We start from the raw sequence: 72,089 nt of genomic DNA, 5'->3' as shown, positions 1-72,089 counted from the left end.
ATTTTCATGTTATTATCCCGGAAGAAATTGTATAAGAAATTCTTCTATAAATTCCTCCAGACATATATCCTGCTGTTCTTCTGAAGATTCCTTCAGTAACTCCTCCAGGGATCCCTCAGAAATTTATTTATGGATTATTACAAAAATTTCACCAGTACCATTGTCTACAAGAAATTTCTCTATGGATAAATACTAAAATCCTTCCAGAGATATACTAAGCATTTTTTTTTTCTTGAAATTACTGTAATATTTCTAAAAGAAGTTTCTCATGTTTTTTTTAGGAATTGGGGAAGTATCTTCAGAATTTTCCACAGATATATTTGTCTTAGAAATAATAATATCTAAGAGGAATTTCTGTAGGATTTTTTTTAAGGAATTTTTCAAAAAAAATTCTGCAAAACTCCATGAGAAAACTGCGGAAGAAATCCCGCGCTAAAATTTCTGAAGAAAACCTTAAACTTGAAAGAAATCTTCATAGATATTTTTGAAATAATCCCTGATGGAATCTCAGCAGAAATTCAAGCGGGAAGTACTTTCGAATGAAACTCTAGAAAAGTATCTCTAAGAACTTCTTGCTGGGGTTTCTTTAAGAATTTCTCAGTGAGATGGCTTGAAAAACTTTCTAGAGAAATACCTGGAGAAATTTCTCGGACAAACCTTGAGCGGAATTCCTAGAAAATTTTATTCAGTACCTTTAATAAAATTCCTTTCCTTTCCTTTAATAAAATTCCTAAAGGAGTCTGTGGATGATTTTCTGAAGAAATCCGTAGAGAAACTTCCGCAGGAATTCTGAACTTTTGATTTTTTGAAGGAAACGCTGAAAGCATTTCTGAAAGTATTCCTAAAGTTATTTGAGGACATATTTTTTCTTGCAGGAAAACTTGAAAAAATGCCTAGATAAACTTCTGAAAAGATCACTGGAAAAGCTCTTTAGATATTTCTTAAGGAATTTCTGTAGAAATTTTTAAGAAACTCTTTTGAATGAATTCTTCATACAATTCGCGCAGAAATTCTTAGGGTGCTCTTTAACGGAAATAACGGATAAATTTCTGAGGAAAAAAATGAAGGAATTCCCGCTGCATTTCCTGGATGAATCCCTTGTAGTGAATAATATTAATCAAGGTAGGCATTGACATTAAGATGACATTAGAAGAATAAAGACTATTCTGTAAAACGACCTCAAAGTAAACGGTTTTATTTATTGAGCACCCCCATATCACCACAAATCAGAAGTGGGATAACGCTACGCATTCAGAAGACTTCCGATGAACTTCGTCATCCTTTCGGAGATTTGAAGCTGCTGACCGAATTCTTCATTAAGAAGTTGCAAGCAAATCTGTAGGAATCGTTGCTGAAGGCACCATGAATGCTACAATTTCGTCTCTGCAAACTGGTCAAGTATGTTCAACCGATGGAAACGGAGAATTGTTGAGAGGAAATTCGCTTCTGGAAAATAACGTGAGCAGTCATCAGGATATTGTTGGTTGTGGATGTCAAGGATTGTTCAATATTACCGGCACCGCATTGGAAATACAAAGAAACTTTTTTCGCCTTGAAGAGATTGCTGCTCTTTTGCCGTATTTCGAGGGTCGAAACGAGGAAGATGTTGGCCATTTTATTACTATACTGGAAAACACCAAGCGTGCTTTGGCACTCAATTGTCAAATTATGAAGCTTCTAGTCATCAAACAGTTAAAAGGTAACGCAAAAATTTGGCTACACTCACGAGCTGATTTTATGCTGAAAACATATGAAGAAACGTTGGAAGATCTTCGTAAAACGTATGGATCAGTTTTCAATGGATTTGAGTTGCGTAAACGTTTGGAGAAGATCAGATGGTTTGGTCAAGAGCCGTTCGCTGATTATTGCCGATCGAAGATGCTGATTGCACAGAAACTGAAGCTAACTGAAAAGGAGTTGGTTGAATACATCGTAGAAGGAATTACTGATTTGCCAGCTAGAATTCAAAATTTTAAGACGGTTGCTGATATCATTCAAGCATTTCGGATGGTGAAAATGGACAGTAAAACTACCTTCAAGAGACCTGCCGTATGTTGTTCCTGCAATCAACCTGGACATGTTGCTGTGTATTGTAAGAATGTCTCCGATCAAAAACAGAAGAAAACTAAGTCATCGTTTCCCAAAGATGGATTAGAGAAGCACGAATCAACGAACTGGCCTATTGTTAATGCAGTTATAAATGACGAGGACATAGAGGACAAAGTAGTAGATGAAGGATATGACGGATTAGTAGAATTTAAACTTGCTAATTTTAATAATTGTTTTAAAGCTCTTTTTGATACTGGAAGCCCTATTTCACTTATACGCCGTGGCTTAGTAGAAAAATCAAATACATATAACTAAAAATAACAAATGCAAACGTTACCAGGGTATAGGTGGAAAAAGGCGTAAGACGTTAGGTGAATGTATTAATATTATTCATATTCAAAACATTTCTTTCAGAATTAACTTCGTTGTAGTACCGGATAAGGTGCTTGGTCTTCACGATGCCATCATCGGACGGGATGTTATTATGCACTCAAAAATCAAAACCATAATTCATCAAAACATTCGGTTATGCTCATTAGATGTTGAAAACTCGAAGCCAGAAATTGATTCTAGAGAAAAGGTAAATATTTTTAATATCAGCTCTGATGTTTCTGAAATTAGTGATGAAAACATCGGGAAGATAACAAAAGATCAGTTGGCACAATTTTTAAATATTTTCAAAAAAAGTTATTTGGATTTTAGTAAACCTTCAACGCCTGAAACAAAATATGAAATGGAAATTATTTTAAAAAATGGAGATCCATTTCACTTTAAACCTCGTAGATTATCATTTGACCAAAAACAAAAGGTCGAAATTAAAATTAAAGAACTTTTAGATGCTGGGATAATAAAAGAAAGCAATTCGCCATTTGCAAGTCCTATCGTGTTAATACCAAAGAAAAATAATGATTTAAGGATGTGTGTAGATTTTAGGAAGCTTAATAAGGATACAGTTCGTGACAACTTTCCTTTACCTATTATTGAGGACATATTTGATAGCTTAAGAAATAAAAAGTATTTTACAATTTTAGACCTTAAATCTGGATTTCATCAAATAAAATTGTCAAAAGAGTCAACCAAATTTACTTCGTTTGTAACTCCAAATGGACAATACGAATATTTAAGAGTACCATTTGGTTTATGCAATGCCCCGGCTGTTTTCCAGAGATTTATAAACAAAATTTTCAAAAAATTAATTGATAGCGGAAAAATAGTAGTATATTTAGATGATATTTTGATAGCAAGTGAAACTTTTGAAGAGCATTTGGAAATTTTACAACAAGTTTTAGAAATTCTAAGCAAAAATTTACTGGAATTAAATTTAGAAAAATGTAAGTTTATTTTTGAAGAAATTGAATATTTAGGGTACACACTGAACAAAAATGGTAGGAAAGTAAACAGTTCACATATTGAAAGCATTTCTAAATTTCCGATACCTAAAAATGTGAAAGAAGTTCAAAGGTTCTTAGGGCTTACAAGTTATTTCCGAAAATTTGTCAAAAGCTTTGCTACAATTGCACGTCCTCTATACAACCTTTTGAAAAAAGATTCTAAATTTAACTTTGAAAATGAACATTTGGAAGCATTTGAAACGCTCAAGCAAAAGTTGATTTCAGCTCCTATTTTGGCACTTTATAATCCTTCTGCAGAAACACATCTGCATTGCGACGCGAGTTCCCATGGTTTTGGTGCGATACTGCTACAGAAGCAATGTGATGGAAACTTTCATCCGATCAGTTATTTTAGTAAAATTACTGACAATTACGAATCAAAATTGCATAGCTTTGAACTCGAGACTTTGGCTGTTGTACATGCTATCAAACGCTTTCATGTTTATTTGTCGGGTATAAAATTTAAAATATTTACTGATTGTAGTGCATTGGTTCAAACATTGTCTAAAAAAGAATTGAATCCAAAGATAAGTCGTTGGGCATTATTATTAGAAAATTATAACTTTGACCTTGAATACAGAGATGAAGCAAAAATGAAGCATGTTGATGCCCTCAGTCGACAGAATACGATATATAAAAGTGTAAATAAGCCTTCATCAGAAGAAGAAACAATAAATGTTCTAAATGAATGTGAAGTTGAAAATAACATAATCATAGCCCAAGAACAAGACAGTAAAATTATGAATATAAAACATTTGTTAGAAAGATCAACTTTTCCAAATTTTTTGTTATTGAATGGTGTTTTGTTCAGAAAAGAAGGTGAGAAAAATCTATTAGTTGTTCCCAAATTGATGATAGATAATGTGATAAGATTACATCATGATAATTGCGGTCACATTGGAATCGAAAAAACAATTCAGGAAATAAGAAAGTATTTTTGGTTCAGTAGTGTAAAAAAAATTGTTAAGAAATATATTCAAAATTGTCTAACTTGCATCTTTTATAGCCCATCTGAGAAAAAGGAAGGTTTTTTGAAAATAATCGATAAAGGAAATCAACCTTTTGATACTATTCATATTGATCACTATGGTCCTATCCAATTACCTTCATCAAATCGACAGAAATACGTTTTGGTTATAGTTGATGCTTTCTCTAAATTTACAAAATTATTTCCAACAAAAACTACAAATGTAGACGAAGTTATCAACCATCTTAAAAACTATATGAATTTCTACAGCAGACCTTTAAGAATTGTAACCGATAGAGGGTCGTGTTTTACAAGCAGTAAATTTGAAAGTTTTGTAAAATCTCATTGTATCAATCATGTTAAAGTGGCAGTACGAACACCTGAATCAAATGGTCAAGTAGAACGAATGAATAAGACGTTGACTCCAATGCTGGCAAAGTTATGTGATGAATCGAAGGAAAACTGGGATAAAATCCTTTATAAAATCGAATATGTTTTCAATAATACTTATCACAGATCTGTGAATAACTTTCCAAGTGTTTTATTGTTTGGAATACAACAAAATCCTATAGAAAATGAAAATTGTAATATTGAACGTTTTATAAAAAATAAACAAATTGATAAACAAAATGAAAATATACAAGACATTCGAAACAGAGCACAAATTAAAAATAGAGAAGTTCAAGAATATAATAAAAGGATGATGGATAAAAAGAGGATCAAATGCGCCGATTATCGAGAAGGAGATTTAGTCGTTTTGAAGGTAAATAATTCACATAAATTAGATGCTAAGTTTAAAGGACCATATCAGATTAAAAAAATTTTGCCAAATGATCGTTTTGTTATATCTGATATAGATGGATTTCAAGTTTCGAGTGTTCCGTTCAATTCAGTTTGCTCTCCCAATAATATGAGAAAGTGGATGTGTAATGATATGCCAAATGATGAAAGTATCGATGAGGACATCGGTTTTGTCAGGATGCCCGAAAGTTGTAGTGAATAATATTAATCAAGGTAGGCATTGACATTAAGATGACATTAGAAGAATAAAGACTATTCTGTAAAACGACCTCAAAGTAAACGGTTTTATTTATTGAGCACCCCCATATCACCACATCCCTGAAGAAGTTCCTGGACAAGTATAGAATTAGCATTAGTTAAAATACACATAAATAAAAACTAAAAAAAAATCCTGGACACATTCTCGTGGGAATTTTCAATTGAACTCTTCGAACAATCCCTGAACAAATCTCTGGTAGGCTGCCAGAAAAAAAACAATGTATGAATTTTTGAATAAATATCTTGAAGATTTTTCAAAGAAACCTCTGGAAAAATTGATGGAAGTTTTCAAAGAATTCCTACACTAAATACTTCTTGAATATATTTTTGTACACATTTTCAAGAGAATTCTTGAAAGAAACTGTCTGCAAACATTAATAGAAAATTTTGAAAGCAATTTATGGTACGGAAACGCAGTTGAAAAGCTGATTCGAGCGCTTTGGAAATCTTTTTCAAGTGTCGGAAAGTCCGTGAACCGCCAAGGGTTCGACGCATTACCCGTGTCAACACCGAAGCTCCATCAATGCAGGAGATAGAAACAGCCATCTGTAGCATGAAATCCAACAGAGCCCCGGGGGTCGATCGCATATCAGCTGAGATGCTCAAAGCTGATCCCATAATATCTGCACAACTGCTGCATCCATTATTCTGCAACACATGAGGAACCGCAACATTTCCGGTCGATTGGATGCAAGGCGTATTAGGAAAGGTGCCCAAACAGGGGATATGACTGTTAGCGGTAATTGGCGAGGTATCATATTGCTGTACATCGCTCTCAAAGTCCTCTGCAAAGTGATCCTTAACCGGATACTGGAGAAGATTGATGAAACTGTCTAGCGGCAGCAAGCAGGATTGCGTGCCGGACGATTCTGCATGGATCATATTATCACGCTTCGTATCATCTAGGAGCAAATCAATGAACTCCAAGAATCAAATTCTCTACTTGGTGTCCATTGATAACGAGAAAGCTTTCGGTCATCTCAATCATCAAAACGTGTGGAAAGTCCTCAGGCACAAGGGTCTCCCTGAGAAAATTACCAGCCTCATTGAAGCACAGTAGAGGGCATTTTCGTGCAGAATATTGCACAACGGTGTTTTGTCGATCCCATCCGGGTCGTTGCTGGAGTGAGGCAAGGATGTATACTATCACCACTACTGTTCCTCATTGTAACCGACGAGATCCTGGTAGGTGTGAATGATCGTGAACCAAATCGTGGGTTGTTGTGACAGCCCATTACCATGGAGCACCTAAATGACTTCGAACTGGCTGATGACGTTGCTCTCCTAGCTCAACGGCGCTCTGATATGCAGAGCAAGCTCGATGCTCTTTCCAATCGCTCCTCAGCGGCAGGTCTTACCATCAACGCCAACAAGACCAAATTGTTGGATGTAAACACGGTTGGAAGGGTTGAGCTTTACGGTAACTGAGCAACCAGTGGAGAATGTTCCAATGAGCTTCCATTATCTTGGTAGCCAAATGGCGGCCGATGGCGGCACTAAGATTGACATAGGTGCACGGGTAAAGAGGCGAGGGCTGTTTTGCGAGCTTAAGAAATGTATGGAAAAACAGCCAGATTAGTCGACACACCAAAATCCGAATTTTCAATTCGAACGTGAAATCTGTGCTGCTATACGCCAGTGAAACCAGGTGTGTATCACTGGAGAACACGCAACGGCTGCAGGTATTCATCAATAGATGCCTGAGGTATTAGAGTGGATCAACGTTGTATGGAGAAACTTTAAATTTGATCGTATCAACCCGGAACAAAGCTTTTCCAATCTATATTTGCGTCCAAAACAACTGTGCAAAATTTGGGAGCGATTGGTTGCGTCCCCGTATTCCGCATTGCGATTGAAATTTGTATGGAAGTTAGTATGGGAAAACGTACTTTTTTGCATTTTAATAATAAGTTGAACTCTTTTGCCTAATACCATAACACTAATGACGTTAATATATAGCCTAGGATCTGCCGATAAACTTGCCGAAGACCGCAAAGTGATCCGACGCTTGTAAAAAAAGTTATTCGCCTGGTAACTTAGGCCAAAAATTGGGATTTTGTTATTGATGTTATTCCTTTACATGTTAAATGAAGCACCACCGGGCAATCTGTACGTTATAACTTTTTTACAAGTGTCGGATCACTTTGCGGTCTTCGGCAAAGTTTTCCGGCATATCCTAGGCCTTCAACTTCAACGTCATTAGTTTGATCGTTTTAGACGAAAAATTTCAATTTAGAGTAATGCGGGGCAAAAGTTCGCACCTAACAGACTTCACAAAATAACTAATAAACGAAAAGAAAACAATATCATTTTTCTTCGTTAAAAGGGTCCCTATCATGTTGCTTTCAAAATGTAGTACTAGATTTTTTCGCATTACTTTTGTAGTTTTAGTAATACGATTTTTAATACAAGTACTCCAATGCGAACTTTTGCCCCATAGTGGGGGCAAAAGTTCGCATTATGCGGGGCAAAAGTTCGCACCTTGTACAGGGTAGTTTATTTGTGTGATGTTCTTTTATTGCATGTTAATTCATGTTCGTCTTTTCAATCTAGCCATGAAATCTGTTTCCTTCTGTTTTTAGCATTACGGCCCAACTGGAATACGACCTGGTGTTCAGCTTTTGTATAGAATGTGTTTTCTACTTCCTTACTTTCTCGTGCAACACAAATTGAGAATTTCCAATGCCGCAACAACGCCATGACGCCATGATTTTATTTTATTACATCGACAGTCAGTAGAAAGTCGTGACTGGGAACCACGACCTGACCTATAACTAATGATACAACTGGCTTCCTTACCGGCCACAAATTCCGAGGACAAACATGGTTGGCGGTACACTGAAACCTCCATTTAAGTCGATGCATGGCTGATCGAAAATAATTTTTACCGTACAGGTAATGAATAAATTCTACAGTTTTATATTTTTTGACAAATCTCCTTTGTCATGCGAAGTGTTAAAAAATATAAAAGTCTATAGTTTTGTCATTGCCTGTACGGTAAAAATTATTTTCGATCAGCCATGCATCGACTTAAATGGAGGTTTCAGTGTACCCATCTGGCCCCAGGCTGCATAATTTCACTACCGGTTGCAATAACACTATGTAACATCAGCTTCATCGTCATCGAGTTCATCAAAATCACACATCCCCAAATGCCATCTCACTTCCCAGTCAGTGCGCGGCAAGGCAAGTTCCTGGAGACGGCTTTGCATCTAATCCGTCCGTCCGTCCGTCTCTATGGTCCTCTCCGGCGGTAATCGTTCGAGCGAAAATGCATTTAACCCGTAGCGAATCGGGACAGGAATGGGCCCGGGCGGTGGGCACAACACAGCAGAAAGTGAAAGACGTCGATGGCGGATTGCGACGGGGCTTATGCGCTTTTCAATCTGTTTGTGCGCCGAAACGGGCGATGCACAATTCCGCTTCTTGGCGGTTCTGCTGCGGCTCCGGGGGTTTTCAGATCTTTTGCATCGTGGCGCATCTGTTGGATTTTTGAATTTTAAACGATCCATCCATTAGGGATGACGCACAAATTCTACTTCTTCTTATGGCTCTACGTTCCCACTGGAACTTGACTTGCATCTCTTCAAATTAGTGTTCTTTGAGCACTTCCACAGTTATTAATTGAATGGCTTTCTTTGCCTGCCATTGCATGAATTTGTATATTGTGAGGCAAGGACAATGGTACACTATGCCCAGGGAGTCGAGAAAGTTGTTACGACCGGAACGGGAATCGAACCCGCCGTCTCCGGATTGGCGATCCATAGCCTTAACCACTAGGCTAACTGAAGACCCCCACACACAAATTATGTCACGCGAAAGTCAACCTTTGTAACCTCTTTGTAATGTTTGCGGAGGTCAGGTATCACACCTAGAACACACCTCTGGAAATATGAATGCCTGTCTGCTACAAGCATGCTTTCCAGCTTAGTGCTCTATGAGTGCTTCCACAGTTATGAACTGAGAGTCGATCGGGAATTGAACTTCTCACCCCCAGCAGTAACTTCAAGTGCTCCGTACAGTGTGAGCCGAGAACCACCATTGCAACGCTATAACAACACCGACGACAACAAAATGCAGCGGTGCGGTCCCGTCCAACAGCGAGTCACATTCGGCGCATGTAGGCAGGTAACCCTTCCTGCAGCAATGCTGCACGCGGGTCGTCGAGAAAGAAAGTGAAACTGAATAGTTGTTGTCTGCAATAATGCTGGCAGAGCCTGAAGGCAATTGTTATTGGGCAGAATCGCGCGGGAAAAAGCTAGCCCCAACCGTTGGTGGTTGTTGTTGTTGTCGCTTTATCATAACTCGGACGAAGTTATGTTCCTTCCTCGAAGAACCGGTTTTGCATCAGTCAGTAATCTACTGGCTATTAGGTAAGTTGTTTCGTAATGGATTGTTTTTCCACCGATTGGTGAAAATCCGGGATTGATTCTCCGAATGGAAAATGGTTCCGATGGAGACGTGACCGCCCGCTTCCCTTTAATGGATTGATTAAACGGTACACGGGGGCAATCACTTAATATCTTTTTTCCATAGTACAGTAATTATCGACCTAGCAATGCAACCAACACATGCCTTCGACGACACCCACTTTCATCGACGAGCAATTCAAGCAACCTACGTTGAAGCTACATATAAGTACACACATTTCCTGAAGGGCGGATCCGTTGATTGGATGTCATCGCCAGTGGAAAGAAGACCCCGACCGCAACGACATGGCGTGGTGACAAAGACGTAAATATGTCAGCGCCTCCGGATGAAGGTGAAAAGTGGTACTTATTCGCATACAACTTGCTTGCCTGAGGTTGCCGATGGAGATTGTCAGATTGTGGGAAAATTGTTAAAAACATAATTGAACCATAGATCATTTGGAAGAACATAAGACAAGCGATTTCAATGACATCAATATTCTTTTAATTAGATCGCTCATGGTACTCGTCAAGGTTGGTTGATTTTTTTCGAGTTTGCATGTCAATCGACTTACGGCAGGTCAGTCTAGGTCTATACCACCTACATTTGCATCAGCATTGCATCTTCATTCAATATCATAACGAATGCTGACATCAAAAACCCGAAAAGAGTGAAGCAGGCAGTGTCATGTTAATGAATATGGCACTTTCATAGGGTAAATGATGATGGTTGGACCATTTTGGGGTATTTTTAAACATAGTCAAAATTCAAGTCGAGTTTTACATATGCTGGTAAACTTTTTGCATTCCATACTTGGGATTGATGGAAAGCTCTACTTTTCTAGTTTTCAAAAAGGCCGACAAAACATTGATTTATTTAAATAATAATTGTATAAATAGTTTTTATTAAGCAAAGAAATCTGATCTTGGTTGGACCACCACTGATTATGGTTGGACCAAAACTCTGATCATGGTTGGACCAACAGAAAAAATAGTGTATTCTTTTGTTGCATCGATTGAAATGATGTTAAAAAATTATAATTCCAAACAATTAAAATATGATAGGTGCTTCACACCCTTGGGAATCAGTAAATATTTGAAATATAGTAATTAGCTTACAAATTTCAAAAGCGCACGTGAACTTTTCTTTTCTGTAATTGGGATATGGTGCAATGAGGACACTTATTAGGACGTTGTATACTCATCCGCTAGCAGCCGATGCAGCTAGTAGCAGCAGAGTATTGCTGAGCGGTTGGGATTTTGAAGTTTCTTGGTGGGAAATCGAAGAGATTTCATTCCCCTCCTAATCTCTTCACCCATCGCTTGGTAACGCCAACACACCAACCGATGACGATCCCCAACATGCAAGCTGCTCAGTTGTAGTCACGGCGGCAATCACCGCTCGCTGGCTAGGCGATGCAGTCATATGAAAGAAAACAAGATAGTTTAATAATTATTTTATTTGTTTATTTTGGAAATGTATCTTCGAAAGGGTGCTCACATATAAAACAGCAACTTTCGCCATCGCTCTATAATGTAGTTGTCTGATTCTGTTTCCGTGATCGGTCCTCCTCGATTATCTTCGGGTCAAAACAAGGGCCAACACCAAACTGGGTACCCCAAGTAGCGTGAGGCGTTGGTGATCCTGCCACCCAATAAAAGCACCATCATTCACGCATGCAATAGGTTGGTTGTTATTTCACCGAAGCACCGGACCATAGGAGTGCTCTCGGCCACTCCGTGGGTGTATATCGACACGGTACAATCACATACGAAATCGCACGGCACACGACATTCTTAAAGATCGCTTCGAACATCTGATTTCTAATCAAGCACTTTGATATTTACTTCAAAACCTTGAACGCGTTGAAACTTTCAATTGTCAGTGCGCGAAAAAAGCTGTAAACAAGCTGTACCGGTCGTAGCAACCATCATGGTAACGGTTAGGTCCAACCTGGTCCAACCAAAATCAGACGTAGGACCAACCATGATCAAAATCAAAGAGTCCAATTTCGCTAATTAATGAGTTTTTTAATGGAAAATAGTAAATTTTTAATGCAGCAATGTGATGTTTACAAGTTTTTGCAATAGTATAGCACAAAAAGTTTACAAATTTGAAGGAGAATATATATTTTGTGGGCGTTGCAAATTAAGTTATTTTGAAGTCCAGATTGTGCCAAGAGTCGGTCTCTTCAGAGTCGTCAATTATTCAACAGATTTCCCAACAAATTAAGGAAAATCAATTCAATTTAATTGAAGAAAGGGTTATTTGTTGACTGTATCAATAAATCTAGTAACTTTTCCTCGAAAATATTAACAAAATCGTCATTTTTCAAATTGGTCCAACCATGATTAGTTTTTGGACTGGTCCAACCATCATCATTTACCCTATGTGTAACAAAATTCCATTTCATGGCACCAGAAATCATATCGTTTATTAAGCTTTTGATGTGTGACCCCTAAGCTCTCAAAAAAGCCGACATCTTGCATTTTGAGCAGCCATTCTGGATTAAGTCAGCAAACTTGGAAATTCTGGTCGTTATGGTCGTTGCATGGTTTTAGAGAATGAAACTCCATTAAACAGCCACCGTTTTGGATTCCCGACCACCATCTTGGGTATTTTGGTCGCCATTTATGGAATCACTTGCGAAGAGCTAATCTCACTTGCTGTTTTCCCAACTCAGAAGAGTGCCATCAAGAAGTAGGGGTCCCACACGTATACCGAAGTTGTGTTCTCCATATACTGTTTCTTGATAGCACGCTTCGGAACTGAGAAAAGAGCAAGTGAGTGTAACTCTTTGCAAGTGAGCGTTCCTATCCTTGGTTGGGACGCCATCTTGGATATTCTGCTCGCTATTTTGGAGTCCGGGCATCTTCCTCATATAAAATATACCCATATCGTATGGTTTCAAAGCCTAATACACCATTAAACAGTCGCCATCTTGATTTTGAAGCTATCATCTTGAATATTAGACTGCCATCTTAAATTTTGACCCGACATTGTGGAATTTGTGGTCTCCAGTATTGATTTCCGCACAAAATTCGTCAATCCTTCAGGTTACAAAAATCGCCGCAGTTTCATGTGTCGCACGATGGGGCTTGGTTCAGTTTTATATACCGGTGCTGGTCCAGATCACTGAAATGGCCATAACTCCGGAACGCCTCGACCGATCCGAACCATTTGAAATAGCAAACAATGCGATAAAATTCTGGTGCGATTAGAGCTATAATCCAAAAAATCGGCCAATGGGAAGTTCCCTAAAAATGAGTAAACTTTTTTTGCACACAGACATACATACCTACACACATACAGACATCATCTCAATTCATCGAACTAAGTTGATCGGTATATGTGACTTGACCCTCCGAGCCTTCTATCGGGAATTCGTTTTTTGAGTGAACATATAGCCTCTCCAGTACACTTCAGTGTACGAGAAAGGCAAAAACCTTCCAGGAACCCCTTCAGAAAATCTTTCACGGATTTTTTGAAGACTTCGATTACGTCATTTAGATTTAACTCTACGAATATCATCAAGATTACCTCCAGAAAGTTCACCAGGGATGTATGCAGAAATCTTCTTTCTTCAAAAAATATTCCAGAGATTGCTTTATAAATAGTAAGGTGATCTGCTGCGGATTTCTGCAGAATTTTCTTCAGTGTGGCTTTGATGAAGTTTTTAATGGATTTCTACATAATCCAGTCTAAGTCTTACAGAAATTACTCCAATGATTCCAATGGACAATCTTCCATAGGTTCCTTAACTTATCCATCCAAGAATTCATTCAGAAAAGAAATTCATTCGAAAATTTTTTGCAAGGATTCCTCTTGAAACTCTTCCAGATATTTTTCCACATAATTTTTCCAAAAATTCTATTATAAAAACCTTACATAGATTTGCTCAGTAATTCCTCTATGGATTTCTTTGTCAAATCTTCCAGAGATTTCTTCAAAGGTCTTTCCAGGCACTTTTTTGTTATTTATTTATTTATTTTATTTTAACTAAAAATATGGAAGAAGGCATTATTTTGTAAAATCTGACACGGATCCTATTAGAAATTCCAGCAGAATTATCGTCGGAAAATCTTTCGAGATAGTTATATAAATTCTTCTTAAAATTCCTTCAGACATTTCTCTTCGAATTCATTTAGAAATTTTGAGATCCTGAGATCACTTTTCCAAATCTTCCATAGATTCCGCAAACAATTCCTGGAAAACTATTATTTTATAACTTTATCGATAAATTTTCCATTATAATATCCAACTGGGACTTTTTCCGGAAATCTTCCATGATTATTTTAAATTTCTTCCACGGATTTTTTAGTAAATCATTCATAGATTGCTTGAGAATATTTTAATGCTCTTGCAAAAGAAATTCCTCCAAATTTTCCTTCAGGAATTCCTCTAGAGATACCTCAAAATATCCTCCATTGATTTTTTTTGAAAGTCCTCAAGTCCTGAAAGTGAACCTGTGGACCTGTGAAAATCCTTCACGAAATTGGAAAACCAGAGTATATTCGCAACGTTCTCCAAGTATTCCATCAGAAAATCTGCCATTGATTTTCTAATAAATTCCTCCAATGTTTTCTCCAGAAATTCATCTAGTAATTGTTTAAGAAAATCCTCTAGAGATTCCTTTAGATATTTCTAGAAATCACCCTAGAGTTCCAGAGTTCATTTAGACTTCCTTGAGATTTTTTTCAAAATTGCTTCGTGAATTGCTTTAGGCATTCCTTCAGGGATTCTTTCAGAGAATCTTCCACGTAATCCTTCAGAAATCATGTGAGCAATTTCCCCGATCAATCTTTCAAGTAATCTGTCAGAATTTTTTTTCTAGCGTCTCCTTCAAAAATTATTCTAGGAGTTCAATAAGAAAATACTTTAAGAAGTCGTTTAATATTCGTGAAGAAATTTTTCCAAGGTATTTTTTAAAAAGTCTTCCATGGCTTTCTCCAGAATTTCTGCTGGTATATCTATAGGTTTTTCTCAACTCACTCTCTTGGGATTTCATTTCAGAATTACTTTAGTGATTCTATTGGAGATTCCTGTTGGAATATCTCTAAGAATTTCTGTAAGAATATTTCCATATTTTCCTGCAGGAATTACTCTCCTTCATTTATTTTCTCAAAAAATTCTCCACTGATTTGTTTAAGCTTATTTAGAGTGATTTTTAGGAAGATTCACTGTTTTTCAGAGGAATTTTAAAGCGTTCCACAGTGGTACAGATTTGAAAATACGTGGCAAAAATTGCCAAATCATAGTAGTCTGCTAATTTTAGCCTAAATGAATATACTGAACCATTATTGAGCTCTCAATTTCATAATAATGGCATTTTCGTTATCTGTCGATTTCTTGAACGAATTCCAAAAAAATGCCGTTTTTCATACAATTTGGCTATACACATATCATTATGAAGCTAATGTTTTGGCAGCTCTTGACAGCTGCAATTTTCCTTAATCAATTCTGCATACTTAGATGAGCGTTTGAACCGAATATCTGCGCGGGGAGTAGCGATTTGTAAGATACTTTGAAGTTGAAGTATAAGAACTTCTCGTATGGTAAGTGGGGGCAGGATGGGTCACCTAAGAAATGGACCCCTATAACTGTATGAATATAAATCGCATTTCTCTGTATTCTACCACGACTCTCAGATACACTAGTCAGCTATGATATAAAAGTATAGAAAGGTCATAAAGTTTGAAACCTGCTTCTTGACAAGCAATTTTCAAAACATGACCCATCTTGCCCCACCTCAATTTTACGGGGGCAAGATGGGTCAGCTATCAGAAAACTCGATTTTTCTCCAACAAAAAATACTATATCTTCTATTTTCTCTCTATATATCTAAGCTTCACAGACGTACACATTACATGAAAAAAGTGTTGAAACATATCGGTAGATTATTCTCAGAACTAGAAGATTTTTGTTCAGGTAGCCATGAACGGACTTTGAAAACTTATATTTTTTGTAGGAAAATTTCAAAAATAGTTTCACAAACTCTCAGTGCTTTAATTGCTTCGATAATGTAGGTCACAGAATAGCCTTTCAATGAAGAATAAAACATTTTCAAAAACTATGCAAACATACCGAAAAATTAGGGTGACCCATCTTGCCCCGTCTACACAATACACGTAGTTATATGGAATGTATAGCATAAGGAGTATAACGAAAAAATATTTTATTTTTTTCTGTGCAAGGAACGTAAAGAATTTTTAAAACAATATATCCCTTTTTTGTGTATTTTGTGGGAAAATTATTGAAAGATTCAAAAAATATATAGTACGGTTGAAAACGATACTGACCCATCTTGCCCCCACATACCATACTAATAATATGTGATGTTTCTTTTGAAGCCAAAAGTGTTATTTTGATCTATTCTTCCATTGCAGATGACTAACATACACTAAAACTTACGAATAAACTTGTTTTTGCCTTTCTCGTACACTAAGTGTACTGGAAAGGCTATATGTTTACTCCAAAAATGACTTTTTGATAGAAGGCCCGGAGGGTCGAGTCACATATACCAATCAACTCAGTTCGACGAATTGAGGTGATGTCTGTGTGTGTGTTTTTTTTTTCCTCCCAACCTCCCCAGCAGAGAAAACCGATTGGAAAAACTCTGCTACACCTAGATGCCTCGATCCCCCTGGTACCACTGATGCGACCGCTTCAGGGGGGGCAATGCGCTCATGCGCTTTTCTGTTATAGTGCTCATGCACTTTTTGTCGCTTCTAAACTGTGCTCCTCGTCTGTGCACTTACTCTTCAAGCGATCCCAGCTTGCTGATCGCTCCTCCACTTCCTCTGCAACTCCGTCAGCATTTTTGTGACTGCCCTGCTGATCGCATTCCACGTCTCTTCAGTGCGGCACATCTCATCGACGACGTTGTCCACGCTTAATGCCGGCATCGATCTTCTTACTTCCTCGAATCTGGGGCAGATGAACACTACGTGCTCCGGTGTCTCCTCCACGTTCTCGCGCTCCGGGCAGAAGGGCGAAGCGGCATGGCCAAACCGATGTAGGTACTGCCTGAAGCAGCCGTGACCAGACAAAAACTGGGTTAGGTGAAAGTTCACTTCTCCGTGCTTCCTGTTCACCCAAGTCGACACATCAGGGATGAGCCGATGGGTCCATCTCCCTTTCTCCGTGGAATCCCATTCCTGTTGCCACTTTGTCATTGAGGCCGTTCGCACCAACGATCTCACTTGGCTGGTCCTCCTCCGCTCGTAGCACTCGATGTCCTCCTCCAAGGTGATGCAGATCGGGATCATCCCTGCAATCACACAAACTGCCTCCGACGATATTGTTCTATACGCGCTCGCTACTCGCATGGCCATGAGCCGGAACGCGCTGTTTAGCTTCACCCGATTTCGCTTTGTTTTCAGCGCCGCACCCCAGGCTGGGACTCCGTACCGCAGTATCGAAGATGACACGCTAGCTAGCAACCGCCTCTTGCTGCTTCTCGGACCACCGGTGTTTGGCATAATCCTCGACAGTGCATTAATCGCCTTCGCCGCCTTCTCACAGGCATAGTCTACGTGGCTGTTAAAGTTTAGCCGATCGTCGATCATCACACCCAGGTGCTTCAGCTCTCGCTTCGACGCTACTACGTGTTCTCCGACGGAGATTTCCACTCGCTGCACTGCCTTGCAGTTGCTCACCAAAAGTACCTCCGTTTTGTGGTGGGCTATCTTTAGCTTGACTCCATCCATCCAGTTTTCGATGATGCCGATCGATTCTGCCGCCAACATTTCCACCTCTTCCGGTGTCTCGCCTATTACTGATAGGACGATATCGTCCGCGAAACCCACGAGCACGACGCCTGTGGGTAGCTGCAACGTAAGCACTCCGTTGTACATAGCGTTCCACAGCGTTGGCCCGAGGATGGAGCCTTGTGGAACTCCCGCCGTCACTTTCATCCTCCTCTGTCCAGCTTCGGTGTCGTACACCAAGACTCTGTTCTGGACGTAACTTTTCAAGATCTGACACAAGTAGTCTGGAACCCGCATTCTATGCAGTGCCACGGCGATGGCCTCCCAGCTGGCGCTATTGAACGCGTTCTTGACGTCGATTGTGATTACGGCGCAGTGCCGGTTTCCTCTCCTCTTCTGTTTGGACGCCTTCTCGGCCTTCTCCAGAACCGTCCGGATAGCATCCACCGTCGACTTTTCCTTCCGGAATCCAAACTGCAGCTGTTGCAGACCACGTTCTCCTTCTGTGAACGGCACCACCCTGTTAAGGATGACCTTCTCCAGCAGCTTCCCAAGTGTGTCCAACAGGCATATCGGTCTAAACGATGCTGGATCCCCCGGCGGTTTTCCTGGCTTCGGCAGTAAAACCAGTTTCTGCACCTTCCATATGTCTGGGAAGTGGCCTTCTTCCAAACATTTCTGCATCACTGTCCTGAACATGTCGGGGTCAGCCAGGACCGCCGATTTTAACGCCACATTGGGGATCCCGTCCGGACCCGGGGCTTTGTTGCCTTTTAGTTTTTTCGCTACTGCCTCTAGCTCGGCATTGGAGACCTGTTGAGCTTCCGCACTTGCTCGTTCCTCCTCACCATACGGTGTTGGTGGCCACGTCGTTGGGTCGTGCTTCGGAAAGAGACCCTCCACGATTACCTTCAGCTTGTCTGGACACATTTCTGCTGGCGTCGCTGGACCTTTAATCTTTGCCATCACGACTCGGTACGCGTCACCCCAGGGGTTTGCGTCGGCCTCTCGGCATAGCTCCTTGTGACAGTTCGACTTGCTCACGATTATCTCCTTTTTAAATGCGGCTCTGGCTTCCTGGAACGCTAACTTCCGCTCCTCCCTATCCGGGGGGTTTCTTGCTCTCTGGTAGCGTCTTCTGGCTCTTAGACAGGCAGCACGGAGGGTGCCGAGTCTCTCGTTCCACCAATGTGCAGGACGTCGTCTGTACCTAGGCTCCCGTTTTCGTGGCATTGTAGTGTCGCATGCCCTTGTAATCACTCTTGTCAGCTCTACCGCATCTAGATCTGGGGTGTCGCTGTCCGCACGGAGTGCCTCGACGAAGAGGTCCCTGTCGAAGGCTTTAGTCTTCCACTTTCGCTCGCATGTTCTGTTTCTCTGCATGGCCGTAGGGTTCCGTTGGCCAACGCTGTAGCAGATCGCCTGGTGATCACTGTGGGTGTACTCTTCGCTCACTTTCCAGTTCATGGTGCGTGCTAGCGATGGACTGCAGAAGGTTATGTCGATGATCGACTCCCGCCCGTCTTTCCTGAATGTGCTTACGGTGCCAACGTTGCACAGTTGTACCTCCAACCTCGCTAGTGCTTCTAGCAGGCTGTAACCTCTTGCGTTGGTTAGCTTGCTACCCCACTCCACGGCCCACGCATTGAAGTCTCCGCCGATCAGTACTGGCCTACGTCCAACCAGCTTGTCAGCTAACTCCTCCAGCATCCGGTCGAATTTCTCCGCTGTCCACCTTGGGGGTGCATAGCAGCTGTATATGAAGATACCGTTGATTTTGGCGATTACGAAACCTTCGTACGTGCTTGCAATCACTTCCTGAATAGGAAATCTTCCCATCACTTGTATAGCAGCCGTTCCCGTGCTATCTGCCACCCAGTTGTTGTTACCGAGAGGAACTCGGTACGGCTCTGCAATAATCGCAACATCGCACTTTGCTTCCGTTGTTGACTGCCTCAACAGTTGCTGTGCGGTATCACAATGATTCAGGTTGATCTGCATTATCTCCATTACTGTTGGCCTGCGATCGCCTTCTTATATGCAGGGCACTTGTATCCACCCGTCGAATGGACGTTTCCTTCTTCCGCTGTGCAAAGCATGCACTTTGGCGCTTGCGAGCAGTCCTTCGCAAAGTGTCCCTTCTCACCGCATTTTCTGCATTGTTCAGATCTGTCTGGGCCTTTGCAGTTGGCCGACATGTGTCCAAAGCCCATGCACTTGAAGCATCTCAACACCTGTTTGCGGTCGCTCTTTGCTATTCGGGCGGCGACCCTCAGCGGGCACACCGAACACCCAACTCGTACCTTGCCTACCTTCAACAATTTGCTAGCCGCAGGCACCGACAGTCGAATCATCGCTGTTTGTGTGCCTTGGTACCCCTTCGTCAGACGGATCGTTAGAACCTCTTCTCCCAATTCGCATTGCGTCTTCAGTTCACGACCAAGCTCCTCCACTGTTGTGATCTCGTCCAGGTATCGGCATTCGATCGTTGCTTCCTGGCACAAAGCTTTCACGTTCCCACCATCCCCGACGAGGTCGCCCAATGATTTGGCGAACTGCTCTCGGTAGGCAGAACTTTTAATCGCCGGATCCTTCTTCAGCTCAAAGAGCATATCTCCTTGCTGAGTGCGCCTGGTTCTCACCACGTTCTCACCCAGTTCCTTCAACTCCGGATCCTCTCGGACTTTCTTGAGGATTGCTGCGTACGACTGTTGGTCGTTTGCATTGACCAGCAGGGCGTCTCCCATGTGTCTCTCTCGATGGGGCAGACGACGTTCTTGCCTGTTCTCTTTGGATCTCCTTTCGTCTCGGGCCGGCTTTCTACCTTTTTCGATCCGATTATTCCCTTTCGTTTCCTCCTTTTTGGGCTGATTTTTCTTCTTCTCCTTGCGATTTTTGACGACGTTCCAATCGCTGTTGGCTCTCTCGTCGCTCAACTCCTCGCTACCTTGAACATTCTTTGTCTTCTTCGGGCGTTCCTCCTCGCCTGGTGTTTCTCTATCCCGCTTGTTCGAGTTCTTATTTCTGCGTCCTTTCGGCGTCTCCTGTAACTCCGTTGATGCTTCCACCGCCGCAATCTGCTCCAAAGCCAGCTTCAAAGCCTTTTCAGCAGTCTCAGCTCTCTTACGCAACGCTGTGTGCTCGCGGTCAGCTTCCAACACGGCATACCTGAGGCTCGACACCCTTTGCTTAATCTCAGTGTGCACGTTGTTACGGCCTTTTACGTATTCGTGCAGCTCGATGACCTTCCTGTTCAACTCCACCATTGACACCTTGGGCCTCGCAAGTTGTAGGCCTTCTTGAGTGGTGCTGCTGCTCGGTGTAGACACCGGGGGCCCTCCTTTAGTGCTACCGCTTGGTGTGGACATTTGACTCGTTACCCCTTTTGCTCCGAAGAGTCCATGTTGCCCACCTCGTGGCGTGCTGCTGTTATCCGTTGCCACGATACTAAAAGTTTCTACCGGCGAACGTGTCAACCTACTGCTCCTTATGAATGCGCTCGCATCCTTATCATCTGCTACCTCCGTTGTTGTGTAATTGTTGTTCTTCTCCATCTGGTTGGGTCCCCCCTCCAAGCCGCTATCTTCGCCCGTCGTAAGTAGTTGCCGTCGTGATCCCATGGTGATCTTTGCAAGCAGTGAGGCCATGCTAGGGTTGACACGGTCCTCTATGGGGAACCGTGTTCAGAGCCAGATCGGCACTAGTCAGGAATGTTCAACTGAGCCTACTTCCACCGGCTAAGGTGGCGAGTTCGGAACGTACTTGGAGGCCTGCCAAGGTTTTAACGGGACGGGGGCAACCATACCATTAGCCCACTCGCCGTTTCGGAAAGGTGTCACCCATTCTTACTAGGGTAATGGAATAGTACGGTTGTCAGCTCTGTAGCGTTTGGTAGTGTATACGTATTCCTTGCTCGTGTCCATGTCCATGTGCTGCCAGTTTGCCATAATTAGGGTCTTACTGGCGTCGATCCTAATGTGCCGGTTGGCACGCCGGGTGTTTGGGCTAAGGCACTTTGGAAGCGGTACCAGGTCGCTTGTACGGAGTTGCTTGCAGATGTGTGGCTTTTTATGGGAATCCAACAGAGCCCACTGTTGAACCCCCGCCACATCCTAGGCATCCTTCTCTTGAGCTGTCTGGAGACCAGAAGCCCGGTCACTCCCCGAAGGAAGCGCCAAAGGTGGTAATTCACACGGGTGTGTGAACGGTTTTCGCTTCGGGAAGACTCCCAAGCTTCCACCCGACTCGCAGAAGGGGGGGTTCGTCAGGCCCCTGGACTCCTGTCCCTGCTGCCCTATGTCTGTGTGTGTGTATGTATGTGTGTGTGTGTATGTGTGTGTGTGAGTATGTGTGTGTACAAAATAAACTCACATCACTTTTTGGCAGTAAACCTCAACCGATTTTTATGACCGACGGTTCATTCGACGCGGAATGTGATCCCATTGTTTCCTATTGAAAATGGTTCAAATCGGTTCAGCCGTTCCGGAGTTATGGCCATTTAGGTTTTCCGGATCGGTACCCCAGGGAGGGGCCAGATATGAAAATGCTACAAAACCATGCATGCGACATATTAGACCGCGGCTTTTTTGTAACCTGACGAACGGTAAGCAGGAAAATACTCTCAGTCCATATCTGAACCAGTAGTATTCCGGAATCGGTTCCGGATGTCCCGCTGGTGGTGGCCAAATATAAAAGTGAGCCAAATCCATGCATGCGACACATCAAATAGCGGCTTTTTCGATAACCTGATGAACAGTGAGCAGGAAAATAGCCTTTGACCCAGCAGAGACTACTGATAGTGTTCCGGAACCGGTTCCGGGTGCCCCGCCGGAAGTGGCCAAATATAAAATTGAACCGAACCCATGCATGCGACACATCAAATCGTGTCTCTATAGATAACCTGATGAACGGTTAGCAATAAAATGGAATCAGACTTTATTTAGGAAAACCAGTAGTATTCCGGAACCGGTTCCGTGTGTCCCGCCGGAAGTGGTCAAATGTAGATGGGAATCATACCCATGCATGCGACACATTAAATAGCAGCTTTTTCGATAACCTGAAGAACGGTAAGCAGGAAAATAGTTTTAGATCACAGCAGAGACTACCGGTAGTGTTCCGGAACCGGCTCCGGATGTCCCGCCGGAGGTGGTCAAATGTAGATAGGAAACAAACCCATGCATACGACACATTAAATTTGTAATTTGTAATTTCCAAAAACCTGAAGAACGGTAAGCAGGAAAATAGCCTTTAATCACAGCAGAGACTACCGGTTGTGTTCCGGAACCGGCTCCGGATGTCCCGCCGGAAGTAGTCCAATATAAAAGTAAATCAAACCCACGCATGCGACACATCAAATAGCGGCTTTTTCGATAACCTGGTGAACAGTAAGCAGGAAAATAGCCAGCAGAGACTACCGGTAGTGCTCTAGAACTAGTTCCGGATGTCCCGCCGGAAGTGGTCAAATGTAAAAGTGAACCAAATCCATGCATGCAACACATCAAATCACGGCTCTTTAGATAACCTGATGAACGGTTAACAAGGCATGCACATCAATTTTCGGCTTTTCAGAAAACCTGTTGAACAGTTAGCAAGAGACTTGTCTCAGACCATATTTGAGACAATAGGTACAGTCTTGGAACCGGTTCCGGATATCTCACAGGAAGTGGTAAAATTAGTGAAAATAATCAATGCAAGCGATAAATATGTGTAAGAGAACAAAATCTTGACAAAACTGATGCAGGCTCATCAAATCACATTTTCTCATATTCCTGAGGTGTAAATATACTGTAGAATGGGGGTTCCATGAGAAAATTGAAATTTAATCGCATCAACCTCGAGCAAAGTTTTTTAATCCTCTTTTGCGTCTAAAATTGCTGCGCAAAATTTTGATACGACTGATATCTCCTCGCGTTCTGTGATATGGTTCTAATTTGAATTGGATTTAGTACGAAAAATTTCACTTGCTTCCATTTTTTGGTAAATTTTTTTGAATCTAGTAACCAATGATAATGAAATATAGCCTGAAGTGTGCAGGAAAAAGTTTATCAAAGACTGTAAAGTGATTTTTGGTTGTGAAATAAATTATATTTAAGCTTGTTACTATCGTCTTAGTATTGATGGTATTCCAGTAATAGTAAAGGTGGTCACGCAGTCAACTAAGAGATCTGATATTTTTCAGCTCTGCCTATACATTGAACATAACACCGGAAATATGTGCCTTCAGTAACTCGATGATGGCTTGGATTCTTGCTTTTATAAATAAATTATTCACAAGATTCAAGATGCTTACGTCGACGGAAAGATCATGAGTACATATTCGACGAGAAAGGCACTATCACCACTAGGTGGATTAATCCGGGTTTTTTATCTGTACTAACGAGATTTTTAACCCTAGGCTAGTTCATCTCGGGACCCACGTTTTACTTCCTTTCCGAAGGAGAACCCACATTTTGTGAGTATCACGGGAGTGAGATTCGATCCCAGGTCCTCGGCGTGATAGTAAAGTGTTCTAACCACCACACGAGGTCCGCTCCACACGAATAAACTTCTGGAAGCCATCAAATTACTTATATTATTAGACTTTTGTAGTGGTTGAACTTGCTTGTGTTCGTTATCAAAAATCAGCAATTTTTCAATTAGCAGCTACTTAGCACTGTAAAAAGATACAAAATCATGATATCCAATTTATTTAAAAGACAGACAACTCTTTTCATATTATAGATAAATGATCGATATACTAAAACCCATTTAAGATATGTTCAAAAATTGAGTTTCTGCCAGCTTTCCTCAAAATTGTACCATTGTGCGTTCCAGGTTTCAAGTGATATCAGGGATATATACCCTTGAAGCACTCTTGACCGACCCTGCAACCCTGTTGATACTGGCAACACGGACTGCCGCATGTCAAGGTATGCGATAGACGGTGGCGATCTGGATCACCCTTCAACCGTATGCGCAGACGTAGGGAGATCAACACAATAGTGATGAAGCAAACGTCAGATGTGATGACTAGGAAAATTGAATGTTATTCTATTTTGAGTAGAGTGCGAGAGCTTCCCGTCTTCACAGGTAGCCCTGAGGACTGGCCACTCTTTATTAGTAGTTACCGCAACTCGACGTTGATGTGTGGCTACACAGATGCCGAAAATTTGATGCGCCTTCAAAAATGTTTGCGTGGCAATGCAATGGATGCAGTACGTAGCAATTTGCTGCTTCCGTCGTCGGTTCCCCAAGTCATGGCCACATTGGAGACATTGTTTGGCAACCCAGAACGGCTTATCCAGTCTCTATTGAGTAGAGTGCGAACAACACCTGCACCGCACGCGGATAAATTGGAGACTCTGATCAATTTTGGGATCGTAGTTCAAAACCTGGTAGGACACTTGAAAGCAGCCAATCAACAGGTTCACCTAACGAACCCGTCGTTACTGCACGATTTGGTCAGCAAGCTGCCGGCAAATATTCGCCTGGACTGGGCGCTATATAAGAAGCAGATGGTAGTTGCTGACCTGGAAACATTCAGCAAGTACATGTCGGCGATCATCTCAGCGGCAAGCGACGTTGCACATTACAGCGATTTCGAGGCACCACCGCCCCGGCATGAGAGGCAAAAGGCTAAGGAGAAGACGTTCATCAACGCCCACAGCTCATCGGACGATTGCAGGCAGGTAAAGGGTCGAAAAAGCAACGACAGCATTAACAAGCCAGGGGACACAGCAAAGTCTTGTTTTGTTTGCGAAAAAATAGGACACAGGGTAAAAGAATGTTTCGAATTTAAGTCTCTTTCATTAAACGATCGCTGGAAGGCGGTCGAGACACACCAACTGTGTCATAAGTGTCTTGTGCCGCATGGTAGGTGGCCGTGTCGAACATGGAAGTCATGTGATGTCAGCGGCTGCACAGGTAATCATCATTCGCTCCTTCATCCTGGTATTCCAGAATCCTCCGAAGTCGCCGTAGTATCCGTGCACAGTCGGTCGCAGAGCCTTACCATATTTCGGATCATCCCGGTCATACTATATGGCAACACGACGCAACTCGAAACATTCGCATTTCTAGATGAGGGGTCCGATTTGACACTTATGGACGAAGAGATTGCTGATTTTTTGGGCATTGAAGGAGAACAAAAGGACCTATGCTTAAAATGGATATCAAACATTACTAGAGATGAGGTCCACTCTAGACAGATCGACTTGGAGATAACAGGAACAGGAGGCGGGAAACGTCTTCCTTTGGTAAACATGCGAACGGTGAGCCGGTTGGACTTGCCTCTTCAAAGTCAGGTAATTCGCACGAACTAGAGACGTATATAATGGATGTGGCCACATTCGGCTCCACTTGTTCTCCATGCTCAGCACAGCATGTTAAGAACACCAACGCCACGGAATGGAAGGAAATGTACCCGGAAGCAGCATCAGCGATAGTTGAAAACCACTATGTGGACGACTATCTGGATAGTCGAGATACGATAGACGAGTTGGCAAGATTAGCGATCGACGTTCGAACCATACATAAGAAGGCTGGTTTCGATCCAAGGAACTGGCGTTCTAATTCGGAAGAAGTCTTGCGACGGGTCGGGGAAACAACGATCAACACTGGAAAACCAATCTGTGAAGACAAATCCAGTTCATCCGAGCGAGTTCTGGGAATGAACTGGTTACCAGCCGAAGACTTGTTTACGTTCGCCGTTAATTTGCCCGATGATCTACAGCGGATGGTGTTCGGTACCGGAGCTGTGACGAAACGTGGTGTATTGCGGTTGCTGATGAGTCTGTTTGACCCTCACGGCTTAATATCCAACTTTCTGATCCACGGTAAAATTGTTATACAGGATCTATGGCGTAGTGGAGTGACTTGGGACGAAACGATTCCGCCGGAAATTTATACCCACTGGAAACGCTGGGTAAACCAACTTCCCACTCTTCAGTACGTTCGTGTCTCCCGATGCTATTTTCCATCCTACCATGTGGAAGATTTTCAAACACTAGAGCTCCATGTTTTCGTTGATGCAAGTGAGTCAGCGTATGCATGCGTTGCCTACTTTCGCATCATTGAGGGGGGTCAAGCCCGCTGTGCGTTTGTATCTTCCAAAGCCAAAGTTGCTTCACTCAAACCCCTATCAATCCCACGTCTGGAGCTGCAAGCAGGAGTAATAGGCAGTCGACTGGCAAAGTGTATCAAGGATAATCACAGCCTTCCGATTCGGCGTACCGTTTACCACAGTGATTCTAGTACGCTGTTGTCGTGGATTAGATCAGACACTCGGAAGTATCGACAATATGTGGCAGTGCGTGTAGGGGAGATTCTGGAGACGACCAAGGTTTCCGAATGGCGTTGGGTGCCAACAAAACTCAATGTGGCTGACGAAGCGACGAAATGGAGTAATGAACCCGCCGTGGATTCAAGTAGTAGGTGGTTTAGAGGACCGGACTTCCTATATCAAGTCGAAGAATGCTGGCCTCAACAGAAAATGATGCCTTTGGTTACTAACGAGGAACTACGAGCGGTTCATATTCATCAGGAGCTATTAAGTAGTTCTGTAATAGAAATCTCTCGGTTTTCGAAATGGGAGAGCCTGTTGAGGACTGCTGCCTACGTTTTCCACTTTGCCGATAACTGTCGCGTGCGGAAGGAGTACAGGCAACGTCTACTAAATCAGATGGATTTCGAACGAGCGGAACGAGCTCTTTGGCGCTCGGCGCAGACTGATGCGTTTGCAGATGAACTAGTGGAACTACTGAGGAATTCTGAAAAAACAGGAAGACGACTTCTCCGCTTTGAAAAGTCCAGCAAGATACGCAAGCTTTCACCATTTCTGGATGAATTTGGGGTAATAAGAATGGAAGGTCGAATTGAAGCATCGCCATTTGCATCCTTTGATGCAAAATTTCCTATCATCCTTCCTAAAAATCACATGATAACAGAGCTCCTGATTGATTGGTTTCACCGGCGCTTCGGACACGGATTTGGTGAAACGATTGTGAATGAAATCAGGCAAAAATTTCATGTGTCTAATCTACGGGTGTTAGTTCGTGGTATAGGAAGGCGATGCAGATACTGTTTGGTGCGGAAAGCCGAACCTCAGGTGCCCAGAATGGCTCCTCTCCCTATAGCTCGAGTGACTCCGTTCGAACGACCGTTCTCCAGAGTGGGGGTTGATTACTGTGGCCCATTTATCATTAAAGTGTTCCGAAGAAATGTGAAGAAATGGGTGGCGCTTTTCACCTGTTTGGTTACGCGAGCCGTACACCTAGAGGTTGTCGCGTCCCTATCTACGGAGTCTTGCAAGCTAGCTTTTCGGCGTTTCATCGATCGCAGGGGTGCTCCAGCTGAGGTTTATACAGACAATGGGACCAATTTTCAAGGGATGTGCAGAGAACTGGCTAAACAACTTTCGAATTTAAATGAAGGTTTGGCGGAAACATTCACCGATGCAAATACAAAATGGTTTTTTATCCCACCAGCCTCTCCACACATGGGAGGAGTGTGGGAGCGCATGGTGCGTTCCATCAAGGCAGCGATGAATGGTCTACATCATCTACGATCCCCGTCGGAAGAAGTTTTTCAAACCATATGCACGGAAGCTGAGTCAATGATAAATTGCCGGCCACTAACTTATATACCATTGGAAACCCCAGACCAAGAAGCCTTGACCCCCAATCATTTTCTTCTTCTAAGCTCTTCGGGAGTAAAGCAAACTGTCAAGCAACCTACGAGCGAAGGGTTGGCGCTTAGAAGTGATTGGAATCAATGTCAACTGATGCTCGACCGATTTTGGACTAGATGGATCCGCGAGTACTTACCCACTATCACGCGTAGGACAAATGGTTTGAGGACGTCCAACCGCTGACAGAAGGCGCATTGGTTTTTATCGTAAACGACAAGGAGCGGAATAGCTGGATTAGAGGCAGAGTAGTGAAGTTGATTCCTGCATCAGATGGAAGAATACGGCAGGCAGATGTACAGGTTGCTGGCGGAGGAGTACTACGCCGGGCAGCGGCAAAGCTGGCCGTATTAGACGTGTTGGAAAGTGGTAAAGCTGCCAGAACCGGGCAGCATTACGGGCCGGGGGATGTTGATACTGGCAACACGGACTGCCGCATGTCAAGGTATGCGATAGACGGTGGCGATCTGGATCACCCTTCAACCGTATGCGCAGACGTAGGGAGATCAACACAATAGTGATGAAGCAAACGTCAGATGTGATGACTAGGAAAATTGAATGTTATTCTATTACGAGGTTGATTGCCACATATAAGTTTGTTTGAAATTCCCATTATACTATCGTTATTTAATGCCTATTGTAAGTAAAACTGAATTCGATATATTCCTAAAATTGTAAAACCTAATTTCTTACAGCTAGTAGTACGGAAAGCGAATTTGTAGTACGGATAGAAAATATTCATTTATACTAAGGACTTGTATAAATTTAAGGTAACTAATGAGATAATTACTTGTAACTAGAGACTAATTATCCTAAAAATAGGTCCGAACTACGGAAGGTCGCAGTCGATGATAACAGTGGTTAGTAAGGGGAAGCAAAAATTAGTAGTCACCGAAACTGTAAGTAAAGTTAATCTTGTTGAAGTATGACAAATAGGTGAAATGGTTTATTTTGTAGCTTAAAAGCAACATCTTCAATAAAAAGCACTGTTCGCTGAAGAGACGTTGACGAATTTCTTTCCCTGACGGCCACAAACCCCATGGAACGTTCCAAAAACTCCCTGGGCACCCTTGTAATCTCCCGAAACCCCATGAAACGCCTCTGAAATCCCTTGAAAACAAACGCTTCTAAAACCCCCTGTAACCCCATAAGACCCTGACTATGACCCTGACATCACCTAGAACACCCATGAAAGTCCCTGGAACGCTTACGTAAACCCTTTGAAAACACCTGAAACGCACCGGAAACTCGCGGAAACACCTGATATCACATGGAACGCTCTTGAAGCCCACTTAAACTCTCTGAAATATCCCTGGAAGCCCCTACAACTCCCAGAAACTACTTGAAAACCATCGGAGCTTTTCTGAAACCTTCTGAAACCCACTGAAAAACAATGGAACGCCCCTGAAACAAAAACAAAATGATAAACCAATTAACCTCCTCGGAAACCCCGGGAATTCCTGGAACCTCCGGGAACACCCTAGAAGACCCCTAAAGCTCACTGGAACGACCCTGAAACCTCGTGAAACCCGCTAAAACACCTCTGAAATCTCTGGCATATCTTTGGAATCTCTAGGACCCTACCTTTGGAACACCCCTGAAACTTCGTTGAACGCCTCTGAAGCCTCTTGAAAACGCCTCAAACGCTGCTGAAACCCTCTGAAGCCCGCTGGGAGACTCAGAAACGTCCCTGAAACCCCACGCAACGTCCCTGAAAACCCCTGAAACACCTCTTGACCACCTCTAAGACCTCTTGAAAACCTCGAAAACATTACTGAACACTGGAACTCCTTGGAACGTCTCTGAAAATTCGATGGAACGCCCAATGAAACCTCCTGAAATACCCGGAAGTGCCCCTTTAAAACCCTTCAAATCTCTTTGAACGATTTTGGTACGCCGCTGGGACCCCTGGGACCACCCATGAAACTCGCTAGAATGCCTCCAAACCACCTAAAACCCCACGGAATGTCCATAAAACCATATGGATTGACCATGAAACCCCCGCTGAAACGCCCCTAGGACCCTTAGAAGCAGTGCATAGCCCAGATAAGCAGATTTTATCAGCTTTCGCCCATATTGCCTCGAACCTACAGCGAAGGTTAAGTATGGACTCAAGGAATTGATAGATCAATTAGAACTAAAAGGTTCTCCCATGGTTCGGAAATCAGTCGCGCCTGCCCCAGGAAAAGTCTCGGATTGGCGAAGACTCCATGTCGGTACGTCCTTCTTCGATGTAAGCGGATTTAGGCTTACTTGCGGGAGGTCGGATTGCGGTGCACGCATCATTAGTTTTTGATATTGTCAGTGGGGTCTCCAGTTAACCCATGGACCAGGTTAAAGCCATAGATCGCCAATCCGGTGACGGCGGGTTCGATTCCCGTTTCGGTCGGGAATATTTTATCGACTCCCTGGGCAGTGTATTATTCTGCTGGCCTCACAATATACAAATTCATGCAATGGCAGGCAAAGAAAGCCCTTCAATTAATAACTGTGGAAGTTCTCAAAGAACACTAAGTTGAAGCGAGGCAGGCCAAGTCCCAGTTGGGACTTAGAGCCATAAAAAGAAGAAGAACCCGTATCCTTAGTATTTAGTGCATGTCGTACTACTCCATTGTCATTGAGCAGCAATAAAGCATCGATTTCTGTACAGTTCTTGTTTTGTTGCCTCAGTGGGTCAAGAAATCAAATGCGATGAAAAGGTCCCGTTTTCATAGGTATTTTAATCCCAATGAAAGTGCGCCCCTAATCAAATACAATCGATTTAATATATGAAAAAAAAACAAAACAGTCTACTGATATTTATCCATGTATCGGGAGTGTAGAATTAGCATCTAAGTTAAAATACACATAAATAAAAACTAAAAAAAAAAATCCATGCATCGGAATTCTAGCCTCATCCATATCTTGCTACTAGTTTAGTTCCAGGGCAACAAATGGAAACCCGGGGTTTTAGGCTAGTTGCAAAATACTGTCAAATTGAAGAATATGTTCTGCAATAAAAATACACATGAGTCCTTGAATTACCAGTATTTATCAGTCCTTAATAGGTTAGTACATAAGAAAATACGTAAAGCAAGTTTGTTTTTCTATCATCAAGTGTAGTCTCGGATGGACAAATTCCGAGTCTTTAACTATCAGTAAGGCAAGGCAGAATAAATGCAATTTTAGAAACTCTCACCAGTAACAAGATCTTTGTACCATGAATCCTTATTACCAAAACACAATACTCCAGTTTGACAAACCGGATGTAACTAGGTTTGGTTTGGTAGATCTTTTACCGCGACGCAACCCGGAAAGGGGATCTACCTACGTTACGGGCTCCGTTAAAGATCGAGCATCATTTAAAACCCCTGAACCGTCCATCCATCAGCACAGGTCGCCTGAAACCTTGGATTGGAGTTACATGTTTGGTAGACTTTTACCCCCGGAACAGGTGGTCCGTAATGCTATTCTATGCCGGTAGCTACACGGGCAAACCTACTAAAATACAATGAAACGTCCCTGAAACCTCATGGAACGCCCCTAGAAAAAGATAAGCTAATTAACCTCTGGAGCTCCTGGGACCTTCTGAAATCCCCTGAACATCCCTAAAGCTCTCTGAAACGCCCCGGAAACCCCTTGAAAGCCTTTGAAACGCTTCCAAAACCTGTGAAACACGCTAAAACACCCTGAAACTCCTTGGAATATCCCTGAAATCTCTGGGACAACTCCGGAATCCCTAGGACCGCTTGAACACCTTTGGAACACCTCTTAAACTCCTTGAAACGCTCCTGAAACCATTTGAAACCCTCTCGAATGGTTTTGAAACCCTGTGAAGCGCACTGAAATCCTCCAAGTGTCCCTCAAATTCCTTGGGACATCCCTGAAACCCCCTGGATCACCTCTTGACCAACCCTGAAACCCCTTGGAATCCCCTGTAATACTCCCTGAAAACCAATGGAATGCTCCATGGAACCAAATGAAATAACCTACTTTTTACTTAATCATTTATTTAAGGCTCATGCGCCAACAGGCATAACGGAGCCGTCCTGAAATAACCTAGAGCGCCCTTGGGATCCACTGAAACTCCCAGGAACTCACCAGATACCCCTTTCAAACCCTTTGAACGATCCTGGAACCTCCTGAACCCGCTTCAACACTCCTAGAACCCCATGAAAACTTTTGGTACGCCACTGGGATGCCTCTAACCCCCTTAAACTACATGTAACGTCCATAAAACCCTATGGATTGAAACTCCCTGGAACGCCCCTGGGGCCCTTAGAAGCCTTCTAAAATGTACCTGGTTCCACATTACCCGGAGAGACGAAAGGCTTAGAAGCAATGGACTGGGTTTGAGGTTAAGCCAGGGCAGTAGTCCCTTCTCCTTCGTTGAAATCGGAGAACGTCCCACCACTACTTGACCCTTTTCTATCCCCTCAGGTGTTTGTTGATCTGATCACCCATCATTGCTTAGAGAAAGATATAAAGGTTAAATAAAAAGTATTCAGGGTTGGAATGCTGGTCAGCAACATTGGAATCTTATGATCGGTGGAGTGTTGTTTTCTGTAATTCACCTGGTTAGCATTCGAGCTCGTCCTTCCGTTACCCAAAATCCAAGAAGTTGCTCTCAACTATCAACACAGTCGCAGTTCATTTCAGTAGAAGGTGAAAGTCCCACCATGTGAGAAACTCTTGCATCGTACTAGACGGATTCCATCCTATTCCATGACTGATGCATGGTGGTGACCGTTTCAACTCATCTCCCCCACGGCACCCGTTGTTGTTGTTGGTATTAGACAGAAGGTGCCAACCCCGTATGGAAGTGTGTTTTTCTGCATGCTGGAAACTCGCAGAGCTTCCATCTATTCATCTTAATAATGGGTACATGGCAAGTCAAGCGGCACTATCTTTTGTGCAGTGAGAGGAAAATATTTTTCACTTTTCTTTTTGAATGCTGTTGGCGGCCAGGGGTGGGGAGGTGGCGGTCGGTGGCGGCAATAATGCAATAGACGACTATCGCCAGCGACGACGACGACGGTGACTACGCCATGGACTTGAGCCAAGCAGATGATCACACGATCATTTTCTTTCCCCGCGTCTTTGGCGCTTAAGCCGAAGTGTCGGCAGCTCAAGTGGTAAGCCACCTTTCCGAAAGGAATTTATCACGATTGTTGTTGTGCGCTGGCAATGGCGATGGGGGGCGGTCGCCGCGAAGGTGAACAACCCACGATTGACGATGACGTGAACCGACATCGGCCGTTTGTAGTAATGACGGCTCTCATGTACGGATGGATGGTGGGTGGTGCGGTGGGTGAGCTTCAAAGTTGAGGAAAGCGAAAATCACACTATTTCATAATACTCTGCTCCTTGGTGCTGCCAGCCAAAGAAAAGCGCTGGATGTCGCGCAAATCCGGTTTGATTTCTTTGACTTGGTCACCCCTCGGCAAGAAGTTACGAAATAGCAATTGCATGGTTCAATAGGATCCTCGGCTTGTGAGGAAATAATCTCGATCGCTCACAAAACGCTTTTTCTCATGCGGCACGCATGGATGAAAACAAAGCTCTTCCGGGACGCAATCCATCATTCGGAATATTGCCCAATAAATCATGCATCTTAAAACATAAGCATTCAGCTTTCGAGGTGTCATTGATCTGCTGAGTCGTAGTAAAACGGCGGCCGTCGAGTCACCGGATCAAGTTTCACGTGTAAATACGCGCATTTCCCATTGACGCTGCACGAAATTGCATCCCGGTCCGGTACCCACCTCTACAGTACTGCCGAGTGCCGACAAGTTCCCATCAGACACTGACGACTCCACGACGAGCTGGTTTTTGTTTTGCTTGTTGCGTGTAGCCACATTCCACCAATTACGCGCTCTTGTGCAGTTCATGTCCAAGTACATGCAAATTTCCTCCGCACAGTCCCTGATTCCAACTTTCCGACACTCGAACGAAACCGAGTCCATTGAGGTGAGAAGTAAATCGACAGAGATACTACCCAAACGTTTTAAGTGTACACGACCGACAGTCATTCGCTGCAGTGGTGGTCGATTATGGAAATTCATTTCACCACCAACCAAAGCGCTGCGTAGTGTGGGCCTAACTCCTCAACGAGGCCATTAAAATTCATTACCAGCTTAAGTACTCCACGTAGAAGCTGGGCACTGTGGATGGACTGGACAGTCGCAGTCACCGCAGTCACCGTCACCATGAACACCATCACCGCACGCCGGTAAGGAAAAACTTAGCATTTGGATCCCATGCCGCGCCGCGACGAAGATGATAAAACGGGTTCGTTTATGATCACCACGACCGGCCAGCAGTAAGTTACAATCGACAGGTACGTGATTGAGCTGGTCAAACTAGATTCCTGCGGCGAGGAATTACTTGTGGGAGATGCTGCTTAAGTGCCCTGCGCTGTGTGATGAATCGTGATCGATTGCGTAATCCAGTGTATAACGATTCCTGAATGAGAAATGGTTATCGGAAGAATCTGACAAATCTGAAATACGAAGGAATTCAGCGATTCCAGGAGGAATGCTGCGATTCCTGGAGGAATTCGGCAATTCCTGGAGGAGCCCGGCGACTGCCGAACGTGGACTCCGACGATTCCCGGCCGTGGAATCCGATGAATCCCCGACGTGGATTCCGGCAATTCCTGGACGTGTGGAATCCAACGATTTTCAGACCTATAATCCAACGACTTCCGGAAGTGGAATCAAGGGATTCACGGACGTGGAATCCGGTGATTCCCGGACTTGAAATCCAGCATTTCCCGTACGTAGAGTCCGACGATTCCCGGATGTATGCTCCGGCAATTCCCGGACGTGTAGTCCGGTGGACGAAGAATCCGGTGAATCCTGGACGTGGAATTTTGCGATTCACGAACGTGGATTCCAACGATTTTCGGACGTGTATTTCAGCGATTTCCGGACGTGGAATCCATCGATTCCCGGACGTGGATTGCTACATTTCCCAAACGTGAAATCCGGCATTTCCCGGACGTGGAGTCCGACGATTCCTGGATGTGGAATCCGGCGATTCCCGGGCTTGGAATCTGGCGATTCCCGTACGTGGATTCCAACGATTTCCGAACGTGTACTCCAACGATTTCCGGAAGTGAATTCCAGTGATTTCCGGTCGTGAAATCAAGCGATTCACAGACGTGGAATCTGGTGATTTCCGGACGTGGACTCCGGCTATACCCGGACGTGAACTCCAGCGATTTCTAGACGTGAAATCCGACGATTCCTGGAGAAATCAGACGATTCCTAGAGGAATACGGCGATTCCTTGAGGAGTCAGACAATTCCTAAAAAAAAATCCGGCGATTCCTGGAGGAATCCGGCGATTCCTGGAGGAATCCGGCGATTCCTGGAGGAATCCGGCGATTCCTGGAGGAATCCGGCGATTCCTGGAGGAATCCGGCGATTCCTGGAGGAATCCGGTGATTCCTGGAGGAATCCGGCGATTCCTGGAGGAATCCGACGATTCCTGGAGGAATCCGGCGATTCCTGGAGGAATCCGGCGATTCCTGGAGGAATCCGGCGATTCCTGGAGGAATCCGGCGATTCCTGGAGGAATCCGGCGATTCCTGGAGGAATCCGGTGATTCCTGGAGGAATCCGGCGATTCCTGGAGGAATCCGGCGATTCCTGGAGGAATCCGGTGATTCCTGGAGGAATCCGGCGATTCCTGGAGGAATCCGGCGATTCCTGGAGGAATCCGGCGATTCCTGGAGGAATCCGGCGATTCCTGGAGGAATCCGGCGATTCCTGGAGGAATCCGGCGATTCCTGGAGGAATCCGGCGATTCCTGGAGGAATCCGGCGATTCCTGGAGGAATCCGGCGATTCCTGGAGGAATCCGGCGATTCCTGGAGGAATCCGGCGATTCCTGGAGGAATCCGGCGATTCCTGGAGGAATCCGGCGATTCCTGGAGGAATCCGGCGATTCCTGGAGGAATCCGGCGATTCCTGGAGGAATCCGACGATTCCTGGAGGAATCCGGCGATTCCTGGAGGAATCCGGCGATTCCTGGAGGAATCCGGCGATTCCTGGAGGAATCCGGCGATTCCTGGAGGAATCCGGCGATTCCTGGAGGAATCCGGCGATTCCTGGAGGAATCCGGCGATTCCTGGAGGAATCCGGCGATTCCTGGAGGAATCCGGCGATTCCTGGAGGAATCCGGCGATTCCTGGAGGAATCCGGCGATTCCTGGAGGAATCCGGCGATTCCTGGAGGAATCCGGCGATTCCTGGAGGAATCCGGCGATTCCTGGAGGAATCCGGCGATTCCTGGAGGAATCCGGCGATTCCTGGAGGAATCCGGCGATTCCTGGAGGAATCCGGCGATTCCTGGAGGAATCCGGCGATTCCTGGAGGAATCCGGCGATTCCTGGAGGAATCCGGCGATTCCTGGAGGAATCCGGCGATTCCTGGAGGAATCCGGCGATTCCTGGAGGAATCCGGCGATTCCTGGAGGAATCCGGCGATTCCTGGAGGAATCCGGCGATTCCTGGAGGAATCCGGCGATTCCTGGAGGAATCCGGCGATTCCTGGAGGAATCCGGCGATTCCTGGAGGAATCCGGCGATTCCTGGAGGAATCCGGCGATTCCTGGAGGAATCCGGCGATTCCTGGAGAAATCCGGCGATTCCTGGAGAAATCCGGCGATTCCTGGAAGAATCCGCCGATTCCTGGAGGAATCCGGCGATTCCTGGAGGAATCCGGCGATTCCTGGAGGAATCCGGCGATTCCTGGAGGAGTCCGGCGATTCCTGGAGGAATCCGGCGATTCCTGGAGGAGTCCGGCGATTCCTGGAGGAATCCGGCGATTCCTGGAGGAATCCGGCGATTCCTGGAGGAATCCGGCGATTCCTGGAGGAATCCGGCGATTCCTGGAGGAATCCGGCGATTCCTGGAGGAATCCGGCGATTCCTGGAGGAATCCGGCGATTCCTGGAGGAATCCGGCGATTCCTGGAGGAATCCGGCGATTCCTGGAGGAATCCGGCGATTCCTGGAGGAATCCGGCGGTTCCTGGAGGAATCCGGCGATTCCTGGAGGAATCCGGCGATTCCTGGAGGAATCCGGCGATTCCTGGAGGAATCCGGCGATTCCTGGAGGAATCCGGCGATTCCTGGAGGAATCCGGCGATTCCTGGAGGAATCCGGCGATTCCTGGAGGAATCCGGCGATTCCTGGAGGAATCCGGCGATTCCTGGAGGAATCCGGCGATTCCTGGAGGAATCCGGCGATTCCTGGAGGAATCCGGCGATTCCTGGAGGAATCCGGCGATTCCTGGAGGAATCCGGCGATTCCTGGAGGAATCCGGCGATTCCTGGAGGAATCCGGCGATTCCTGGAGGAATCCGGCGATTCCTGGAGGAATCCGGCGATTCCTGGAGGAATCCGGCGATTCCTGGAGGAATCCGGCGATTCCTGGAGGAATCCGGCGATTCCTGGAGGAATCCGGCGATTCCTGGAGGAATCCGGCGATTCCTGGAGGAATCCGGCGATTCCTGGAGGAATCCGGCGATTCCTGGAGGAATCCGGCGATTCCTGGAGGAATCCGGCGATTCCTGGAGGAATCCGGCGATTCCTGGAGGAATCCGGCGATTCCTGGAGGAATCCGGCGATTCCTGGAGGAATCCGGCGATTCCTGGAGGAATCCGGCGATTCCTGGAGGAATCCGGCGATTCCTGGAGGAATCCGGCGATTCCTGGAGGAATCCGGCGATTCCTGGAGGAATCCGGCGATTCCTGGAGGAATCCGGCGATTCCTGGAGGAATCCGGCGATTCCTGGAGGAATCCGGCGATTCCTGGAGGAATCCGGCGATTCCTGGAGGAATCCGGCGATTCCTGGAGGAATCCGGCGATTCCTGGAGGAATCCGGCGATTCCTGGAGGAATCCGGCGATTCCTGGAGAAATCCGGCGATTCCTGGAAGAATCCGCCGATTACTGGAGGAATCCGGCGATTCCTGGAAGAATCCGCCGATTCCTGGAGGAATCCGCCGATTCCTGGAGGAATCCGCCGATTCCTGGAGGAATCCGCCGATTCCTGGAGGAATCCGGCGATTCCTGGAGGAGTCCGGCGATTCCTGGAGGAATCCGGCGATTCCTGGAGGAATCCAACGATTCCTGGAGGAATCTGGCGATTCCTGGAGGAATCCAGCGATTCCTGGGAGGAGTCTGGTGATTACAGGAGAAATCAGACGATTTCCGGAGGAATTTCTGATGGTTTCTTTTCAGATTAACTCTGTGGGCATAGAACTCGTCATGAAACTGAAACAATAATAACTTGTGTATTCAGAACAAAACCTTAAACTTTTCTCATTTATAGAGCAGGCAATTATTATGTTTTATTTATTTGAATCTTCACTAAAATATCATAACTTATATGATTGTTTTCGCAGACTGACGTACACTCGTACTGCTAGCTGTAGATAATAGTCATATTTACACTAGTTAAACTGCACTATAAGTTCCTTCCACCCAGTATAAGTTCCTTCCACCCAGCCCCATCAAGCTCCGTCCAGCGAGTAGTCGTAATCTGGTCGTCTTCTCCTGTACGGAACACTCTCGTCATCTTCCCACTGTCCTCCACCACCGGCCGTCCCACCCGTCTGCCGCTTTGGTTCAATACTTCGCTGCCAGCCGCTTCCTCCTACTCCGCCTGATCCGTGACCGGAGTGTTCATAAACCACATGTTCTCCTCCTCCACTGGCGGCAGCCGCCTTCTTGAACCCATTCTGCAAAGAAAGTTCCAAAGAGCACTCGTCATTGATTCTGTTCGCACTTCCCCTAGCTTACCACCAGCGGTGACTTTGCGACGATTTTATCGAACCATAAAGATAACCAAGGTTATTTACCAGCGTCGAGAACACCAATGCAATCTTGGCCATGATCAGCGCCACTGCCGCCAGGAGGGCCACCTTCCCCAGAACCAGCTGAGCCATCATCGCCATAAAGGCCACTCCACCCATCATATACATTCCGCCTTGGTGTTTATGCTTATGCTTCTTGCCCCGTGCTTCTGCACCGAACGGAATCAAGGATCGCCCATCCGGGGCCACTAGACTTAACTGGATTGATCGAGAATCAAGAAAGTCCCGGATCTTCATTATAATCGTATGCCAATCTACCGGAGTACGTTCCTCTGCTTCCGTCAGAGCAAAGTCCGGATTCTTCCTGATCACTAGATAACGGGTCACTCTCACTACAGCGTTGCTGTTGATGGCATTGTTCAGAACTCGCACTAGAACGTTCTTCGCACAGTCCACAAAGCCAATATCGGCCAAACAGTTTCGAAAGCTGGACACAATTTCAACCGCAGAACTCGAAACCGAACTTGTTCTATTCAGCACTTCTTCTCCGGAGCTATCAACGGCCATCGAATACGTCACCCGAACCGAGCTTGCCACGGCGAGAACCGAAATCACGAGCAGCCACTTCATGGTGAAGAAGGCATGTTTTGCGCAACCGAACTGTCAATCGAGTATCCGAAATCTGTCGTGACATTCATCTTTTATAGAGTTCAAAATGCAACAACCTCCACGGCGGCGTCGGATCAAGCACCGCCACCGGTCTTGTTCTAGTAACTCGTATAATTACCGACTTCCAAAATTTCCCAAACCAACAAGAAGCGACGGTATTTAGTCGATCTTCATATCAACGGCGAACTCGCGGAACCCTCGCATCAACCATGAGTCATTAGCCTAATGAAGAAAAGGCAAACGAGAGTGATTCGACCTCGAAATCAGCAGACGGAAAATCGTCTACCACTGACTGCGGCGGTCTTTCTCTAGCTAGCTTCCGGAATGAGTTCACTTGGTTCTGTGCGTGAGGCTTAACGTTTTAGAAATCGAAACCAACCGGGGAAAGATGATGCGCTCGCGATAGGGCTCAGCTGCTCAAGACTCACTCGCACATGATCATCATTGCATCGGGCCGGCGCGGCGGTGGCGACGACGCTGTTGTCGAGACGCATGAAAACCATCGCAATCGCGGTAAAGGGAGAAATGGGAAAAATGTAAACAAATGAGTTGTTGTAGCGTAGGTACCTACTATTGGGGGCCCCGTATTGAACAAGAAAGATGCAGAAGGCATTGAGGCCTACGCGTAAGCTGAATTAATTATTCAGGTGAGTGATCATGCTTCGGTTCGATTTGGTTGGACTGCGCAGCGAGGAGAAAGGGAGATGGTAGCCCTACTTTTGATTTCGATCGATGCTGCTGAAAGTACCTGACTTTTTTGTATGTTTAAAACAGTACTGTGTTGCATCCAGTCAAGTCATATGACGGCATGGTCATAATTTTTGTGGCAAGATATTCTTAGTCTTTTGATCGGTTAAATCATCTATTCGTTCAACCGAGGCACACAAGGTGCTGAGAGTCTCAGCAATGACATAGGGCCCATAACTTCCCAAACTTAGTTTCGCGACCCCCCAACCACATGCAGGTGCGCTTCGATTGTTCTACGAAAAGCGGGATGAGGATAGACTCGGGTGTCGCAAGAGCCAAGTTTGGGAAACGAGGACATAGGGGTACAGTACATTGAGTAAAATTTTAGAAATTCAAAAAATACATCGTTTGAATTCATCATTCCATGAAGATGAACCTTCGTTCGGGTAATGGGTCATGAACCCACAAATGAAATATTTATCTAGTTGGATTCATTACCAAAATTAAATCAGTTTGTGGGTATCTAGGGGTCTAGGGAGCTTAGGAGCCTTTCAGGAGAGCTTCAGGGGTGTTTAAATTGCGTTTCAGGTGATTAGGGGAGAGAGATATCTGTGAATTCAGGAAAGCTTCACAGGAATTTCCGAGCGGGGGAGGCGCTCCAGTAAGTTTCAGAAGGTTTAATGGAGCTTCGGGTTTTGGGAGGAGGGTGGTATATTGTTTTATCCCTTTCGTGACGAACCAGCACAATTGTGCTGTTGAGCAACAACTGTTTTGTGTAACTTTTTCAACTGTTTAGTCTTTGGTTTTCCCGATGTAAATTATTTTGATGATTAAGCCATAACTTATACTTGCATGTGTGCAAACAAACTTTTGTTTATGTTCTGTGTAAAATTTACCACAACAAGTTAAACAAAAAGTGAGCAAAAATGGTAAAACATGAAAAAGTTTTATCTGTCGCAAATTTTTAATTTTCGATTTATCTAGGTGGACAAGGCTAGGAATCGAAAGACAAGGAGTAGTACTAGACGGATTTCGCGCCAACTCGAACAAATGTTGGCAGCACCCTCTCAGATTACAACGAAACTTTCTTGGTGTGTAGACCTTGCCCAGATAAGCCACTTTGCATACTCATTTTTCTATTTTTTTTCTCGACTGACTTTTGAAAAGGGCTAAACTTTTTTTATGGATTTTTTAAAAATGTTTTTAATCAAAAAATGACTACTCCTACAAAAAAGTGTTGTATGGGTGATTATCACAAAATAAGTCAAATTTTAAGAAAAAAATACTGAAAAAAATCCAAAATGAGCCCTACACTGAAAAAAATCATTTCTAAAAATTCAAAGTTGATTTAAAAAAAAACACCATTTTTTATTTTGATGAAATTTTGTCTCAAGACAGGTAATTATGTTCCCTACCAACCGTCCATACATCACAAGATAGGCACTTTTAAGGAAAAAAAGTTTTTCTAACAAAAACTTTTTCTTGTTCGAATGATTTTTTTTTTCAGTGTATTTTGTTATCAACAAAAAAACCAGTGAAGGCCATAACAATCCCAGAATCCAATGAAACTCAATTTTCTAGGAGATTTTGTGTTATTTATTCAATCATTTGGAAGGGTTTTCCTATACATAAAAAACTTCAAAATATTACAAATGTATTTTCTTAGGAAATGTAATGTTTGATCGCAATATGTATTGAAGTGCACTTTTAAATATACAATTATTTATAATTATGAATTTTTCAAATATATATATATGTGTCTTAGAGCCAATTTCAAACATGTTCTTTTCTATTTTTTCCGATCATACTAAATATTTTTGGTTCATCTTCTGAATTAGAATACCTGTTTGCCTTTACTTTGTCGCCAGGAATAGGCAAAAAACTATGGAATTTCTGAGTGCCTGGTATTGTTTTGGCGTTATTATATATTTCTTCGAGATCTTCTGACATTTTAATGTACTGTTCAGTGGATACGTAACAGAAATTTAATTTAGTTATATTTTTATCTGTCTGTACAACTGCCCAGTTATATAACTCTCGTGGAGTTGTTATGGTATTTCCATAATCTCGAGCAAGACTTGCTCTCTTTGCCATTCGCTTGAGAGTGCCACCAATAACATCACATGGACCTTTACCGTGGGACGTTGCAAAAAAATGCCATTCTGCTCTTAATGCATGCTTTGACTGGAATCTACATAGACTAGCAAAGTTCTTCTTATTTTTGTATTGTGATGCTGCCCCATCAGACATAAAATAAATTTTAGGAAAGTTCGTTAATTGTTTCATAAAATCTATCATTTTTGAGATGAACAACTGGACCGCAACTGTATCGTGAGCCATTACTTCCGATATGATAATGAAGCTAACATTTACAAGTTTATTATCTTTCATATAGTAAATTTCAAATGGGTGTATTGTTGCTTGCGAGTTGTTCCAATGATATCCTTGAGCAGCGTTTTGAATTATGAATGAATAGTTTTCAGAGAAATCACAAATCGCAAGAATTTCATCATCCTTTAATGTATCTTTTTTATTTCTGAGAAATGATGATTGTTGTTTATGAATAAATTCGTGTGTTATAAGTTTGTCAATTTTATCAACAAGATACGGAACAAATTCATCAACAGGTTTAATAATCGTTTCTAAATTACAGCGATCAGTATTCAACCACTGCTGAAATATAATCTCTTCTTTGTCATTTGATTCTAATATCAATGTAAGTTCCTCTTCAATGTGTTCATTACAAGCACACTTTTCACAAGCACGGAAAAAGCAATTATCTGTTCTGGTGGAAATATCGCAAAGCATTTTTTGTATTATTTCATCTTGTGACGCAGTTCTTATACTGTTGAACATTAAATTTACATTTTCATGAATAGTACATATGCATACATTATGTATACCAGTAGAATCAAGTAAAATACAATGCTTTGGTCGCAACTGTGTAAATACTGTGAAACCAATATTCACAGTTTTGTACATATCTACAAAAATCATATAAGCCTCTTTGAGCGACATCATCAAAAGTCGTTTTTGAACTTGTTGTTTTTTTTTTTTCATTTCGAACCTCAGAAACAAAATCATTTGTTCCTGGCATTGGCCTGCTGATATCATTATCTACAAAAAAATTCTCTTACTATTTGTTTTGTATCGTCATCAATACCATGCCCCATGTCATCAATACCATGGTTCTGGAACATCATGATGTTGCTGCCCACTAAATGATGGTTGCATAGTTTCGTCGTTTCCATCCGATCGGCGTTTTTTCGTATTCGGGCTTCTGTTGTGACTTATCAATCCACGACATGACTCACAAATACTCATCGATTCGTCGATTTCATGTGTATATCCCATGGAATGAATTTTATCTATCAATCTTAATGACATGCCCCGTAGATTATGACGGTTGCACTTTGGATTGTTTATTTTTGCACTGCACTTGAATTTGTTGAATTTTGATTTATACGATTGATCCATTACTTTTCAGAACTGCCTTTAATAACCAAAGAGAAGTAACACGTTGAATGATACCGATTCATTTTCTTGTTTTGTTCATATTTGCTTTAGGTACAACTCTTGATTTGTTTTTTTTTTCGATTAGGTAGTTCGAATCTAATAAATAGCCTTACCTAATATTAGGTAAGAACATGGGGTAGAAACGTTTGGGTAGAAATTACAGCAGCACGTATGAAATGCGTGTTCTAATTGTATATTGTTTCGTACTTCTAGAGTGCTGCTGCGTGAATATGGGTGCATTGCATTGTCGCATATGACACAATAAGTTTCATTGCATTTTGAGATTACTAGATAACCTTCACTGGTTTAGTTTGTTTTTAAAAAAAGATACTGAAAAAATAATAATTTGGACATGAAAAAGTTTTTGTTAGAAAAACTTTTTTTCCTTAAAAGTGCCTATCTTGTGATTTATGGACGGTTGGTAGGGATCATAATTACCTGTCTTGAGACAAAATTTCATCAAAATCAAAAATGGTGTTTTTTTTAAATCAACTTTGAATTTTTAGAAATGATTTTTTTCAGTGTAGGGCTCATTTTGGATTTTTTTCAGTATTTTTTTCTTAAAATTTGACTTATTTTGTGATAATCACCCATACAACACTTTTTTGTAGGAGTAGTCATTTTTTGATTAAAAACATTTTTAAAAAATCCATAAAAAAAGTTTAGCCCTTTTCAAAAGTCAGTCCAGATAAATTTTGAAGAAACTAAGTATGCAAAGTGGCTTATCTAGTCTTGGTGTACATACCCAGAAAGTTTCATTGTAATCTGAGAGGGTGCTGCCAACTCCGAATACGATTTGGGGCGAAATTCGTCACTAGCAAATGCCAAAGAAAAAGTGTTGATATATTAAAAAGTCTGAGAGTTCTGGAGAGCCAAATTTGAGCAATTTGTATGGAAATTTCACTTTTTTTAGCTCCGTCACGAAAGGGTTATATGGATTTCACAGTGTTCCGAAGTGCTTCAGGAGACTATCAGGAGCCTTTCAGAGGAGTTTCAAAGGGTTTCGAAAACGTTTCAGTGGGTTTCCGGGGATTGACGGGGTTCCTCGGGAGGAACTTCAGCATGTTGCAGATGGGTTTCTGAGTGTTTCAATGCATTTCAGCGAGTTTCGGTGGGTTAAAAGATGTTACAGGGGGATTTCATGACGGCCTCAGAGGATTTCCGGGGAATTAACGGGGCTTCTTGGGGGTTTCATAAAAGTTCATCGCGGCGTTTCAGAGAAATTTCAAGCATTTCAGGGGTTTTCATGGTGTTTCAAGAGATTTCAAGGCAATAAAAAAGTAAATGGTAGATTTCAGTTCTACCGCTGTTGTCGTCGAGAACAGACGGAATCAAACGCGTTCTCCGGTTCTCTTTTACCAGCTATTGTGCTGTACATGCCGCAGCTTGCAAGCGCGCTTTGTTCGTCGGTCGTTCACCGTAGCTTCATACGCTGAGGTGCTTACTGCGTCGTCGTTCGGATAGCGAATAATTGAAATGTGTGATGTTATTAACACCGCTCAATTTCGTTTCCCGGTGGGCAGCCCGCGCCCCACTTGGACGGAAATTGCCAGCTTCCTGAAAAAATTGGACACGGATTTGACGGTGATGGACACAGTGTACAAGACGGCCCATGATCGTTCTTTATTTATAAAATTTACGACGTTGGAAGCAATGCTGCAATCACTGCAGAAAAATACGGAGCCGATAAAATTCGTATATGAAAGCGGGCAATTGGTAGATGTCCGAATGTGTGTCGCAGGTACCAATGTGAAGCATGTTCGGGTGTTTGATTTACCGCCGGAACTAACCGATGACCAGTTATCCCACGTAATCGGAGAATTCGGGAAGATCGAGAGGATTGTTCGAGAAAAGTTTCCCGAAGAGCTCGGTTTGGGCCACCTGTTCAATGGGGTGCGTGGTGTGTATATTGATATAAAAAAAGATATTCCACCAGCAATCGTCATTGGGAAGTGGAAAGGGAGAATTTTTTATGACGGCTTGAAAAATACGTGTTTTTTGTGTCGAGCGGTGGGTCACCGAAAGGATACCTGCCCCCAACGGCAAAAGCGGAAGATCCACGAGAACCAAAAGCAGGAGGAAGCGAAAGTCAGTTCTTATGCTGAAGTTGTGTCTGGAGAAGCGAGCGGATCAGCAGAACAGGAAGTTTCGGAAGAATGGGTGGACGAAGTAATTGAAGTTTTGGACGACAACGGACACCTCTCGGATACGTTTGAAGTGGAACAAACGCCGTCGAGAAGTTACGATAAAGCAACGGATTTGGAGAAGGAAGTACGCCGTAAAGAAGGTATTGAGAAGTTAGAAGAGGTAGCCAGAGCGATCAAGGATGCGATGACAAACCCGAACGCTAACCAGCGTAGAGCTCAGTTCGCCGCATCCGGTTCCAGTTCTGGCTCTGGCTCGCGTCCGAAAAAGAAATGTACACGTAGAACTTTTTACTAGAATGTATTAACATTGTTTTTTTTAGAATAACATTTTTTTTTTTGACTCTCGGCTCCGTAAAGTTTTGTATAAAACGAATGAGCCTAAATAAAACCATCTGAATAAAAAAAAAAAAATGGTAGATTTACGGGGTTTCATAGAGATTTTAAGGCGTTTCAGTGGGTTCATGGAATTTCAAAGTTCCAGGTGGTTTGAGATAAATTCCCGGTGCCTCAGGAGAAGTTTCAAAGGAGTTTAAAGATACTTCAGGGGGTTTCATTGGGGCATCAGAGGGTTTCAGGCCTTTCAAGGAGACCTTTGGGTTGTCTCAGGGGGTTATAGAGGAGTTAAAGAGCTGTTTTCTACGGATTCAAGGGGAGTTTCAGATAGGTTTCAAGACATTTCCAGGGTTATAGCGCGTTTCAGAAAACTTCGAGTTTTTTAGATGGGTTTCAGGGGGATATTAATAATACACAAATGCACACTACGAAAAAATCAAAATTACTCGTGTCGTAAATTTATTGCACAGAACGAAAACAATTTAATGACGTAAATTTATACGTCTTCTGGCAAAATAATACGTCATTCATGTAAAATTGAGTTCAATGTGACATAAACAATTTGTGAATCGTACATCATTTCGTTTCATATAACTAAATATTCAGTTAAAAGTGACAGAAAATTACGTCACTTGGGCGTTAAAATTTACGTCATATGTGCTGCTTGAATATGTGCATCCAGAGTGACGGAAATTTACATGATTTTTTTAGGCGTGTGTGTTTACCTGAGATTTAAACCTAACTCATTATACAACGAGCGATTATAGATCCGATGTACTCCAGAAAGTGTTTAGAACTTGAATTGAATGAGTCTGGGTGAGCATGGCTTTTGTCCGTAGGGCTTCTTATGGTCTAATGTAGTTATGTTTGTAGAACCATTGCTATATCCTACAGGGAGTTCTTTGAGTTTTTGGGGCAACAGGGATAATAGTCCTGAAAACGGCCTTGTTGCGACTTCGTAAGTCGATGGACGATGCCAAGCAGAAACACGCGAGACTCGCGAAGACTGAAGCAGCGGCGAAACCTGTGAAGGAAAATGATACGAAGTCTACCCAGACGGAGGCCTTCGCTTTCGCAGGCAGTCCAAAAAGTGCGGCGGGTGCGACTGCTCGTGACAAAGCACTCGAAGAAGCGGGTGAGGCAGCCGTCCGCACCGGTGGTGTCCGCAAGGCTAGGCGTATACTTACCTCGAAGGTCGGCAGCAATCTTCATAAGTCGGAACCCAGCCAGGTATCCCGGAAAGCTGGGAAGGGTGGGCCTGAAAAGGCTGGCCCGTCCCGGAAGGATGGAAGCAAGGGGTTGCGACCGTTGGTAGGCTCTCAGCAGTCACAGAGTAGGACAAACTAAGGGGAGGACCTTCTTGCACTAAGGTAGAGCGGAAAAAGAAGAAGTCGAAGCCGCAGGTAGAAGTAGTGAGGGACGCCAAACCAAGGTGTAATCACAGACAAACATACGTATCACTTGAAAGAAATTGCGATAAAAATCATCGTCACGAAAACATAATCGCCCAATGCTAACCAGGCTGTGCTACGCAAACCACTCAGTAGGTGGCAGTAGTGAGCAAACGTCAAACAGGAGCAAAAACGATGCGAGCGCCGTGACCGAGCGATTTGCGAACTACAAAATATTTGAACTAACCGTTAAAAAGGGTAACGATGAGAAGTGAGTAGAGTGAGACGTCTGTTTGTCTGTGGTGTAATCATCGCGCTCATCATCAAGACAAAACAGTCGAAGTATTCGGACGTCTTGAAGGCTATGCGAGCCAACGTGCGCTAGACGTACTCGTACGGGCGAGATGACCCTGGAACTGAAGCGCGATAAGGAGCGCAAGGGCGCCGCCTTAGCGAAGGAATAGAGTTGAGGGCTCTCACACATGAGGCGACTCTGAAGGTCAAAGACCTAGACGAGGTCACCGAAGTGGAAGAGTTGCGCTGTGCACCCCTCTCTGAAGCAATGCCTTCTTGGTGGTTCCGGAGAGACGAAGAGCTTGGCGACCATAGGAATGTTGAATACTTGAAAACCGTCAGTGTCAACGCGTGTCACGCGATTGTTTCAGAAGCGCCTCTCTTAACCCTTATAGGATGTTGGGGTCAATACGACCCAGAGAGGTTCGTTGAACGTGCACTACGCCGTCGTGGTGCACCTAGCGTAACATCTTAGGAGGATTAATGTCACGGGATCAAGAGACGATGACAGAGAGAGTCTACACAGAAAGAAATTCTGAAAACTACACGTGACGTAAATATTAGAACGTTTAAATTTCCATTTCATTTCATACGATTTTACATAGAAGAATGTCTTGCATGCAAAGTTGCAAGCAAGCTCCATACTGTAGACAGCCTGTAATTTTACAATCCGATGAAGATTTGTGTTGAAAGCGATGGAGGTCATTTTGTTACAGCGAACTCGATATAACAATTTTGAACTGTGATAGTAATATAGTACTCATGCCGAAGCGTGATATTACATATTGACATACATATTCACAATGCAACTACCGTAGACGTTCGCTTGGTGCAAACGCTTTAACAGCAAGCCCGCTAAGTGCAACAATTTTGCAGTTATCACACCGCTATCCGTCAAACTGAAATGTCAATAGTGATGCGATGTGTTTTTGCATGTACTTTTGATGAAACGCAATGTTTTTCGACTGCACATTAGTTGCATTCTGCAACAAGTGACAGTTTTCGAAGCTTGTCAGTTGATGCAGTTATCGAATTTCATTCGGTAAGTAAAACGTAAACATGTTGCAGTTAATGAACGTCTACTGTACTCACTGTACTGATACATTGATTAGGGACTGCGAAGGTTGATGAGCCGGGAAACACTCTTTCTTCCTACGGGGTTTCTTATGGGAGTATGAGTGAAAAAAAGCAAAAAATCTTCCCTCCTTCACTTTCTCACAGAAAACCGCAAACAAAATCACCACCTTCGTAGTCCCCAATTGATTTTGAGAATCATGCACAGAAAGAAATTCTGAAAACTACTCGTGACGTAAATATTAGAACGTTTAAATTTTCATTTAATTTGATTCAATTTTACGTAAAATAATTTCTTGCACGCAAAGTCGTAAGCATGCTTCATACTGCAGACAACCTGTAATGTTACAATCCGATGGAGATTTGTGTTGAAAGTGATGGAGGTCATTTTGTTACAGCCAACTCGATGTAACAATTTTGAACTGTAAGGATATAAGTATGTCCACTCTATCTGTTAAAAACAATAACTATGGTAATTTTCCAATTGTTGCACAGCTAAAAACTCGCCTATTGTTGCACACTCCATGTTATTCTTATGAAGTGTGCAATATTTTCGAATTTTTAGCAACAATTAGAAAATTACCCTATCCTGAATTTACTTGGACCAGGTGAAAATGTTATTTTCAAAACGATATTGAAGTTTCCGTCATGACGCTTGATCATTAAGAAATGACATGATGAAGCACGCGAATGCTCGTTTCATGTCGTGACGGTGGTAGAGACGAGTTTTTCACCGTCATGGGAAGGCCACGACCAATATATCCCCCTGGTCAAATATTTTCTAGATTCTAAAAATTACTGATAATTTAGTGTGATCTCCCGGGCTGTCAAAGCATCGATCATATGTACACAGAAAGAAATTCTGAAAATTACACGTGACGTAAATATTAGAACGTATAAATTTCCATTTAATTTAATTCGATTTCACATAAAATAATTTCTTGCACGCTAAGTTGTAAGCAAGCTCCATACTGCAGACCACCTGTAAATTTACAATTCGATGAAGAATTGTGTTGAAAGCGATGGAGGTCATTTTGTTACAGCGAACTCGATGTAACAATTTTTAACTGTGTATCATATGTGGGGTGAGTTTCATACTATAATGGATCGAGTTTACCATGGTGTCGTTTGACACCTTTACCCTGTCTAAATTGCTAGCGATTTCCCGTAGTAGTGCTGACAACTCTCCGGAGACTGATCAAGGGAGTTTTACATCATCACTTCCTTCCCTATCCTAAATTCACGTGCATTCGTTCGTGGTCGGCACTGGTATTTTTTAATCGCAACGTATTATCCATTTACACACTAGGTATGGGGCTAGTCTCAAGCTTCATCTGTTAGTTCTTTGTGTAAATGCAGTCATTCTAGACATTCCTCCGGTGCTGTCCATAAACCAAGTGGCCATTTTTCTGGATATTTCGAAGCCCTTATCTAAAAATTGTTATTGTGGAATTTACAAAAAAGGCAGTTCAATCCACGTTTCCTATATCTCTTCCAAAAGTTGTGTCACAAATTTATGTAAACGAAAATGCGTATAAAAACCCAAATTAATCCACCTAGTGGTGATAGTGCCTTTCTCGTCGAATATGTTCTCAAGATCTTTCCGTCGACGTAAGTCATAGTGTTCCTTAATCCTGATATTTTTTAAGAAAAGCAAGCATTTTATCAAAGCCGTCACTGTATTGACTTAAAACTTCTTGATGGCTCATAGTGCGACGTTATGTTCAAGCAGAGCTTAATAATATCAGACTTCTCAGTTGACTGCTTGATCACCTTCACTAACACTGGAGGTTGATCAATATCAAGACGATACTAACAAGCTAAGATATAAGTTTTTACACAATCACAGATCACTTTGCGGTCTTCGACAAAGATTTTTCTGCACATTTTAGGCTATATTTTATTGACCGTTGAAAATAAGAACGTTAGGTAGTAAATATAGTGAGACGTCCGTTTGTATGTGGGTTTAATCGCTTGCAATGATTTTATTTACTTTCGTAGTTCCGGCGAAGTACCAAACGCTGGTTGTGCAACCCTACCGGCAATCTCTAATGTGGTATGAGCCTATTTTCTAGTTAACCGTTCCTCAGGTTATTAAAAAGCTGTGATATAATGCATCGCATGGTACATTTGGTTACTTTCGATGCGGTCCCAACTAACAATCACCAGCCGCAAACAAGCATGCATGCTGAATTGTTGTTTTATAATAGTAATTATAGCTGAACTAAACTTATGCTGTACACATTACTGGATAAATGCTATTTCACTTGAAAAGGTAGCCAGTGTTCAACTTTCCGTATTGGTATTAACAATGATAATTTAAAGCACTTTTCAAGCGTTTAATAAGATTTTTATTCGATTCGCAATAATTCCTTTACTTTAACAAGACTTTTTACTGCTGCTTGTTCAGTTCATATAAAAATTAGCACAAGTATCTGTATAATGTGTTTTTCACAAGTCAAATAAGCGCTTTCGTTTCATCATACTTCGACTCAGAGTACAGGATGAAAAACACGTGTTTTTTACTGAACAACAGCTGAATTTATCTGTTATTCAATCGTTATCCATAATGTCCGTGCTAATTCACCACTGCTGAACAGGAGTCGAAGTCTGATAATTATTAAACCACGGGAAGTTTATGTTTTGATTTGAGCGCTGCAATTCATCATCTCGAAGTTGGCACAGATAGGAAGGCATGCGGCTGGCAATCGACGGGTCTCGAGTTTGAATCTGGATTTAGGTAAATTTATGTGTAGTTATTATTTCACTATAAATGTTCTCAGCATTAAGTTCCAATCATAAACTCTCGTGGAATTGAAAAATTTTGAACTTTATTTATTTTTAATCGTGACGAGAGTTTCGACTGGAAATTTGTTGAATATTTTAACTGGCTTTCTCAGTCTGGGGAAATTCAAAACGACTAGTTTTGTATTGCCCGACGTTTCGGCCTTGTTTATTTGGCCTTTTTCAAGGGTAAACTAAAATAGAGTATACATTTTTGGTATTACAACATAGAACAGAAAACATAACATAAAACTACACCTACACTGTCTGTCGTTCTTCGTTACATTTATATATGCCGCAATTTTCATGTTGGGCTTCTTGTATGCCTGGGTTTTGTAAATAACACTTATTAGGAACATTTAACATTTTTTACCATATTCAAAGTTTTTGTATATGGTAAAAAATGTTAAATGTCCCTAATAAGTGTTATTTACAAAATCCAGGCATACAAGAAGCCCAACATGAAAATTGCGGCATATATAAATGTAACGAAGAACGACAGACAGTGTAGGTGTAGTTTTATGTTATGTTTGCTGTTCTATGTTGTAATACCAAAAATGTATACTCTATTTTAGTTTACCCTTGAAAAAGGCCAAATAAACAAGGTCGAAACGTCGGGCAATACAAAACTAGTTCCCCAGACTGAGAAAGCCAGTTAAAATATTTATTTTTAATCTTTTTTGCCGAAGCTGAATAACATCTTTACTATATAGTTGTAAAGGCAATACAAACTAGTTCCCCAGACTGAGAAAGCCAGTTAAAATATTTATTTTTAATCTTTTTTGCCGAAGCTGAATAACATCTTTACTATATAGTTGTAAAACGATTTAACAACAAACAGTTCAGTTGGTACACAACACTATGCTTTATAGTTTCTCCAAATTTGTGTGAACAAAACCCGAACAAAGGTTGTGCCTGAAAATTATCCAAATGTTATTCAGCATCATGCTGAATCATTTTGTCGTAAAGGTGCTTGTTAAATAAGTGATTGTTAGTTGGGGTACCGGAACAGGTTTCGGAGCACTACCAGGTCTCTCAAAAATAGTCTGCGACTATTTCATTGCTAACGTGCATTAGGTTACATAAAAAACACGATTAGCTTGGGTATAGATCACTTTTACATTTGACCACTGCCAGTGGGACACTCAGAACTGATTTCGGGACACTACCGGTTGTCTAAAATATGATCTGAGGCTAGGTTCTTACAAATCGATCATTGTGTTTTCAAAAAAAGCTGCTATTTCATGTACTGTCAAACCCTGCGTTTTCATCACTCTTCAATACGACATTTTTGAATTCGACAATGTCACAGTGTAATACTCTGTAAATACGAATGATCCGATATGGCGCTGTCCATAAACTACGTAGACTCAATATTGGCAATCTCAGACCTCCCCCCCTCCCCCTCGTAGACTTTCGTCCATACAAAATTTTCGAAATTTGTAAGGACCGTAGACTTTGGCCAGACCCCCCCCCCCGTCCCCCCTCAGAGATTCGTATGGACAGCCCCTATTGTGCTGTTACTCACACCCGCAGTGGCTCCTCGTACAGCTACTACTTCCGGAAGTTCAAATTTGGTGCTTTCCGAAACCTTATCGGTTTTGTGATCAACCGCAGTGAACTTCGGAAGCCAACAATCGTAAAAGAAACAAGCTATCAATTCTTACCACCACAATATCTGTAGGATTTGTGTCCAAAAACAAATCCTACAAACTAAACAAAAACTAAAATATAGTTAGTTTATCGAATTAAAAGTTTACCCAGGTAATTTCACAGCAATTATTGGCGTGGTTTTATGGTACCACACGCATAGGTTTGGTTCAATTTCACATTTTACCACTTTCGGTTTACATTTTACCACTTACCGATTGTCCCTGATGTGGTCTTAGACTAGTTTCATACAAATTGTTAATCTGTTTTCCCAAAAAGTCGCGAATTGATGTACTGCATGTGGGTGTGGTTCATTTGTGCATTTCGCCGATTAAGGCGAGACACTCGAAACTGGTTCCGGAACACTACCGTTAGTCTGAAATGTGGCCTGAGACTATTTTCTTGCTGACCGTTCTTCGCGCGTGTATGTTTTTGGTCCCGTTCTACATTTGACCACTTTCGTCGGGGCACCTGGAACCGGTTTCGGCACGCTGTTGGTATTCCAAAGTTTGGTCTATGATTTTTTTTTCTTGTTAACCGTTCATCAGGTTACCTAAAAAGTCATTTAATTTGTCACAATTATGGGTTTCGTTCTCTTTTACATTTGATCACTTTCGATGGGGCACCCGTAATCGGTTGCGGAACACTATCGGTTGCCTCAAATATGGCCAGAAACTTTTTTTTACAAATCGAGATACCTAAAAATCCGCGATTTGATGTGTTGCATGCATGTGTTTGGTTCACTTTTATATATGGCCATTTCCGGCGGGACACCCAGAACCGGTTCCGGACACTACCGATTCAGATATGTTCAGAGAATATAAAAAAGCACCATTTGATATGTCGCATGCATGGGTTTGGTTAATTTTTATACCTGGCCACCTCCGACGGAACATCTGGAACCGGTTCCGAAACACTACCGGTTTCGATATTGTTTGAGAATGCTTTCCTGCTTACTGTTCATCAGATTATCTAAAAAGCCGCGGTTTGATATGTCGCATGCTTGGTTTTGGTTCAATTTTATGTTTGGCTACTTCCGGCGGACACCCGGAACCGGTTCCGAAATACAACCGGTTCAGATATGGTCTGAGAATATTTTCCTGTTTACTGTTCATCAGGATATCGAGAAAGCCACTATTTGATATGTCGCATGCATGGGTTTGGTTAACTTTCGTTCTTGGCCACTTCCGGCGGGGCACCCGAAACCGGTTCCGGAACACTAGCGGTTCCAATATGGTCTGAAGAATGTTTTTCTGCTTACTGTTCATCAGGTTATCGGAAAAACCGCAGTTTGATATGTCGCATGCATGGGTTTAGTCCACTTTTATGTTTGGCCACTTCCTGCTGGACATCCGGAACCGGTTCCGGGATACTACCGGTTCAGATATGGTCGAGATTATTTTTTTACTTACCGTTGATCAAGTTATCGAAATTGCCGTAATTTGATGTGTCGCATGGATGGGTTTGTAGCGTTGTCATATCCAGTCCCTTCCTGGGGTACCGGTCGGGAACACCTAAATGACCATAACTCCGGAACGGCTGGACCGATCCGAACCATTTTCAATAGGAAGCAATGGGACCAGATTCCGCGTCGAATGAACCGTCGGTCATTAAAATCGGTTGAGGTTTACTGCCAAAAAGTGATGTGAGTTTTTTTGTACACACTCACACATACACACACACACACATACACACACACACACATACACACACACACACATACACACACACACACATACACACATACAGACATCACCCCAATTCGTCGAGCTGAGTCGATTGGTATATGTGCCACGTCGCTCCGAGCCTTCTATCAAAAAGTCATTTTTGGAGTGAACATATAGCCTTTCCAGTACACTTAGTTCACGAGAAAGTCAAAAAATGTACAAGCAATTTTAAAGTTCACGATTTGTTCGCGCAAAAGTGAATGAGTAGCCCTTACAAACTTTTTGAGCAATGTGATAAAATATAATATAATTTAAAATACACATTCCCCACATTTTTTTATGCATCCTCACAGCTTGTTGAATATCTTTGAATTTATCCCCAAATCTGTCATGACGATAAATAATTCTAAATAGGCTCTGTCAATGCATCCTGCCAGTTATGGTAATTACATGTAATGAAAGTCGTAATTTTTATTGAAAGTACTTATTACTATATTTTAAAGCTAATTCTTATAATTTACAGAAACGTTTGGTAATAAATATTTGGCTTAACTCTTACTATGAATATCACTTCCGAAGACCACCTTAGCTTTCACTCCAAGCAAAGCTCCTGTATCCGCTTGACATTGGCAGTGAACGTTCGTTCCTCTCCTCGTTATCCACAGTGACAAAAGTGTATCCATCTCCTTTCGTACCCTTTCCTTTGCCATTGCCAGCGTCCTTCTCCTTTGCCTGTTCCGCTTCGTAGTACTTTCTCTCAAACAGCCTAGAATTTCTATCCTTCATCATCTGCTGCTTCTCATAGTCGTAGAACTTGTCCACCAGCGTCGACGACTGCGCCTCCAGCCTCTCGTCCAAGTTCAAGAACTTGTCCTGCTTCTTATAGTAACCTCCACTCACTCCACCTACATCATCCGCTTGCGTTAACACCGATGGCGACGACGATGACGACGAAGATGACGAGCCCCCGCCGTAATAGCTCTGATGCAATGAATCACTTTGTGGTTTATGATGATGATGGTGGTGCTGCTGATGGCTTTCCCAGTCCGGTTTATCACTCAACGCATCGCTATATCGGAACGGTTTGTGGTGGAATCCGCCACCGTACCCTCCAAGTCCACCGCCGCCGAACGTCGAGGGATACCCCAGACCGTAACCGATTCCGGGCGTAAAAATGCTACCGTAGCCGAACAGGCCCGATACGAACAGGGCGATTTTGCCCAAGATGAGAGCTTTTTTGCTGAGGAGGATTAGGCCACCGAAGATAAGCGGGAGAAGCGTAGCCAGGTTGAACTTGAGACCGAGCAGGAACGGTACCACGAAGTTGCGCGTCAAGATGCGAGCTGTTGGAGAAAGGTGAAAGCATGAGGTGAGAGCTTGTTTGGGGGATAAATGAAGCTGATATTGAATGTTGCATGCAAGTGAAAGGCGGAGCTTTCTTTTAAGAAAGATTGATTTGATGTCATACGCAGTGATTGGAACGAGCGATTTGATTCTTTTGAGAAGCTGTAGCTATGTCAAGATCCTCATTACATTAATTGAGGGAGTTAGACGCAAAGGGTTGTAAGTGACAAAAATCCACGTTGGAGTAAATGAGGTTTAAATTTTTTCATCAATTTTTCATCCCATACAAAATGTATGGAGTTTCAAAATAACCCAATTTTCTCCGATTTATCGTAGTTTTTTTTCTAATTATCGTAAAATTAATCTTCCTAAATGCTTTAAATTTGAAGAATTTTTTGATATGCTCAGCTGAGAATCGACAAAATGGTCACTTACACCCCTTTGCATCTGGGCCCCTAAATTCTCATTTCTAATATGGTAGGCTGATAATCATAGTTAATGTAGGAACATGCCCTGAGTTAAAAAAGCGAAGGAAAAAAAAACATAACTATAACTTCAAAGAAGCACATGATTAGGGGAGATCAGGGTATAACGCGCCCCCTAAGGATTGACTCGATTTTAGTCTTGAAACGCACAATAATGCCTATTCTAGTTTTTTTTCTTCCTCCCCTGTTGGGGAAATTAAGCCATTGCGTCCAATAGGCTGAACCTTCTAGTTGCTGGCACTCTAAAGTTTGATATGTTTGTTGATCAAAAATGTGATTAAAGTTTGATAAAATTGATGATCAAAAATGTGTTTTTCATTTTTTCGGGGTAAATCGCGCTGCCCGTACGGGAAAAATGCGCCGCTAAATGTAACACGCCAAGAAATAACGTGGAGCCGGCCTTCTGAATAACGTGGTTAGGGTGTTGCATGCAGTGTTGCCAACCTTCCAGATTTATCTGGATTTATCCAGATTTTTTAGGTCTCATTTGACAAAAGTCTGGAAGATCCAGACATTTGTTTTCCGGATTTGTAAGGTTTTGCTCAGAATTTGTAAGGTTTTTGCCCGGATTTTGTAAGGTTTTCACGCAAATCCAGACTTTTCCAGACAAATCTTCCTAAATCATCCAGATTTTTCAAAAATTGACCTGGCATCCCTGGTTGCATGCATCACGGCGTTTACTCGACGTTAGTGCGGCAGCTAATTACGCGATTAATGCACATTTGAAAGGTTCTGATTTTCATCTCTGTGTTACTGCAGTCAAAATTCAAACACCAACGGCTGTTTTGGAGTTACGGTGAAGGCCGGCGCATTTTGCCCCAAGAGTACTCACGATTTTGGACCTTAAAATACGCGTTTTACCCTTCTTACACCCATAAGAAGGGTATAAATATCGCTCGAAAAACCGACTTTCGATCCGAGGCCCGGAGGGCCGAGTCTCATATGGTCGGCGTTAAGTCAGAGAGGACCATGTGCCTTTTACTTAATTTCTAAAAAAACGACTTTAAAGTTTGCAACTCTATAAGTTTTGAGTTTTTCAACAAATGTTCTTGATTTTTTTGCCATAAATCTTAATAACTATTCATCGCAGCATTGCTCTGTATTGATCACGAAAAAACGTAAAATAAAGCTTGAAACCGAGAAATTGCTTAGTAATTGATTGTACTTAGTCCACTCTGACTGAACGGTTTTTGGAAAATCTTCAACCAACAACAGTTCACACTCAAGTTTTTACATATTTGATGAAAAAATAATGCACAAGTAGGACAACAGTTAATAGGAGTAGTGTATAATGTGAGCAGAAAGTTTGAAATTTGATATTTTTGTTATTACACTGTTGATTACCATTTTCAATTTTTATGTTCAGTCAGAGTGGACCAAGTACAACAGTTCAATATCACATAAAGGGTAGTCAATTAATAAGCTATTTAAGAATTTTTAACTTGAACATTTAATAGCTAACAACTTTTGAATGTATTTTCATAGTTCGGTACGTTTTTGAAATACTGTAGTTACACAGTTCATAATAATTTATTCAGAAGACTGGCATTTTTTTAAAATTCGTTCAGACAGAGTGAACCAAGTACACAATTCCTAAATATTCGGTAAAATCAATTTCTTCATTAAACGGGTATTGGTACATTTCAATATGATGCCCAACAGTTACTAAACAAACATATTTTGATTTGGAAAGGATTATGAAGAATAAAGTAATTTCAACTATTTTTCTTAGAGACACATGGTCCACTCTGTCTGCACGCGAAATGCCACAATATGCTTCAACACGATAATCTGTAAACTACGATATTGACCATAATAAAATGGAATTTCACGTGCTTTCTTGATCAATAATAATCAGAAAATACGTTAGGGAGTCATACGATTTAGAAACGTATCACATTTTGATGATAAACTATTTCATTTATTGGATTTTAACCAATACACATTTTTTCAACTCTCTTGACAACAAGCATATGGTCCACTCTGACTGCACACTATTATCGATTTTTTCAGTTCAATCAAAAGAAAATTGTGCTATAACTCTCGTTAATTGTAACATTAAAAAAATTGGGTGAATGTTCCAAGTAGCTTAAGTAATTCTTAATCAAATGCCCTAAAAATCTAATTTTCGTCAATTTTGTTACTTGGTCCCCTCTGACTTAACGCCGACCATATACCAATGAACTCAGCTCGACGAACTGAGCAAATGTCTGTATGTGTGTGTGTGTGTGTGTGTGTGTGTGTGTGTGTGTGTGTGTGTGTGTGTGTGTGTGTGTGTGTGTGTGTGTGTGTGTGTGTGTGTGTGTGTGTGTGTATGTGTGTGTGTGTATATGTGTGTGTGTGTGTGTGTGTGTGTGTGTGTGTGTGTGTGTGTATGTGTGTGTGTGTGTGTGTGTGTGTGTGTCTGTGTGTGTGTGTGTGTGTGTGTGTGTGTGTGTGTGTGTGTGTGTGTGTGTGTGTGTGTGTGTGTGTGTGTGTGTCTGTGTGTGTGTGTGTGTGTGTGTGTGTATGTGTGTATGTGCGTTACAAAAAAAGTCACGCACATTTCTCAGCCGTCTGTCAACCGATTTGAGTTCTCCTGGAAGCAAATGAAAGCTACTACATCCTAGTAGAACGCTATTGAATTTTTTTTCGATTGGACGTTTGGTTACCGAGATATCTCTCGAAAAGTACTTATGAGTCATACATCTTAATTTTTTAAGATTTTTGATCAAGTGTATCATAATAAATATTTCAGCCGTTTGTCAATAGATTTGGGTTCTCTTGGCACCAAATGAAAGCTACAGCATCCTAGTAGATCGCCCAGAAATTTTATTTCGATTGGACATTTGGTTACAGAGATATCTTTCGAAGAGTACTTAGGATTTATACAACCTAAAGCTTTTGAGATTTTTGACCAAGTGCATCATAATAAATATCTCGGTCGTCTGTCAACCGATTTCGGTTCTCCTGGCACCAAATGAAAGCTACAACATTTTAGTAGATCCCTATACAATTTCATTAGAATTGGACATTTGGTTACCGAGATATCTTTCAAAGAGTACTTGGGAGTAATACAGGTTAACTTTTTGAGAGATTTTTGACCAAGGGTACCATAACAAATATCTCAGCCGTCTGTCAGCCGATTTGGGTTCTCTAAGCACCAAATGGAATCTGCAATATCCTTGTAAAAGGCCCTGGAATTTTATTTCTATTCGACATTTGATTACTGAGATATCTTACGAAGAGTATTTCAATAAATTCTTTTTTATTATTATTATATTCACTTGTTATCTTGGATTAGTTTTTGACCAGTCTATGGGAAATTATTTTTCAATAAATAATGACCTCATACAAAGTGTATACTAACAGGTTATTGTTTTCAACAAAATTATAAATAACAAATTACAAATACCCAGGAATTCTATGAAAACTAACAATATGTTAAATGTAAGCTTTGAATTTATATATTGTGGAAAAAATGCAAGAACCGGACAGCCGAAATAACTAGCTAATGCCAAAACTGATTAACTTAGCAGATATATCATTTTTGTCCTTTCTACACCATAACCATGAATACCAAGTACTTCGGAGCTAATTTAATCGACTGATTAAGAGGTATTAGACAAAGTATATCTCGCTGATTTTCTTACCCATTTGTTAATCGATTCAAGATCTTTTGGCAGTTAACGAACGATACAATAGAATATGTAAGCTATTTTTTAAACATTCCGTACTACATTCTAGGAGATGTCTGGCATTACTGGTAGTTTAGTCCATGGTCCATGATGCTATTTTGGAAACCAAATCCACAATATTTTCTAGAACTTTTGGTCAATTACACAAAATAAATATGTTAAATACAAATAATACAACAATAATTTTAATAAGTGTAAGAAGGGTTCTGTTCACCATAGGTGGATTAAATCGGGTTTTTACACTTAAAACGGCACTTTTTTCGCGCAAATCATAAATTTTGGGAGTGAGCAAAGGGATTTCAATATCAAGTTTTGCAACTTTGTTCCATTTTTACCTCCAATTCTGCGATAAAAGTTTTCGCATTCTTACAATACAAATTCTTTCAGAAATGGCTAAAATCGTTTTTCAATTTAAATATTTTATTAGTTTGTTAAATTCCAAATTTAATTGATTGATAAGATAGATAATTGAAAATGCTATCGATTAATGTAAACATGTCATATGAAAAATTTTATTATCAGGGAGATATTGAGGTGGGTCGTTTTACCCCGGTTGCGCGTATTAAACCGATTCCCCCTATGGGCGATAAAAATTGGTCGTGAATAAAAGTTCATGACTTTCGTCGCTTTCGTCCCCTTTACCACAGTTTCATATACTAGGCGCCCCTCCGCCTTTTACCGAAAATGCCAAAAACTCCTCCCTTTACGCCTTCTCTGTGCATGGCCCTGTACTGAACTAATAAAATCATTGAAATAGAATCCACAGAAAGAGAATAACAAGGAACAGACTAACCAGACCAACATCCTTTGAACCACAAAACTTCACCGGATTCCGAGAGGGTACTCTCAACTACTGGATGATTAGGCATGGAATTCCCCGACTGGCACCATATGAATTCCCTCGCAAAAGCCACTTGATCCCCTTCTAGCAATTAAAACGACGCCGCGTGATGGAAAGACGGCAAGAACTGGTTGTAACCAACCATTGACCGACTAAAAAGAAGAAGTTTTGTGCATAAATTGAGCCAGGGCTTGAACCAGTACCTTATTTCGCGAGAACAAGTCTTGCTCCTGGAAATTTTAAATGAGACCAAAGGGGTTTTCAAGAAGTTCCAAGAAAGTCCCAAAAAGTAGGTTCTAAGGGGCTGCAGGGAAATTCAGAAGCCTTTTAAGGGCGTTTCAACAGGATGACACACAAGTACCCGCCTGAAACCCCCCGTGAGAATCCCTAAAATGCAATGAGAACCTTTGAACTCTTTGAAACGCCCCTAAGACCTATTGAGACCCTTCAAAGCCCCCCTGAGATACCCTGATGATTATTTGAGACCCCATGGAGCCCATGAAAATCTCCTGAAAATCCAGTAATACTCTCATACACGCCTCTGAGTCCGCATTATACTCCCCGGAAAACCCTGCAATCTCCCTTTACTCCCCCTTTTAATGCCTACTGGCAGCCGATATTACAGTAACCGTCGTTATAATATTTTCTCATGCACTATAATGGTATTTCATGCAATTCAGCATCTCATTTTTTATTATATACTATTCATTTCTGTATCACAATGACCAAATTTTCCGTACCAGTTCATTATGCAACTGGAATGAATTTCATAATGAAAAAAAAGTTGCATAATGTTCATTCCCAAGTAACATTTTATGTTTTGTTCGGCTCCATAAGAGATCTTCATGACCAATATTATAAAACTAGCAATAAAACTGATTTATACATCAAAACCTCTTGATAACCTCTTCAAGAGCACCTTCCGGCCAAGTGGACCACTCTCAAAGAGGTTTTGCAAACCGCATTAAGAGCAGCAATAAAACTGCTTTAAAACCTAGCTGTTAAATTTTCCGTACTCGAAAAGAGGTTATGGTAATTGTTGTTGTTTTTTTTTTCAACAAAAACTATGACAGCTCAAGATGCAGAGAAGCTTCTTCAATTGCACGTAAAGTTCAAGAGGAGACATCATTCGGAAGTAGAAAGCAATAATTTCAAAGTAATATTTTAGTTTTTATTGTGTTGCTAGGCTTATGCGCATTAAATTTTATCGTGAACATTGGGGTTGCAGAAACATAAAATAATGCGCTTCGAAAATAATGAATATAAATAAATCAATTTGTCAATTTAGTGAAACTATCTGGAATTACAAGAAAACTCAGCTGAGAGAGAATATTTATGTGAGCATGTTATGGAAATGACGGCAAACTATCAATTCATTGCTGATTTGAGCAAAATTAACTATTTTCCATTCACGTTTTCTAATTCTTCAATATGGCGACGACCATAATTAGCGAAAATAAAACGAAAGCAAGTTTACTTTTATGATGACCGCAATAAACCTAGCAGTGTCATAGTTTCTGCTTTTCCACCAACAGATGTCGTTACTAATCGAACGGATCGCCATCTGTTGAGAGTTTGTACAATTTAATTGTGGTAATTATGATTGCCAGAAGGATTAAACATCGGAGAGTTTTGTTTACTCTAAAAATCTGAGTTTATTGATATCTTCAAGTATACTATAAAACATTTAATCGACGGTTTTCATAAAAGTAGTAATAAAATTGTGAGTTTTTATTATTGCTGTAATTAAACCGTAATAAAAATCAAACAAAACTAATCAGCAACGGAATTGTTACTTGGGTTATGCAACTCAAATGAGCTGTGTTTTGAAAAAAATCATTGCATATTAGTTATGTATGTAACGAGTTGCAAAATGATGAATTTTACAGCACGAGATGTACATTTATCCAACGAGGCTTTCTGAGTTGGATAAATACGACGAGTGCTGTAAATATCGAGTTTTGCAACGAGTTGCAAACAAAGTTTTTTGCAATGAAAGACGAAATTTCACTAGAGTGTGATCGTCCCCATCAATATCATCGTCCCCATCAATATCGCGTTGATTGAATGGAAACGGCCTCGTGCTCCATCCTGCTAGAAACAAAATTTGGATCAAGCAAGCCGTGCTATAACCGTCACAGTTTTTCAAGCTCTAGCTGTGGAAACTAAGGTCAGGCTGAGGTTGTCAATCAAACAATTACATTATGATTCATAACGCAACCGAAATGAGTTGGATTATGAACCATAATGCAATTGTTTGGTATCGAGCAGAAAATTAGGCCGTTACCTTACCGGCAAGTATAAACTACAATTTCATAGTGCCGAGCTGCAAAAAAATTTGTATGGAATTCGTTGCAAAAGTCTATTTTTTCAGCAATCTTCATATTTATCCAACTCGGCAAGACTCGTTGGAATAAATATACGACTCGTGCTAAAAAAAAAAACAACTTTTGCAACTCGTTGCCAGTTTTGTAAACATTCGACACTTTTCACTACGTTGCCGCGGTCGGTTGTCAGCCTGCTTTGCTACACTCGTTCGCTACCGTTACCTCTTACACATAACACGAGCGGTAAAAACTGATCAAATCAGTATCGTTTGACATGATGACATTACTCTAATTTTATCATTTCGCATCGATTTCATCCAATTTAGTTTATGCGTGTTAATATTATATTATTCTTGCGTGTTGAATCGAATACGATGCACACATATGGCTATACAACCTTTCATTATGGAAAAAGACAAGAATAACAAAAACCATTTTCAGTTAATATGGACATTTTTTTCCCCGGTGCAAGCTGTCATTCTTTTGAATGAATTGTAGTTTTACGGAAAATAAGTGAAAGAGTGAGCGAGTGAGCAAGTAAGTGAGTGAACCTGTAAGTAACGCAAAGATGACAAGCACTTCAGTGTGAACCTGTGTGAACAGTCTACACACAAATCTACTGGGAGAACGTAAGTTGGGTATGCTACTTTTTCACACACAGACCACTTCATACTCTTCGGCATCGCATGCTCTTAGCACTTAGTATACCGTGATCAGACAAAAGTAGAAACTATTACTTTGAGCAGCTCGTTCTCAACCGCCTGTGAACCCATTTTCAATATTCTTTTAGGGACCTTCGACCCAACTTCTTTATTTTCATTTTATACAAAACTCATGTTTTAGAGATGCTACTGAAAGCTTGACAAGTAATGTGAATTTCATCATTCACCTTGTTGTATCATACTGTTGGAAGGAGATTCTCTTAAGCCCGCGGATTTCGCGTAAGTGTCTACTTACGGGTCCGCCACACCCCCTTTTGCCCTTCATACAGTGGTATGTTAAATTCAAAGTGGTAATGAAATAAATCTGTACTGTCAAGTGGAACTGAATGCAGAGCAAGACTCAAGCTCAAGACTCAATGGTGTTCACCTACATACATACATATATACAACTCATGTTTACGGGATGCTACTTTTTTGTGCAGAATGCTGGAATGCTTTTAAAAATTGTCATTTTTTTATTTGAATTCCAAATTTCAGTCGTGAAAATATTAATGGCACCATAAATACACTCTAAAGCTCATATCCACAGCAGTCTTACTGAACGTATTGCATCACGACAGCATTACAATGGCTGTCGCACTCTTAATCCCATGACTGCCCTGCGAAGAATCTCCGGAAGAATTCCTGGAGGAATCCCTGGAAGAATCTCCGGAGGAATTCCATGAGGTATCTCCGGAGAAATTCCTGGAGGAATCTCCGGAGGAATTCCTGGAGGAATCTCCGGAGGAATTAATGGAGGAATTTCTGGAGGAACTCCTCGAGGAATCTCCGGAGGAATTCCTGGAGGAATCTCCGGAGGAATTCCTGGAGGAATCTCCGGAGGAATCCCTGGAGGAATCTCCGGAGGAATCCCTGGGGGAATCTCCGGAGGAATTCCTGGAGGAATCTCCGGAGGAATTTCTGGAGGAATCTCCGGAGGAATTCCTGGAGGAATCTCCGGAGGAATTCCTGGAGGAATCTCCGGAGGAATTCCTGGAGGAATCTACGGAGGAATTCCTGGAGGAATCTCCGGAGGAATCCCTGGAGGAATCTCCGGAGGAATTCCTGGAGGAATCTCCGGAGGAATTCCTGGAGGAATCTCCGGAGGAATTCCTGGAGGAATCTCCGGAGGAATTCCTGGAGGAATCTCCGGAGGAATTCCTGGAGGAATCTCCGGAGGAATTCCTGGAGGAATCTCCGGAGGAATTCCTGGAGGAATCTCCGGAGGAATTCCTGGAGGAATTTCCGGAGGAATTCCTGGAGGAATCTCCGGAGGAATTCCTGGAGGAATCTCCGGAGGAATTCCTGGAGGAATCTCCGGAGGAATTCCTGGAGGAATCTCCGGAGGAATTCCTGGAGGAATCTCCGGAGGAATTCCTGGAGGAATCTCCGGAGGAATTCCTGGAGGAATCTCCGGAGGAATTCCTGGAGGAATCTCCGGAGGAATTCCTGGAGGAATCTCCGGAGGAATTCCTGGAGGAATCTCCGGAGGAATTCCTGGAGGAATCTTCGGAGGAATTCCTGGAGGAATCTTCGGAGGAATTCCTGGAGGAATCTCCGAAGGAATTCCTGGAGGAATCTCCGAAGGAATTCCTGGAGGAATCTTCGGAGGAATTCCTGGAGGAATCTCCGAAGGAATTCCTGGAGGAATCTCCGGAGGAATTCCTGGAGGAATCTCCGGAGGAATTCCTGGAGGAATCTCCGGATGAATTCCTGGAGGAATCTCCGGAGGAATTCCTGGAGGAGTCCCGGAGGAATTATTGGAGGAATCTCCAAAAGAACTTTTGGAGTAATCTCCGGAGGAGTTAATGGAGAAATCTCAGAAGGAGTTTCTGGAGATTTGCTCCAGTAGATTCTCTGGTAATTGCTCCAGAACTCCTTCGGAGTTTCCTCCGGGAAATTCCTCCAGGAATCCCCGGGGAAGTTCTGCAGGAATTCTGGAAGAACTACTCGGGAATTTCAGATTAATTCCTGAAAATTTCCCGGAGAATTTCTGGTGGAATTATTGGTTAACTTTTCCACCCGAGGTAATTGTAGATAAGTTCCTGGGAAACTCCTGGAGGAATTTCCAGGAAACTCAATGGAGAGTTCAAGGGTAATTTCTGTAGCAATTCCAGGGGAACTCCTACAAGAATTCACGGGGAACTCCTGAAGAAATTCTCCAAAATCCCCTTCACGAATTCCCGATAAACTCCTGGAAGAATTTCCTGGGAACTCCTGGAAATACTCGCGGAGAACTCCTTGGAGGAATTCCCGGGGAACTCCTGGAGGAAGAACTAGAGGAGAACTTCTGGATGAATTCCCGTGACCTCCCTGGGGGACATTCTGGAGCAATTTTCGAGAACTAGCGAGCTTGTTCCTGGAATGAAGAGCTATTTTCATGAGGAACTTAAAAACACCATCTTTCCGAAACTCCCCGATTCCCAAGTTTTCTTTTGAAATCATCAGTTTCTCTTGGACCCACAGCTTCTTTGAGGAACTTGAAGAATTTCGCCGAATTACTAGTTTTTTTTTTCAATTAGTATTTCCCGCTTCCTGCAGAACAATACCCGGACTCCTATATAATCATAACTTTCTCTTATGCGTTTTGCAATTTCCTTCCGTATTACTTTTCTTTATATCTCATGGATTTACCAGCTAGTTCGTTCTTAAAATCTTTGGATTTTTACTGCACTCATTTGCACTCTTTAACCCCATTATCGTCCCCGAGATCGTCCCACAATTACCACCATAGCCTCAGCTTTGAGGAAACTCCCGATTTCTTTTGAAAGAGCAAGACAGAGCAAGAGCAATCTTCCAGGCAGGGATGAGAAATGTACTGGAAAACGGTTACCGGCTCTACATTTGACATTTTTCTACACGAACATGACAGGCCCAGCCAAACTCAAACTGCTCGAAAAATACATGTCATAACATTTTTTTTTTCTGCAGCATTCTTGCTCGAAACGGTTTTCAAGCGTGAGAGCGCCAGCACCCGAGCACAACTACGACAGAAATTTCTGTCTCTACCATTCTCGCATTTTTCTGCGTTTCAAACCGCTTCTTTACATGCATCACAAAGCTAGGAGTATTGTCTAGCTACACTGAACGAAAACCCCCGCCATAAAGTGAATGATTTTTGCTTCATCCGAGCCCCATGCCTATTTTCCGACAAGATTCGGATGATTTTCTTTCGATTCAGCTTCCTTCAAAATCAAAACAATATGAATGTTTACCCAGTCGAAATAAGATGATTTTCATTACTTCTTAAGAAGCGAATAATAGAATGATTTTCATTTTTTTTCTGATTTAATCTAGTGTGGGGTCTCTTGTTATGCAGTACAAATTTTTATTGATTTAAATTAAATAATTAAAACACCAATTTCGAACAGATTTAAACACTTTATTACCTAATTTATTATACTTTTCACAAAAAAATGTGCTTGGAACCCTAGGTCCATTGGATCCGGCCATATTTCAGGATGTGATTTTGGTTGGATGTTGGACGTATAATTCCTGTAGAAAAATATGAATTACTCCATCAATAATGTTTGTAAAATTCTTTAATAACCCTAAAATGAATCATTCTTACCTTGCGTGATGTTTCAATCACAACACTGGTATTGTTGTCGCGGTTGAAACCCGAAGCTTCCCCACACCTGACAATCGAATTTTCTCAAAATCCATGCGTGAAACCTAACGTCGGACGTAGTGCGCTGGACAGCGGACCTGGCCATCTATCCAGCGCACTGTGCCCGACGTACGTCCGACACACGGTTTAGGAGATACATTGATTTTCGCGTGTCAAAAATTCCGATTTTCAGCTGCACGAACAATATATTCCCTCCTCCTGCGGGTCACTCCGGACCGGAACCAAAAAACCTGGAATAACTTTTAAACAAATTTTAAAAATTCGCCATACTGGATTTAAAGTACGACATGTTGATCTAGAATTGAATGATTTTCGGTATGAAACATAGAGACAAAAGCTTTCAGATGTTTTTGTGATGATAATCAGTCACAATAAACCCCAATTGATAAATCGTTGATTTTATGTGTCAATTCTAATACGATAATAGGATGATTTTCATTCTGAAGGATGGAGAAAAATCATTCTGAACTGTAATCATTCAATATTCGGATTCTGAAGATATGCCTCTCATTGAATGAAGAATCATTCTTTGTACGGCGGGGGTTTTTGTTCAGTGTACAGGGGATGGCCAACATGTTTGGGATAGGCCATTTTTTTCTCTCTCACAAAAATGTTTAACATGCTGTAACTTTTCATAGAAAGCATCAAAAATTCTCAAATTTTGACTGTTTGTTCACCTATTATATGTGCATGAAATGTAAAAATTTGAGCTCGATTGGTTAATCTTTCGCGATGTTAGAATCGTTCTGGTAAAACACTGTTTTTTAGACAACACATTTTTGAACTGTCATATCTCGGAAACCAATGAACCGAATTGAATGAAATTTTTAACGTTTATCAACAATATATTGAAACTTGATACGACGCCATAATATGTAATATTTTCTCACGATGAATAAAGTTATACCGGTTTGAAATTTTCATCCATAGAGAGGAAAATAAGTCATATTTACAATATCAAAAAATAATTACTAAATTTGATATTCTTTCAATCCAAATAGGCTTTAATACATCTTATCAGAGATATCTTGGGAGCAGAAGCAGAAAATCTTTGGATATCAACACTATAACTTAATGACATTGATGTGAAAAAATTAACTTTTTTCAAGAATGATCCTAAAAGTTTCAATCCATGATAACTTTTTTAATCGTTCAAAAAGTACCTATGTGACATGAGAAGCATCAATGTATTGTTGATAAACGTCCAAAAGTTCATTGAATTCTATTCTCTGGTTTCTGCGATATGACAGTTCAAAAATAAGTTGTCTGAAAAATAGTGTTTGACATTTTTCGCAATCACCCGCCTCAGCATGACTGCTCATAAATATTTTCGTAGGGAAGTGAAAACCATCAAGCACCTGCTTGACTGCCGTCGGCGCGGCGTCTGACAGTATTGGTGCAGCGGTTGTGTTGTTTTTATTTTACTGCCAGTATCGATTAACGGTAAACAGAAAAAAGTCTCATTCTCATGCCTGCTTCCAGGAAACAATCATATTCACCGAACTGAAGTTGTTTTGAAATTAACCGCAGGAGATCCGCGTTCATTGCGTTTTGCCGCAGCGCACAGTGGGAAAAAAAACAGTGCAAACCGACACTAAATTCTGTATCTCTCGAACGCATCCAGTTTTTCTAATGAACAATACGGTTTTAGGCGTAAAGTTGTCTGTAGAATCGAGTGGAAGTGGTTAAACAGACTGCACGGATCTTTATCCTGCTCATTTTGCCCTAATTCCTCAGTTTTTTATTGACTTTTATATGAAACTAGCTCTAAAACACTTCTGAAACATGAATTGCGGATGAAGGACTTTTCTGAAGGACTAAGATGTAGAGAATCGATTGGAAGTGATTGCAGTGACCGCATGAATGTATTTATGCTTATTTTACCCTAATTCTCCACACCTATTGTGTTTTGTATGCAATTAGCTCTATAACTCACAAGAAACATATGAATGGTGTGTTCAGAAGCATTTAGTTGGAGAATTAAGATACAAGGGATCGATTAAAAGTGATGGCAGTGACCACGCGAATTAAATTATGCTCATTTTACGCTCATTCCCCACATATATTGTGTTTTGTATGAAATTTGTCTTATAATTCACAAGAAACTTATGGGTGGTATGTTATGAAGGGCTTTTCTGAAGGATTATGATACAAGGAATCGATTAGAAGTGATTTGAACGACCGCGCGAATGTAATTATGCTCATTTTCCCCTCATTCCCCACATATATTGAGTTTTGTCTGAAATTAGCTATATAACTCACATGAAACTTAAGGGTGGTATGCTATGAAGGATTTCTTTAGTGGATTACAATACAAGGAATCGATAAGAAGTGATTTCAGTGACCGCGCGAATGTAGTAATGCTCATTATACCCTAATTCCCCACATATATTGAGTTTTGTATGAAATTAGCTGTATAACTCACAAGAAACTTAAGGGTGGTATGCTATGGAGGGGTTCTTTAGTGGATAATACAAGGAATCAATTAGAAGTGATGGCAGTGTCCGCGCGAATGTAGATATCCTCATTTTACCCTAATTCTCCACATATATTGAGTTTTGTATGAAATTAGCAATATAATTCACAAGGAAAGTATGGGTGGTATGTTAAGAAGCGTTCATTTGAAGGATTATGATACAAGGAATCGATTAGAAGTAATTGCAGTGACTGCGCGAATGTAATCATGATCATTTTACCCTCATTTCCCACATATGTTTTGTATGTTTGTATGTTTTGTATGAAATTAGCTTTATAACTCACAAGAAACTTATGGGCGGTATGCTGTGAAGCAGTTCTTTAGTGATTTACACACTTAATTTAGAATGCCGAATCTTGGCTTATGAATACCGAGTTTTGCACAGACGAGAAGTCAGCTAAATGTTTTCATGAGATCTCAGCTTACAAATGCCGAGAATCAGTATAACACGCCTTGTTGCCAAGCAACCAACCATCTTGTTAGCTGAGTCTCGGTTAAAATTCAGAAACCGAGATTTTGACAGCCGAGCTCGGGAAATTAAACTAAGGGGCTGTTCATAAACCACGTAGACCAAAATTTGGCCATCTCAGACCCCCCCCCCCTCCCCCCTCGTAGACTTTTGTCCATACAAAAAAATTGAAATTTGTATGGAGCGTAGACTTTGACCAGACCCCCCCTCCCCCCAAAAAGTCTACGTGGTTTATGAACGGCCCCTAAGTGTGTATGATACAAGGAATCGATTAGAAGTGATTACAGTGACCGTAATGTAATTATGCCCGTTTTACCCTAATTCCCCACATATATTGAGCTTGGTATGAAATAAGCTGTATAATTCATAGATACAGAATTTAGTGTAGGTTTGCACTGTTTTTTTCCCACTGTGCAGCGGCAGAGTTGCGGATTTTATTCTAGCACATACCGCAGTGCTTCCGCATTCTATTGCCGGCCCCATTGCGTTTCCCGCTTCAAACTGAAGTTGTTTCTTGAGTTCTTTCCTTGTCATATATTTGACCATGTGTACTTCAGGCCTAAGGCCCGTGTGTACTAACAGCCTAATGCACACTGATGTCTTTGGTTTCCGAAAATTCGTGCGTAGAGTGTACGATCTCCCTTCTCACGGTTCACACTGAAGAGCATGTCATCTCTGCGTTACTTTCAGGCTCACTCGCTAACTAACTCACTTACTTACGCTTACTCACTCACCACCTTACTATCTTACCAACTGAAGCTCACATCAATTTGCACACTCCTTCATTTATTAACGTACTGATTCATTTACTGTTTTACTCACTACATCACTTACTAACTCACTGACTTACTCACTAACTCGCTCATTTGCTCACTAATTT

At 42.0% G+C, this 72,089-nt stretch overlaps 1 protein-coding gene and 1 long non-coding RNA gene across 2 annotated transcripts; both read right to left on the bottom strand.

Annotated features, from left to right (window-relative positions):
- Positions 1-38,761: 38,761 nt before the first annotated feature.
- On the bottom strand, positions 38,762-71,675 carry LOC134291985 (uncharacterized). The gene is made up of 4 exons (XM_062860571.1): positions 71,660-71,675; positions 55,849-56,601; positions 40,144-40,334; positions 38,762-39,706 (listed from the first exon to the last, which is right to left on the bottom strand). The coding sequence occupies exons 1-4, from the start codon at positions 71,673-71,675 to the stop codon at positions 39,029-39,031; spliced, it is 1,638 nt and encodes a 545-aa protein (XP_062716555.1). The 3' UTR covers positions 38,762-39,028.
- LOC134285714 (uncharacterized) lies at positions 52,026-52,267 on the bottom strand. The gene is made up of 2 exons (XR_009996573.1): positions 52,204-52,267; positions 52,026-52,135 (listed from the first exon to the last, which is right to left on the bottom strand). It is a non-coding gene; the product is annotated as an uncharacterized LOC134285714 (long non-coding RNA).
- Positions 71,676-72,089: the final 414 nt, after the last annotated feature.

The sequence above is a fragment of the Aedes albopictus genome, chromosome 1 (genome assembly GCF_035046485.1).
Source record: "Aedes albopictus strain Foshan chromosome 1, AalbF5, whole genome shotgun sequence".
Classification (NCBI taxonomy): domain Eukaryota; kingdom Metazoa; phylum Arthropoda; class Insecta; order Diptera; family Culicidae; genus Aedes; species Aedes albopictus.
The sequence above is the reverse complement of the archived record's forward strand: the minus strand, read 5'-3'. Positions and strand labels throughout refer to the sequence as shown.

Excerpts from the sequence above, each read along its gene's own strand:
- LOC134291985 (XM_062860571.1), bottom strand. Across the intron at positions 40,335-55,848 it reads GAGCTTTGCTTGGAGTGAAA|GCCTCAATGCCTTCTGCATC; the intron begins GCTAAGGTGGTC and ends GCTTACGCGTAG. Across the intron at positions 39,707-40,143 it reads GCAATGATGATCATGTGCGA|TTCGGTTGCGCAAAACATGC; the intron begins GTGAGTCTTGAG and ends CTCGATTGACAG.